The 72,089-nt window shown below is 38.0% G+C and overlaps 3 protein-coding genes and 1 long non-coding RNA gene across 5 annotated transcripts; 1 reads left to right on the top strand and 3 right to left on the bottom strand.

Annotated features, from left to right (window-relative positions):
• Positions 1-15,996: 15,996 nt before the first annotated feature.
• Positions 15,997-17,850, bottom strand: LOC149404847 (uncharacterized). Its single transcript, XR_016295518.1, has 5 exons — positions 17,797-17,850; positions 17,165-17,302; positions 16,879-16,955; positions 16,759-16,791; positions 15,997-16,497 (listed from the first exon to the last, which is right to left on the bottom strand). It is a non-coding gene; the product is annotated as an uncharacterized LOC149404847 (long non-coding RNA).
• A 16,814-nt stretch (positions 17,851-34,664) lies between these two features.
• LOC149404846 (uncharacterized) lies at positions 34,665-35,391 on the bottom strand. Its single transcript, XM_089605249.1, has one exon. It carries the CDS (start codon positions 35,172-35,174, stop codon positions 34,821-34,823), a length of 354 nt encoding a protein of 117 aa, XP_089461375.1. The 5' UTR covers positions 35,175-35,391; the 3' UTR covers positions 34,665-34,820.
• Positions 35,392-56,073: 20,682 nt separating this feature from the next.
• LOC149404845 (AT hook motif DNA-binding family protein) lies at positions 56,074-60,547 on the bottom strand. The gene is made up of 5 exons (XM_089606456.1): positions 59,729-60,547; positions 59,600-59,652; positions 58,160-58,291; positions 57,672-57,833; positions 56,074-56,792 (listed from the first exon to the last, which is right to left on the bottom strand). Exons 1-5 carry the CDS (start codon positions 60,282-60,284, stop codon positions 56,490-56,492), a joined length of 1,206 nt encoding a protein of 401 aa, XP_089462582.1. The 5' UTR covers positions 60,285-60,547; the 3' UTR covers positions 56,074-56,489.
• Positions 60,548-67,856: 7,309 nt separating this feature from the next.
• Positions 67,857-71,282, top strand: LOC149404844 (F-box/FBD/LRR-repeat protein At1g13570-like). Of its 2 annotated transcripts, none has more exons than XM_089607993.1 (4): positions 67,857-67,955; positions 68,283-69,095; positions 69,249-69,404; positions 70,783-71,282. In XM_089607993.1, exons 1-4 carry the CDS (start codon positions 67,938-67,940, stop codon positions 71,077-71,079), a joined length of 1,284 nt encoding a protein of 427 aa, XP_089464119.1. In that variant the 5' UTR covers positions 67,857-67,937; the 3' UTR covers positions 71,080-71,282. The 2 variants fall into 2 exon arrangements, with proteins under 2 accessions (XP_089464119.1, XP_089464120.1); XM_089607994.1 differs by having other exon boundaries at positions 67,860-67,955; positions 68,290-69,095.
• The last annotated feature ends 807 nt before the right edge of the window (positions 71,283-72,089 follow it).

Here is a 72,089-nt window from a genome sequence, read left to right as displayed (position 1 = left end):
ATGGGTGAGGCATCTTATGTCATTGGCATAAAGATCCATAGAGAAATATCATGAGGCATTTTGGGTTTGTCTCAAGAGACCTATATTAATGAAGTTCTACAGAGATTTCGAATGAAAGATTGTTCACCAAGTGTAGCTCCTATCGTGAAGGGCGACAAATTCAGCTTGGATCTATGTCCAAAGAATGACCTTGAACGGGAACGAATGAAGGATATTCCATATGCTTCCGCAGTACGAAGCCCTATGTATGCTCAAGTTTGTACCAGACCTGATATTGCATATGCTGTTGGAGTATTGGGTAGATATTAGAGTAATCTAGGTCTTGACCACTAGAAAGATGGACCGATGAATTGGAGATGGTTGGCTACTCTGACGTTGACTTCGCTGGTTGTATAGATTCAAGAAAATCCACTTCAGGATATGTTTTTATGCTAGCTGGCAGAGCTGTGTCTTAGAGAAGCATGAAGCATACATTGACTGCTACTTCCACTATGGACGCTGAGTTTGTATCATGTTTTGAAGCTACATCACACGGTGTTTGGCTGAAGAGTTTCATATCTGGGTTAGAGTTGTCGACTCTATTTCTAGGTCGCTAAAATTGTACTGTGCCAATTCAGCTGCTGTTTTTATGGCTAAGAATAACAAAAGTGGAAATCGAAGCAAGCACATCGACATCAAGTATCTAGCCATAAGAGAACGTGTTAAAGATGATAAAATAATCATCCAACACATTAGTACTGATTTGATGATTTCCGATTGTTTAACTAAAAGCATGCCACCGGAGACATTAAGGATCATGTAGAAAGTATGAGACTTGATTGCATAATGTAATCTTTCGTTGTATAGTACTTTTATCTTGAAAAACTCTATTTCAGTTTGATATTTTCTCATATGATTGTGCACATTCATTTTAGTTTATCGAGAATTATCGTTCAGGTGGACCTAGAATAAACATATGGTTTATTCAGTAAAGGATAAGAAGGATATTGAGTTGATAGACTAAATATATCATAATACATGGAAGATAATACTCGCTTATAGAGAACAGATCGTCATGATCATATATTTTGTTTCTTTGAAAGTTTTGAACTATATGGACCAAGTGGGAGAATGTAAGAATATTTTCTTTTAATATGGTATGAATAAAGAAATATTCTCTCCATTATAATGGTCCATATATAATAAATTCACCAACTAATTAATGGCCAAAATCGTGATCAAATAAATGGCCAAAATCAAGCAATTACCTACAATAGTAGGATTGTGATTTTCCTCATTGATGGCTATGAGGCTATAAATATAAACGTTTTGGGGTCCCTAACTACACTCACACATTCAGGAAACCAATACGAACTAGGGGTGAGAGCGAGATATTAGAAGAACCTTGAAATAGCTCGCCGGAGTCGCAGTCCGAAACTCACCGGAAAATACAACAATGACCGGAGGTGAACTGATCTTTTTTCACCTGCTTTAATGTGTTCATGTTGTTAGAACATCTTTAGTCACTAGTACAAAAAATATCATTGAATCGACTTTTTTCGCACCTAAAAGTCAAAATTCGCACCCAATGATACCTTTAGGTGCGACGTTTCCGCACCCACAAGTCCGCACCTAAAGGTCTTGGGTGCGAAAAGTCTCACCCGATGGTGATTACTTTTAGGTGCGACTTTTTTAGGTGCGACATTGCGCACCCAAAAAGCGCACCCATAGTGATGTTGAAAAAGTCTCAAATTATGGCGAGAAGGCCATTGGGTGCGACTTGTCGCACCCAAAGGTTTGGCGGGTAGGCCTTTGGGTGTGAAAAGTTGCACCTGATGGCCTTCCCGCCAAACCATTGGGTGTGACTTTTCGCACCCAATGGTCTTCCCGCCATAATTTGGCGGGGAATATCGACCTTTGGGTGAGAAAAATCGCACCCAATGGTCTTCCCGCCATATTTTGGCGGGGAATATTGACCTTTGGGTGCGACAAATCGCACCTAATGGTCTTCGCGCCTCATTTTAGGGTGCGGATAGTCGCACCCGATAGTATTTTTTTTTTGTGCTTATATATTCTATGATTGTAATAAAATAATATGTACTTTAGTTTATTAATTAGAAAATTCATTAATTAATATTCATAATTATAATAAAAATTATCCGTTTGTTCTTCAATTACAATAATAATTATAATGTACAACAAATAATTAAAAAAATATTCAATCTTTTTCTTTTTCTTTTCCATTTCCCTTTCCCTTTCCTCGGTTTGTAAACCACTCCTTGAACGTTTTACTTCCTCTTCCACCAAATCTTCCTCCGGAACTGCTGCTACCTCCTCATGCATTGCCGCTCGTACGCTCTCACTGAAACTCTGCTGAAGCTGGCGGCGTCGTCAGAGCATCCGCCATTGAAACTGATGGCGGCGTTGTCTGATGCATAGGGTGCATTTGAGGCGACGGGTGCATCTAAGGCGACGGCGTCGTCTGAGGCATCTGTGGCATCATGTCGGGCGACATCTGAGGCAAGGGCGAAAACTGCTGCGTGAACGCGAACATTTGTCGCTTCTCCTCCATCTGGTTTTGCGAGGCTCGCATCATCTCCTCCATAGCGACTTGTTGTGCCGCCTACTGAGCCTGGAGCTCGCTAACCACTGGATCCCTAACGCGCCGCGATGACGAACCTGACGACGAGCTTTCATCCTGAGCCTGAGCAACGGCCCAAGATGATCTCGGGACCGTTGGACCTATTCCAACATACCAATCTTGACGGTTCCCGAGAATGTCTAGCATCGCGTACTCCTCTGCGTCGTCCTGGTTAAATACTACGCCTTGCTCTTCTGCTTGTCGCCGAAGATCCACCACTAGAGTAACTATCCGCGCCTTTACACATAAAAAAATTTATCAAAAATTAATTATTACGTAAGTAACGTAATCGTAATTATCACATATGACTTACATGTGCTTGTCTCGCCCAATCTGTCGTCCATTCACCTTTTTCTATTATGGTGCTTTTGCTCCCACGTCTCTAACGCGGAGCCCAAAGTCCCATCGTCCTTACTCTGCAATTTTTATGAAAATATAAGTATTGAATTTATTCAAATTAAGTATTTCAAAATTAGAATAACTTACGTTCAAATGACGATGAGCCAAGAAAGAAAGAGATCCTTGAGTCGACCTCGTCTTCTTCTTCTTCTTCGAATTCTCCTTGTTGCGATTAGACCTTGGGCGCTCCATCCCGATAAATACGATCTAGCCAGAAAATCATTTATCGTCCAGAGTAACGCGGCACGCAACCGAAACACTTCATCTTTGGCTCCATCACGAACGCGGACTCCATTCTCCCACAGTTCTTTCAGCTCTTCAACAACAGGCTGCAAGAAAACGTCAATATCTTTTCCTGGTGAATGAGGCCCCGAGATCAGAAACGTGAGCATCAGGTACTCTTTCTTCATGCACAACCAAGGCGGCAAGTTGTACGCCGTAAGTACTACAGGCCACATGTTGTACGATAGATTCATATCCCCAAACGGGTTGAATCCATCCGCAACTAGCCCAAGCCGCATGTTCCGAGGCTCTGCAGCAAAGCTTGGGTATCTCTCGTCCAAATTCTTCCATGATGTACCATCCGCAGGATGTCGTAGAACGCCAGCTTCCCTGACGCAATCTCTTTAGTGCCACTGCATCTGAAGCGCCGTGTGTCGAGATGCATATAGTCGTTTCAATCGATCTTTCAAGGGAAAATATCGCAATATCTTTTGCGGTACCTTCTTACCACTTGGCTTCCATCTACTCTCGTTACATATCGGGCACACGTCGACGTTCGCGAGATGTTTTCGAAATAAGACACAGTCATTAGTGCACGCGTCGATCATCTCGTATCCCATGCCGAAACGCTTCAGCTTTGCTTTTGCCTCGTAGTGCTTCTCCGAAATTCGATTACCGGCTGGATGAGACTTCCTTAAGAGATGCAACAGTTCTGTGAACGACTTGTTCGTCAAATGGTTCGTGACTTTAAGGTGCATCAACTGAACCAAGAATGAGAAAGACAAAAACTCCTTGCATCCAGGGTACAATTCCGCTTCCAACTCGGCGAACAAGTCTTCTACTTGCTCCTCCGCACGCACCTCGCTCGGAGCCGGCTCCGTAACACCGTCGAAATCCCCGTGATCTCTTATATCCTCCACAGCAGCATGTATTCCTCCTACTCCTCTTTAGGTTGTTTCTTCGATGGGGACTTCTTCAAGATGATAGACGGAACGCACGACCTCGCCATGATGATACCATTCTGTGTAGCCCGAGGTAAACCCTTTGTTTAGCTGATGATGCCTTACAACCCCAATGTCGTGCCATCTGACGTTGTTGCAAGGCTTGAACGGACACCGATATTCGCCATTATCATTCGGAAATCTTCTTGCAGCACGAATAAACTCGTTAACTCCGATTTTATACTGTAAGGACAACCGATTGTTCTCGGTGATCCAATCTCTACTTGGATTGGACATTGATTGTGCTAAATGAAAGGAAAAATTAACAGTTACTAAGAGTTATTGCTAAGGGATGAAGACGACTGAAATCGATTACTTATGTTGGCGCTGATACCCGATAGTGCGGCTTAAGAGTTATTGCTAAGGGACGAAGAACTATGAAGGTGAAATTATGAATTTTATGTTATCTGAAGTCGAATTGAAAAAATTAGGGTTTTGAGAATAATTGGTTGGAAACTCTACCGAAATTTCGACAGAATTTCCCCTATAATTCTAACAAACCAAAAACCTGCAAACTCATTTAAAAAGCATATACAAATCATCCAAAACTATCCTCATAATCAACTAAACCCTAAACCGAACATCTGTGGCTCGATTACAACAAAAATTCAATAATATCAAAAATATGTAAACTAAAACTAAATTATACAATAACTTAACTAAATTCAATTTCATGATTAACAATTGAACAATTAACTTAAATTATATCATATTAACTTAAAAAATTACTAACTAAATTAATTTCAACTACATAAACAATTTTACCAATTTTACTAATTATATCAAATTAATTTCAATTACATTATTAACAATTTTAATAATTATATCAAATTAATTTCAATTACATAAACAATTTTACCAATTTTACTAATTATATCAAATTAATTTCAATTACATAATTAACAATTTTTATAATTATATCAAATTAATTTCAATTACATAATTAACAATTTTACCAATTTTACTAATTATATCATATTTACCAATTTTAATAATTATATCATATTTAAGATTTACAATTATCAAACTAACTACATTATTAATACACACACACACACACACACACACATATATATATATATAACTAAACTATTTAATTACCTAACTAATTAACTACTAGACTAATTATACTAATTACAATTAATCTAAAGTAATTAAAAATACATAATTAAAAGGGCTGCGAGAGGCTAACCTGCAGGGCGGGGCTTGAGCACGGCGAGGCTGCGAGAGGCAGGAGGAGCACGGCGGCGCTACGACGGAGCTGGAGCACGGAACGCAGCAGACTCCAGATGGCGTCGGGGATGGGGCCGCTCAGGTCTTTGAAGGAGAGGTCGATGATGCGCAGGCTCCTGCACGCCCCCCAGCTTGTCCAGCACCGCCCCGGACAGGTACTTGTTGGCGGCCAAGAACTTCTCGAGAGGCCGCTCGCCGCGGGAGCAGAGGCCGGGAGGGAGGTTGCCGGTGAAGGCGTTGGAGCTGAGGTCGAGGGTGCGAAGGGCGGTGCACGGTACGGCAGAGTTGTACCTGCAAAGAGGAAGAAAAAAAAAAGAGGAAGTCGGAGTTTGGCTGGCCGGAAATTAAAGAGGAAGAAAAAAAAAGAGAGGGAGAGGAAACTCACCTTTGGACGCTCGATGGTGGTGGTCGGAGAAAGAGGCTCGGTGGAGAGGACGCTCGGAGTGGACTAGTGGTGGTGGTAGGAGAGAACTCGGAGAGAGAGAGAGAGAGAGAGAGAGAGGGGGGCTCAGAATGTTAAGAATGAATAAAAATCGCAGTGAAAATTTGTTTTATATCCTGACCTAGAATTTGGGTGCGACTTTGTCGCACCCAATAAAACTTTTGAGTGCGACAAAGTCGCACCCAATGACCTGTGTCAGTACTTTTGGGTGCGAAAATTCGCACCCAATGATATTTGTAAAAAAAGGAGGAAAATTTGGCCGCGTAAAAATTTGAGGACATTTGGGTGCGACTAAGTCGCATCCAAAAGTTTTGACGGACTTTTGGGTGCGACAAGTCGCACATAAAGTTAAAAAAATTAGCGAAAATTTTTCAATGCTTGTTTGAGTTTTGGATGCGAAAAGTCGCATCGGAAAGCCTCATTTGGTGCGAATTTTGGGTGCGAAAAGTCGCACCCGAATGTCTTCCGCACCGGAAAACAGTATTTGTAGTAGTGAGTATGTGCAATAAGTTCTTACACGATCAACGTACGACAAGGCAGGTTATGGAGGGCATACACGCATGCGTATCCGAAGATAGTTCATGGCCCACGGCTGATCCCTTGCATCTCAGGAGGCCAGGGCCCAGACTAGCGCTGCAACGCCATCATTAGGGGGAAAACAGGTTTTAGAGGAGGACAAAAGTCGATTCTAAAAATAAGAAAATGGCTTCTAAATAAAAAGTGGGCAAACTTAACTTTTTTATAATAAACTTCAAATAAGAAGCAGTTAAAACACACTATTTAAATTTACCAAATTTAAAAGTGACTTTAAAAGCGATATATAGTTAAATAGACGAAAAATAAAGTGCTACAAGATCTACTACTCTTGTATAACATAAATCTAATAATAAAAAAAAAAATACTTTGGCGTATTTGCTCTCATGTGCTTTCTAAGACTCCATAATTACTTTTGGTTGCTTTACTTTTCTAAAAACTAATTTCTAGGCTTTGACATGTTTTAATTATATATAAACATATTAACGTCTTAATTAATTTAGTTTTATTCCTAGAATGCATAGGATTGCATGATTTATTTATATTTTACAGATGCTCAATAAAGTATATGGTGCCAATCATGTCGTCCGAACTAATTAAGTTGGTTTTATAGACATGTTTATGATATCCAAGCTGCGTTATGACAAATGTTGACTTAAAGAACATGAACAAATAGCTATGATGTCCCAACCAAACACATATCATTAAGGATATATTTAGAGATGTTTATTTCATATACAAATGAAGTTCTTGAATGTAACGAAAAAGCTAAAAGCGATTGGGGGCTTGATATTGTTGTTTAAACCTTTCATGTGGTCCATATTAATTATATACATACAAACACATAACATAATGATACCTAATTTAAACAATTATCCTGCTTTTTAAATACATAGGTATACATATATGTATGTACACATATATATATATATATATATATATATATGCATATATGTATGTACATATATATATATATATATATATATGCATATGTATATGCACATACATATGCATATGTACATATGTGTACATATGTATATATATATATATATGTTATATATATATATATATGCATATGTATGTAACGCATTTAAGGTTCTCAATATTCTTGTAAGTGATTAGTTGTTTTCAATAATTCTGAAACATAACCTGAAAGAGAATTTACAAACTGAAACTTTTAAGCGAGTCTTGTCCGTTTAATGCTCGAGTTTTACAAAAAGCCAAAGAATTAGATGCCTTAGCTATTTGTTTTGTTAATAGTAATTGGTAATTAGTATGATGGTATAATAGGTAGAATTTTGTGTATCTCTCATTTGACTTTTTTTTTACCGATCCTAGTTTGGTAAATTTTTGAAAAAAGTAGAAAAATGGAAATTGGCCTTAATTTAGTCCTACTTTTGGCAATTTTCCCCACATAAATTATGAAATTCTAGCTATAATGGGATGACCAACTTTTTTGCAGTCATAATCTTTTTATCGTAAAATTGTATAAATATTTAAGGGTCTATTAGACATATAACTTTATTTATAATTTTGATTTGCCATTTAACCAATTTTTAATAATAAAAAAATTATAAGTAGGTATGACCAATACACTACAACAAATACAACATTTACCGACGATTTTTTTCGTCGCTAAAAACCCCATAATCGTCGCTAAATCTCTTTAGCGACGATTTTAGCGACGATAATAATCGTCGCTAAATGTGCGTGCCTAAATATATTTAGCGACGATTTTTTCGTCGCTAAATAATTACCGACGATATTAGCGACGAGAAAGTCGTCCCTAAATGTCGTGACAAGAAGTTTTTTTCCATTTTGAAACAGGAAATTAGCGACGACTTTGTCGTCGCTAATTCACGCGCGAAAATTTCCCGCGTGAATTAGCGACGACAAAATCGTCGCTAATTTCGTCCCTAATTATTTCGTCCCTAATTTTTTTTTATTTTTGTCGTCGTTAATTTTTTTTTTTATGAAATTCTAAAATGAAAAATCAAATAAAAACTAAATTATATTATCCAAATCAAGAAATAAAAACTAAATTATATTATCCAAATCAAGAAATAAAAACTAAATTATATTATCCAAATCAAGAAATAAAAACTAAATTATATTATCCAAATCAAGAAATAAAAACTAAATTATATTATCCAAATCAAGAAATAAAAACTACTCGCGACGTTTGTTTTGTCGTCCCGCCGCTCGTTTTCCTCCTCCTCGACGTGAAACGCTCTTTTGTTGGCGCTGAAGTTCTGTAGGCTGCGGCGTCGGAGTAGACTGACTTGGTCCGCCGGGCGTCGTCTGCTGGCTGGCGTCGGGAGTCCTCTGATAGCCGCCCGTCGGAGTGTGGACGTCGCCCGTCGGAGTCTGCTGGTTGGCGTCGGGAGTCCTCTGCTGGTCGCCCGTCGGAGTGTGGACGCCGGCCGTCGGAGTCTGCTGGCTGTGGGATGACGGAGCCTGCTGCGAACTCTGCGAAAATTGGGACATGAACGAGCAAAGGTTGAGGCCGGGCACCTGACTCTGTATTGTCTCGGCGAACGCGGCGAGGGTCGATGTCAACACCTCCTGCGAGACATATCCTGGTTGCGACGTCCCAGCCTCCGAACCGTAGACTTCGGCGACTTCAGCCGCCATCCGTGCTCCCTGTGGCACCAAACGTCCGACGCCGGTCAAGTGATCAGCCCGCGAACCCATAATATCGCGGATCGCCTGCTGCTCTAGGACGGAAATATCGACGTCCGCTCCTTGTTGCTCAGCCTCCGCTCGCAACGTGTTGAACCTAGCGACCAGTCGATCCTGATATAATTAACTAGTTAGTATCTATTAATCGAAAAATAAGAAAAATAAATGTAAACTTACATAACGTGCGAAGGCTTCAGGAGTCAGCCACTCGGACTTGTCAGACTGATGTTGGCGCTTGTAGTTCGCAAACAAGCTCTCGAAAACGCCTGTCTCGGCGCTCTTCTGCATGTAAACAAAACTTCAAGTGTTAGATAATTTTAACGATTTGATGTATCATATAAACATAAAACTTACATTCTTCATGCGTTGGGTCGAGAACCCAATCGTCCCCTGTCGAGTCTTCGTCTTCTTCTTCGCGCGATTCGCCTTGTTCTTCGCTTGAATGGCCTGTAATATAAGTAACCGTACACGTAAAGAACAAATCGTTTAATAAAAGGGTAAACACATATTTAACGTAAATGATTTGATTACCTTAAATTCATCGCTCGTATATCGTTGTATCAGCGTCTCCCATTCGGTGTCGAGCTTAACGGTCCTCGGTTTCAGCGACCGTGCCACCTGTACGCTGCTCTTGCAGTCGATGTCGAACCATGACCGCAAGGTATGCCTCTAATTGCGAAGACGAGTCTTCGCGTCTCGAATGATTGCCGCATCGACAATCGCCTTCTTCTTCCCGGTTGCATCACCATCGACTCGAATGTCGTACTTGTCTCGAATCGCTGCTCGGATCTCGGCCTCCTTCGCCGGCCCCACGTTCGCATTCATCCACCTTGGGACCGTAGGCGAGATCTTGTCTCGGACGACCAACCCGAGCGTGTTCGTGAACGTCGCGAGATCCGGATCCATCTCGCGCTCTGGCTGCAAGAACGACTGAAACTCCTCGTTATAAACGACGACTTCCTTCACCCCGGGGCGCCGTGCACGCTCAGATCGAAGGCCGACCGTCGGCCCACGCACGGCCGGTTCGATATGCTCGTCTTCTTCTTCGACGCCATCACGTACGGGCGCTGACTGGCAATAATTCGGGAGACGGGCTAAGAAGTCATCCCCGCCTCCGCTGCCTCTAGCTCCTGTAGCCGCAGCCATCTGAAATTCAAAACAAAATACGATCCTACCGAAATATCGGCAGAACCTCCCCTATATACTTAACAACCCGGCATCAGCCTTTAACTTTAAAACCTGCATAGAAACATCCTAAAACTAACAATAAATCCAACCTCAGTGGTTCGATCATTTTTAAATCTATAAACAACTAATTAATTTCACATTTTTAGTCATTTCTAACAAAAATTAAATCCAATTTCAATTTCAATCCATAACCAATTAATTAATTTCACATAAACTACCTAATTTTCGTTAAACTAATTCATTAATTTAAGTTTGTTACCTTTAGAGAATCGGTTAGTAATTACCTTTAAACTAATTCGTTAAATTACCTTTAATTCATTAATTCATACATAAACTACACAAACTTAAACCATTTTAAATTTTCTAATCGTAATTAACAAAATTACATTTCCTAATTTATTAATCTCTAATCTACTATACTTATATACATAATTAATCTCTAATCCTAATTTACAATTTTAAATTATCAAACATCCTAAATTATATCGTAATTAAATCCTAAATTATGTAATAATATAAAATATAACTTATATATATATATATAAATATTTATAACACCAAAATAAGCATAATATCACAATTTTTATAACTAATTTAAATAATTTATATTACCTAATATAACTAATTTTTATAACTAATTTTTATACATAATTTAAATTACCTAAATTTCATACAATTCCATTTATTTATAACTAATCTAAATAATTTAAATTACCTAATATAAAAAACTATATACTAATTAATACAATTCCATTTATTTATATAAAGTTATATATATATATATATATAAATAACTAATATATTTAACTAATATATTAATTATATAAATAACTAATAAATATATATATAAAGTTATAAAAAAAAAAAAAAAAAAAAAAAACTTACCGGCGGGGATCGTGTGGACGACGAGGACGGTGGACGAGGACGAGGAAGAGCAACGCTAGCTGCCGGACCGGGGCGGACGAGGACGAGGACGGCGTCGGCGGCGGAGCGGCGGCGGAGCTGCAGACAGGAGAAACTGTGAGGAGAGAGAGAGATGTGAGGAGAGAGAAGTGAGGAGAGAGAGACTTACCGGGGCGTCGACTGCGTCGGGGCGGCACACGGCGGAGGAGGCGCACGGCGGAGGAGGCGCACGGCGGAGGAGAGAGAGAGAGAGAGAGATAAGTGAGGATTTTAGGGTTTGGGAGCGAATGAGGGGTCTCGGTCGCGATCTGGTATTTAAAGACATTTAGCGACGATTTAATCGTCGCTAAATGTCTTTAAATTTCGTAGCTAAATCAACTTAAATTTTCAGTTCATAAACCAGGAATTTAGCGACGATTTTCTCGTCGCTAATTGATTTTTACACATTTAGCGACGATAAAATCGTCGCTAAATCATTTCATTTAAATTATTTTGGGGGGATTTTTCCCTCTTTGAATTTCGTTAAAATTCGATATTAATTCGAAACTATTAGCGACGATAATACCGTCGCTAATTGTTTCCCCGCGAACTTAGCGACGAATATAAATAATTAGCGACGATTAATTCGTTGCTAATTATTTTTGCCGCCAAACTTTAGAAGTTTTGGCACCAAATAATTAGCAACGGCTTTATCGTCGTAAAAGGGTGATTAGCGACGACAAATTAGCGACGATAAAGTCGTCGCTAATACTTCCGTCGCTAAATGTCATATTTCTAGTAGTGATATTTTACACTTATAAATTGATTAAAATACTCTATCAAAACGTTCGTTATTTACCTAAATTTAATCTAAAACTTATAAAACGTTGGTTATTTACATAAAATTTACAAAACATTAGCTAATTAGAAATTCTTCTAGTTTGTTTACTACTTTGCTAATTATTTGAATAATATTGATAATATGATTTCTGTTCTTAATACAATCCAATTATAATATTAATTATCCTCCAGCAGGAGATCACCTAAATATAGTCTTATTTCTTATAAAATAGTATCAAAGTGAGGGGATCCTACAGTAAATAGTGTCCTTTGATAGCAGAGTTTATAGTGTGAACACACAAGATAGGCGGGATAACTAGGCCAATACACCTTAGCACAGTAGACATTTAACAAAGTAAAGGACTGCCACGTATGCTATTCTAATAGCTCCCCTGAAACTCAGGGGTGACGGTGAGTTTGCGACGCAGATCAGAGAACGTAAAACTGGAGATTGGCATAATAAGGACATCCGCAATTTGATTAGGGAACGTGTTTGGCAGCTTTGTCATGCACAAAGTAAAGGTTCATCGCCACGTGTTTGGTCCGAGCATGAAGAACTGGACCTTCCAAGAGCATGACAGCACTCGAGTTGTCACACCATACATCAGAGGGACAAGACTGAGCGATGTCAAAATGGGTGAGAAGTGCACGAACCCACTTGAGACAGAACTAGCCCTTCAGCGATCGAGGTAACTTTGATTCCAAGAAAGTAGTTCATGTGTCGAGATCCTAGAGAGAGAAGTTTGATCGAAGATGACCGATCAGGTGCTCAATGACAAATGAATCATTGTTGGTAATGAGTATATCATCAACATATAACGAGGACAAATAGCTGACCGCCATGTGTTGCGACTTGACGAACACCAATGAATCATCTTTTGAGACCACGAAAGACATATATATTGCACGAGCAGATTTTGGAGTTTTTCTTACCACGACCGAGGGGCTTGTTTGAGGCCCTACAAGACGCACATAAGCTCGGTATCAAGGATCTACAAACCCTTGAGGTTGCTTCACGTACACTTCCTCACGCAAATCCAGTGAGAAATGCATTATCAATAATATCTAATTGATGGATACACCATTTGTGCGACAAGAGGCTTGCGTGAGAAAAACACGAATGGTGGTGTTTGCATGTCCACGGGACTGAAAGTTTCGGTGTAGTCACAACTAGCCACTATAATATTTCCTTGAGCGACCGATCTTGCTTTAAGACAATTCAACGACCCATCTGCATTTTCTTTCGCTAAAACTTCCACTTAGAGCTATTAAGGCGATGATGGGAACGTGGAAAGACAAGAGACCAAATCCCAATATTATATAGTAAGGTCGGGATTTCAACTTTTATAGTTATCATTTAACGCATCTTGAGATGCGACAAATACCTTAGGTTTGTGTACGCTAGCTTTGGCACGAATGTACATGTCATGAAAATTAGATAGTGCAGAAGTGAATTCAGCCGAGACATCAGGCCTTGAGGCAACAACATTGGTGTCATCAATCTATCTGGGCTGGAGATACACACAATTGGAATCTGAACAAGAGTGGACTGACTAGCAGAGGACTGTGACACAACATGCTTAGACATTGTGAATTTGGCTAATTTATTTGGAAAGAAATACTCATTCAAGAGAATATTAATGGAGATATACAAACGGCCATACTTGGATAGACACTTTTATCCTTTATGATTGACACTATAATACACAAAGGAAAAAAAATCATTTTTCACTACTACAAAATGGACTTTTAAATGCGAAGTGAAATTAGATGCAACATGTCAAGGCGAATGATGATTACTTATTTTATATTATTTGTATGTTTTATTTTCGGAATTGAAAAAAAAAAATTAAAACCAAATTTTCAGCCGGAACAAAAAGGGTACTTCCGACCAAACGCCCATGATTAGATACAGGTAACGGAGTTTTTCATTAATCCGGCCCGTTATCTTTTTTTTTTTTAAAAAGTAAGAATGTATTCGCTAAAGTAAAACAAATAAGTTATTCAAAATAATGTATTAAAAATATGATATATTTATTAATATATTCAATTTGAAGTAAAATTTATTAGATATGGTATTCAATTCAAAACATATCTCTATAATTTATAACAAAAAAAACATATTATTTTCTTGATTATTAATGGGTAAACGGGTCTACCCAACTCGGTACGCTATTTTTATAGAGGGTAAACGGATAACAGTTATATTATTTTTTAAACAGCTTACCTAGCGGGTATACTCGTTACCCGGCTTGCTTCAAAAATCCGATAAAACAAATACAGATAACGAGTAAAACTTTGAAATAGGTAGAAGTAGTTGTACGGATAACGAAATGGGTGTACCCGATTGTTGTATTCAGCTACAACTGTAGCGAGCTGGGCGAGCTAAGGAGTTGAGCGAGCTGCGAGCTATGTTGAGCGAGCTGCGAGCTGGTTTGGTGCTTGCGTGACTTGCAAGTTTTGTTTCATCAGAATCATCGCCAAGTGTGAAGACGTGCTCAGTGACGTGGACAAGTGAATGGCGAGGATTAGAAGATCTTCAACGGCTGAGATTGACGCTGAGGATGAAAATGGTTACAAGTCTGTTATGAAGTCTTTAAGTTCTGGTTTTTCGTTGTAATGTGACTGTAACAATTGATTGAGAGTTTTAGATCTGAAAAACACTTGAGAGAGAAAGAGGCAAGCTCTAAGTGAGATTCTTAGAGAGAGAAAAAGCCGAGCTCGAATGTGTGTTTGTATTAGATCGAACTCAGAGGAAGTGTGGATTGTACGGTTGTATTTGTTCTTGGTGATTAGTGCAAATCGGACTACCTTTGTCTGAAGGAGTTCGCGGGGACGTAGGCTAGTTAACGCCGAACCTCGTCAACAATCCGGTGTTCTTCTTTCTTCATTGTTCATCTTGTTATTTGGTTCATCTGTGTTGCGTGTAGGTCAAGCTAGGATAAAATACTGCCTAATTGGTGTTGATCGTATTTCTTACACTGATCTTACTCATTATCATTCCAAGTAGAAAGGAAGATAATAGATACAAGCACGAACTCCACTTGTAAAAATTTGGATGAATTTCATTTTTCCTCTCAATTATTTTATGAAAAATGAATTCACACACGAGTTATATATTTTCCCTCTTACTTACTCTTATATTTTCCTTTCTTTTATATTTTTATCTCCATCCAAAACAATATAAAAGAGGGATTCCATTTTATTTTTTCCTCCTATTTTTTATGTTCCAAATAGAACCTAAAGGGCGTCGTTCGGCTCATCCAATTAGGGGCGTTAATTGTTGCTGACATTTGCAAAGTGTGTATGAAATTGATAACTACAAGTAGACCAAACAATTCACTGGCACACTCACTAGCTATTCAACATTCTTGCAAATGACTGATCTTCCTTGATCGGAATTTAGTTTTTCTTTTAAAAAAAATAAAATGAACAAAACAACAAAGGAATTATGGTTACTTTTCATACACTAAGCAAGTAAAAGTTGAATAAAATAGTTTGTAAATAAGTTTAATTCGAAATATATTCCAAAACGAAAGTTCTATCTAGTAACATGAAATAAGAAATAAGGATATGAACGCATTCCAAACTTTAAAAAAAAATACTAGATTTAAAAATTTATAGACACATAAACCTTTCAAACAACAAAATTAGGTACATAAATACATAAAATTTTCTAACAGTTGTATATTACTATAAACTATTTTTTTTTAGGGGACTTTGTTCTAGACTCAAACCCGCGATCTCATTGGGGAGGTGGAGATACTCATCACTTGATCCACCCCACTGAATCGCTTTCAACTAATTGCTAACTAGTAACATAAGAATTTGGAAGAATTCGATCATTCGTGTGTGTTTACAATATTATACAATTTTCCAATTGGATTAACAAAAACAGAAGTCGAGTAAAATAGTCATTTGGAAATATATTTATTGGGCCATATTCAGGCGGAATCGTAATCGTGATTCATATCAACAATTGAATAACAATGTTACGAACTAATTATTAATCGTCTTATCGTACTGTTATCGTGTCGATAAAAGTAATTATTCATATTTACTCGTACTGTTATTCGTTGTCTTATCCATTATATTAAGCATTAACTGTCTTATTGATTTTTAACCTATTTATTGAGGACTCTAAATCTTTTAAAAGTGGTGTTGTAACTATTTCGTGTTTTGTGTCTAGACCATATTATCATCCCCACTCGATACTAAAAGACATCACCAATCCAGAAATTTTATATTGAAGAAAAAGGTTGCCAATCTAGTGTCAATGCGGACCTGAAAAAAAATAAATTAAAATAAAATAAAAAATTTCCATTTAGCCTCATTTATAACCCACCTGTAGCACCAATCACGCTCCTAGACCTTTGAAGGACTTCGAGCTCTTCCAAGTTTCTCAATTACTTCATGTTTCTAACAGATACCGAATTTGCAATAAACTTCGGACCCTGCACAAACAAAATAGACACGAAAAATAAATACCCAAATATAACCAGTTTTGATCTTTGACCGTTTAACCGATTTTTAACCCAAAAAAAAAAAATTAATTTTAACATGAAAAAGAAGACATTCACCCATTAACTCAAGACTATCAACATGATTACTCCCTTTCAACCTACACGGTTGCAGAGATGACGCAAACAGATAATTGCAAAATCCTATAAAAATATAACGCATGTGACATTTAAAACAAAGTATATACCACTTACCTGCTTTTTCATTATGGAATCTAGTTTACCATTCTGTTGAAAGGCCAAAGAAAACATGATCACCACAAATTCATTAAAGAAAAAAAAAGTCATAACATCTTCAATAAAATCATAACTCACAATCTCAGAAAAACCTGTTCTTCCAACGAATCCACGCTCAAGGCAATTTCAGAAAACAATTGGCAGGACTCTACAACCTGTCAACAGAAAATTTTGACTAAAGTAAGAAGTGAAAATAGGAGAAACTCATGTCAAGTTTCAATGTCAATTTAGTGAACACAGCTTGTAAAAAGTTCGTCATTCAACATTATGATATACGCATTGTTTTTTTTATAGCGTAAAGCACTACATGTTTGTTGCCAATAAAGAAAATATGGGAATATCCTAAAAAGATGCAGAAACATACGTTATCTTTTGTCGTCCTAGACAGCACGATCTGCTCCGACATTTTATCTTCCAATTGCTGGATCCTCTCGGTCGAATTCTTCTTAAACATTATCATTTGCGAAACAAGCAATGAGATACGAGAAACCAGTCTTTGCACCTACAAAGTAAGTTAAAACAACAAACTTATAAAATGCTATATACATATCAAGTGGATAGAACCGGGAAAAGGAATCAGCATCAATATACAGGAAAAACCGAGTATGAGAAAGTCTTTGAATTCTTCACAAGAAAACTGAAAATATAAAATTTAGTAGCCTTACCGCTGCGGCAAAGAAATTTTCATCGCCATGGGCATGATCAGAGTCACCTTCCGATCAATATCCCGACTATTCCAACCCTCTGACCAGTGACTTCCAATACCCACACTAAACTAGCCTAGCTAGAATGTAAATCTATAACCAAAGCCCAAATTACAAATTCTAAACATGTGATCGAGTAGCCTAAACGAATCGAGCACACCACGTAAGTCATCGAATCTCGTCGAAGATCTTAATGAACTGTCTTGCTCGAAAATGTTTGAATGATTCCATCAAAAAAAGGATACTGAACGAACCTAATCACTTTTAAAACTACGGAGAAATAATCGAGTACCTGAGCGCCGAACCAATCCCGGACTGTATGCGACTCTGTGCTGCAGAAAAAGAGAGGGAGTTTCTTTTGGAATTTGGATCTTTCAAGTAACTGCCCTTATACAGGTACCCAATATTATTTTATTCTTGACTCTCATCTATTTAATTTTTTAATTTCTTCTCTAATTTTTTTTCGAGCAGTGTAGCAAAATAGTCAAAATGAAACTACGAAATTTGTTTTTAGTCTACGTTTGATAATTTTTAGGGATATAGCCAAATGACTTATGTGGCAATAATTAAGGTTTGATTTACCCTTATTTACTAGCAAATTCGTCACTTTCTCTCTCCTATTTTTTTCAAATAATTTTTTTTATATCAAAACTTCAAAAATTCGTATCTTTCTCATACGAACTCGAAATTGAGTGATTCTAAATCCCACGGATTCGTAACGCCGAGATCTTCAAAAATAGATCCATTGTGTTTGATGAAAAATCATTTTTTATACCATAAATATAGAAAAATCACGTTACTACCTTAAATATAAAAATAACTAAAAATTTATCAAAAAAATAAATAGAAACGTAAATATGATACATTAAACATAATTTTTCATCAAACACAATGGGTCTATTTTTGAAGATCTCGACACCACGAATTTGTAGGATCTGAAATCACTCAATTTCGAGTTCGTATGAGAAATATACGAATTTTTGAAGTTTTGATGCAAAAAACAATTATTTGAAAAAAAAATAGAATAGAGAAAGTGACGAATTTTTTAATAAATAAGGGCAAATCAGACATTAATTATTGCCACATAAGCCATTTGGCTATATCCCTAAAAATTGTCAAACATATGCTAGATCAAAAATCACATGTTTAAAGTGGTCTAGTTAGTTACAAATCTGTTTTTTTTCTTCTGCTAAACTACTAAAATGTCCCTAGAAACAGAAAGAATCGGAATTAATGTTTGAACTTCATCGAATAAAAAAAGTTCGTCAAATACGTACCGCGGAATATCATAGTACGAGACAAAATACTCTCAAAATTAAAAATACAATACGATCACGAGATGCGAGATTTTAATCATTGGTTTGTAATTGAAAATGAAAAAAAAAAAAAAGTTTTTTGATTACACTCTTTAATACAAATAACTTATCACTATTTACTATTTAAAGTTTAAATAAATAGGCCAATAACATAATAGATCACTCTCTTTTTAAAAGATAATCAAAATTTATTTTATTAAGAAAATAGTTCACTAGACCAAAGTAAATTAAATTAACTATCTTAGTTAATTTAATTTACTTCAGTCTTATCAATGTAAGTTAAATTAATTATTTTAGTTAATTTAATTTAGTTCGGTCCGGTGGACTATTATCTTAATAAAATGAAATTTTGGCTAGAATCTTAAAAAAAAAAAAAAAAAAGATTGACTAGTTGCAACAAATTCTTCATAAATTTAGTGTAACACTGTTTATTTCGTATAAAATTAAAAATATTTTTTAATATTTTATACTTAATTAATTCAGATTATATAATAAATATATATGCATTACTTAATCTAAATTTTATTAATACATTTTAAATTAAAAATTCGTTTTGAAATAATTTTAAAATTATTTTATTCAGCAAATTCTTAAATAATTTACTATGATTTACATTTCATTGTAATTTTTTTTAATTGTTGATTTTAAACATTTAGCACCTAAAATTGTAATATAATAATATAAATATAAATAATTTATAAAGAAAATTAAAGCAATATCAAACATAATTAATAAATATTTTACACTTGTGTATATAGAGATTAGTAATATAATTATTAGAGAGTAAATTAAATTAAAATAAAGGCCTATATTTATACTCTTTGAAATGCGGTGAATTATATTATATAAAAAATAAAATAAAAAAATAAAAATAAAAATAAAAAACCACACTAAAACTTGGTGTAATGCATAATATTTAATGTAAAAATCACGCGAAAATATTGTTAGTATTGGTGATTCTTTACCAAATATATATGATAAAAAAAAAAAAAAAAAAAAAAAAAAAAAAAAAAAAAAAACTTGGTGTAATGCATAATATTTAATGTAAAAATCACGTGAAAATAGTGTTAGTACTTAGTATTGGTGATCCTTTACCAAATATATATGAATTGCTTACAGTTGAATCCTCTAACGAACTGGATAAACACCCATGAAGAAGGTTTGTGACTATATATTAGTTTACCTATTCTCACTCAGATGTTGATACGATGCTTTATCAATGTCTATTGGACCTAAACTTATTTGCATACAAATTTTAATAAATAAATAAAGAATTTAGCTTCAAATCCATGATTCTGATGAATACTTTGTGTTTAAACTTGATAAAGTTCGAAAAAGAGAAAGATCATTCAAGGTATTTGCTTTTGGTATTCAAATTTTATCAAATTGGCTTTCTAAATTTCAATTGCGAGATGATAAAGTGACATCGGATTGAGGTTAAATTTCTAGAAAAATGCACTTGGTGAAGCAGGCGTGTGGGCTAAAGAGCAAGATTTCTAAACCAATTGCTCCAAAAGATTTCTAGGATGATTAATCAAGATGTTGAACGGAACGGGAATTACATTCTGAATCAAGCGCCGGCGACTTTCGCCGACTTTCGGCGGCGACGCCGTTTTTGGTAAAAAAAAAAACGGCCGGCGAGAGTGTGTATGTCGTTTTTCTTTTGTTTCGTTCGAAAATCGGCGACAGCAGCTTGTCGTTTCCATCAAATGCGACCGGCCGTCTCAATCCAGCGTTGAAGACGACCAGATTTCGGCGACTTTCGATCGTAATCGACGACATTCGGACGTTTGCATGTGAAAGTCCACAATTTTTCGGCGGCGCTTGGCGATTATCGACGACGGACACCATTGTTGCCGATGAAAGCTTCAAAGTCGGGAGGCTCTGTTTTCGATCATTGTATTTATTTTTCTTTGGTCGGTCACTATGTTTCAGAGAATAGAGTACGAAGAAGATGAAGGAAGTGGGAAAGTTGCCCTATAGCAAAGCCCAAACCTAAATATTAGGCCTATCATATAAGTAAACCCATTTTTTATTTCTATTAATTTTGTGAAGATACATTGTAGGCCCAACAGTTTTGTGATTCCAATTTTCAATGGATTCATGATTCTCGGAACAAACAATACCTCAATAATAAGTTGGGATAAGTATAATTTTTTTTTGGATAATTTACAAGAATCCCCCCTGAACTCTTACTCGAATAACGAAGTGCACCCTCAACTCGGATTTTCAACAAAAACTACCCTGAACTCTTGTTTTGTTAACGCGTTGCCCCTTCTGTTAATTTTTTTCCGTTAACATCCAATTTTTGAGCACGTGATCTCACATAATTACTAGTTTGAGGGCACACTAGTAATCTTATCAAATGAATATATTTAAAACAAATGAAAAAAAAAATTAAAAATAAGTGCAAAGGGTCCCACACTTTCAAGTTAGTACTTAAGTTAAGCGTACTTGACAAACTTTCCAAAATAATTTCTTTAATTAAATAAAATAAAAATATCAAACAAGACTTCCTCAGAATCCCCATCTTCTTCCTCTACGCTCTCAACACCTACATCCACCCGGACCACCTCAACAATGGCGTCAAAGCCGCGATTCGGAGGCCCGATAGCTCCGATTCGGCTCCCAAACCCGCCTCCGAGCTCAGGAAGAGACCCAAGCCCAGCAAGGACAGCAAGTCCGACTTCGACGAAAGCAACGCTCAGATCTTCCGGCTAAAGCTCGACGAAGCTCAAATCCAGTCGCGCCTCTTCTCCGACGACTTCTCAACGTTCGCTTCTGGAAAAAATAAGCAGAGATTGATGAAATAAAAATGAGAACGAGGATCGGTGTATTAACGGCGTGTGGGTGCAATAAAAAAGAGGGCTCATCGGCGCCGCCGTCACCTTCGACGCCTTCTTCGATATTCTCGAGGGCGTGGATCTGCTTCGAGGACTCTCTGTGCTTCGTCTTCTTCTTCTTATTCTTCTGCTTCTCTTTCTTGACCTTGGCGTTGTGGCTCTTTCTCGACCCGAAGCACAGACAGCACCATCTGGGCCAGCAATTGCAGGTCCGGCTCGGAGCCTTCTTCTTGGCCGGAGCGTCGAACCCGTAAAGAGCCAACCGTCTGAAACAACACCCGGTTCCGACGTATATTGGGCCTTGAATCCCGTCCAAGCCTTTCATGTTGATCTGAATCGCAACGCAGATTTAGTACACAAGAGACTCGATAACTAAAAAACCTTTCGTCGGTATCGCTTCTCTCACCCTTCAGATTTACTTAATTTCATTAATTGGGCTTAATAAGCCATTAAATATCAAGATTAGACCCTAATGTTTAAAAATATCTGAATATGGACTTTTGGCCCAAAATCGGACACAAATACCCTTGATTCAAAAAACCCATGTGTTTTCTCTCATTTTCATCACAAATCTTTTTCATTTTCGAATTGGTTGCGCTAGGATTAGGAATTTGGGTATGTGTTCAGTTTCGATTTTGAGGGTTTCACCTTGAATTTCATCGTACAGCATCGTACGACATCGTACAGCATCGTACGATGTCGTACAGCATTGTATGTGTTCGGATTCGATTTTGAGGGTTTCACATTGAATCTCATCGTATCGCATCGTACAACATCGTACGACATCGTACAGCATCGTACGACATCGTACATTATAATGTGTATGAATTTTATCGATTTTGAGGGTTTCACATTGTATCTCATCGTACGATGCCGTACGATGCTGTACGATGCGATACGATGAGATTCAATGTGAAACCCTCAAAATCGAATCTGAACACATACAATGTTGTACGATGTCGTATCTCATCGTACGACATCGTACAGCATCGTACGGCATCGTACAACATCGTACGATGAGATACAATGTGAAACCCTCAAAATCGATAAAATTCATACACATTATAATGTACGATGTCGTACGATGCTGTACGATGTCGTACGATGTTGTACGATGCGATACGATGAGATTCAATGTGAAACCCTCAAAATCGAATCTGAACACATACAATGCTGTACGACATCGTACGATGCTGTACGATGTCGTACGATGCTGTACGATGAAATTCAAGGTGAAACCCTCAAAATCGAAACTGAACACATACCCAAATTCCTAAAAAAAAAAAATCGGGGCGTTGCCCCGAACCCCACGAGCTCAGCGGTGAGCTCGACCACCGAAAATTCTAATCCTAGCGCAACCAATTCGAAAATGAAAAAGATTTGTGATGAAAATGAGAGAAAACACATGGGTTTTTTGAATCAAGGGTATTTGTGTCCGATTTTGGGTCAAAAGTTCATATTTAGATATTTTTAAACATTAGGGTCTAATCTTGATATTTAATGGTTTATTAAGCCCAGAAAATGAAATTTCTCTTTTAAATCCCTAATATTGATGCTCAAACTCTCGTTCGAGAAATCCCTAATGTTTATGGTGGTGATGGTGATGATTATTTATGGTAGCATTTTCCTTTTGTTGCAGGTGTGTATCGCGCGGGGGAAGAGAAGAAGAAGAAAAGAAGAAAGAGGAGAGAGAGAGAGAGAGATTTTATATAGAAAAAAATTAAAAATTAATTCAATATACTAAAAATACTATTCTACCCTCAATTGAGGTAACACGTGACTAAAACGTGCGTATGTTATGGACGGTAGCTGCTAAATTTTGACGGAAGGGGCAAAAGTCAACAAAAACCTGAGTTCAGGGTATTTTTTGTTGAAAATCCGAGTACAGGGTGCACTTTGTTAATCAAGCACGAGTTCAGGGGGTAATCTTGTAAATTATCCTTTTTTTTATGTAAATAATAAGCTGACATGACATGAGATAAAGACTAAATAAAGGGTTATAAAAATACAATATGTATTAAATTCTACCGACTATATGAATAGTTTTAGTTTACAACATATATTACATACATATATTATTATTATTATATCATGTAAACATAATTTATAAATTATTATATTATTTGTAAAATTAAACCATATATAACAAAATATTTTTAATATATTACAACATTGTTCTACACATAACAAAATACACTATATATAAATAAATTAAATTAAAATTATAAAATATGTATATGTATATGTGTATATACTTTTAATATATTCTACAACATTATTTCCGTTCAGTTTTCCGTTAGCACGTCGGTTTTCCATCGAAAACGGCATTTCACTTGTCTTTTTCCACAATTTTTTCGTTCGATTTTCCATCGGCGTGACGATTTTTCATAAATCAGGAGGCTTGAAACGACAACGAAAACGGCATTTCGAACCTTGGATTAAACTAAAATTTTGGCTCTTAATGAACTAGAATATTCTAGTTCGAATAGTGTCGGAATTCCGGCCAAATCGGAATGAGATATTTCTATCTAGTTATTTCTAGCACTACTCATGTAATAATAATAATAAATTAAAAAAAAATCCCCTAAAATATAGTCTAATATCTCAAGAAAAATAGAAGAAAATAATTTTTGAAAAAATTCAATGAATAGTACTAGAACTCTAATTCTTGGTCTGTGAAAAGTTTTTTTATGGTACCGTGAACATTATCCGAAATGAAATTACGGATAGGACTAGGTTTTTATATAACTTTTTTTTTCTTTTAAAATTGATTTTTTTTATCATGTTTATTATTAGGTTTTAAATTTCTACTTGATTTTGAGTTTTGACATTTACTCGACAATAGTGAAATATATATATATATATATATATATATATATATATATATATATATATATATATTGTTGACCTGTAAAATTAGTACAACAATATCTCACAAAAATACACAGACTCCGAGTACAGAGATGATTTAGGTAAGACTTTCTCTTTATACAGACGAATCTAATACAAGAGAGCAATGTTTTCTAGAGGTTCTAAGTGAAAGAAAGTAAGTAAAAAAACTCCCTCCTTAGTTCTGTGCCGCAGCCTCTATTTATGCTCGTCTGGTGTAGCCTCGTGGTCGTGTCTCTGACGGTTATTCTGGGGAACGTGGGGTGATCAATCCCACGTTCTGGACGGTTTTGGGTAACTGCATCTTCCCTCTAGCTGAGGTGGACGGTTATTACTCTTCGTATGGTTCCTGAACCGTCAAGGTGTGCGTTTTAGAGTTTGAAACATGTTTTCTTTTGTTTTTGACTAGTCTTTGACCCACGTTCTTCTCTTCTCTCCGAAGTTCTGATCGGTGGGTTTCGTTCTTGACTTATGAACGATTCGTTCATTTTCAATGGATGGCCCTTGGGTTTACTTAACCTGAGCTCGGTGCTGGATTCTTCTCGCTGCTCGGGAGTCCGACTATCCTGCTCGGTGTCTAACTAATTTATCCCGTAACAGCTGCCCTCCAGTTTCTTAGTATTATTAGCAAAAATGGTAAGGAACTATTTCGGTTTAATTGATGACCGTGTTCATCTTTGCTTATTTATCTCGGGACGATCCGAGTAGAATTCTATTTTTCTTTTTGCAGGACATCGTACGACGTCGTTTGTCTTTGGCATTGCCGAATCGTCGCGTTTTTTGCTTCGACGGTCAGATGTGTTTGGCTTCTTGGACAAGCTTAATCCTTGCTGTTCGTGTGGTCTTTATATAAGGCATTTTCTCAACATTTGACTTCATTCTGCTTTTTGTCTCGAATTTTCGCTCTCGGTGCGTTCTCGGCGTGGTCTGCCTACTCGGATTGCACTCCCAGTTTTCTCGTCTTTTGTTCGGATCTCCCGACTTTCAGACTCGTGGGTAAGGTTTCTTTATTGTTAGTCCGATTTATCTCTTTTTGTTTTGAGATCGTTACTCGGTGATCTGTATTTTACTTCTCGTATTCGGACCCTCCGGACTTTAGGGATCATAGTTCCTCATCTTCCTTAGGGCTATGGGAGGACTTGCGCGTCCTGATCTGAGTTTTGACCCTCGCGTCGTTCGACGATCGGAGCCTGATCCCGATAGCGTTATCTTGTCGAATGGGTCCACGTTTCCTTTCCTCAGGAGTCGCGTTTGGTATCATGTCCCAGAGATCGGATGGGACCGCCCCGTAATGGCTTTTGATGAATCATGCGTGTATCTCAGTCCTGAGTCCGAGGGGGTTGATAACGAGAAAAAGGTTTTTGATTCGTCTTCCCTGTCGTGTAGGGATACCATGGTTTTGGAGATATCGTCTTCGTCCGCTTCTTCGAGGGGGAGCGAGTCGGAATCTCGTGATACGACGAGCCTTTCTCTTTCGCAAGACCGAGGAGAGGGCTATTCTCAAGGCACTCCGAGTCCGAGTGGGAGGACATTTGGGGTCGATCTCCCAGAGGAAGAGGATGAGGCCTTGGTTTTTGAACGGAAAGAGGGCCAGTTTTCGGCCAAGGTTTGGACTTCTCGGGTTACCGAGAAATATATACAAGAGCTGAGGGAGGAATTTGAGATAGCAAGGGAATTATCATCTCGGCACCTTTGGAACATGAGAGGGCCGATCAGCCTCCTGCCGGGAAGATAGCGTTCAATAAGGCTATTTTGAACGTGATCGGAGGGTTACCGATGCATCCTCTCATTTCCCAGTTCGTTTCTGACCTGGGTTGTTCTCCTACCCAGCTCGTCCCCAACGTGTATAAGATTTTTGTTGGGATGGCCGTGCTATGGGCGAAAGTTTATGATCGCCCCGTCACTTTACAAGACTTTTCGCAATATTACTCGTTTAAGTCGGCTCCAGGGCAACATGGTTACTATTATGCTCGGGCCAATGATGACCAGTCTAAGGTGATCACTCGCCTTCCGACCAGCCAAAAAAATTGGAAGGACTATTTCTTTTGGGTTGAAGGGAACGCCTCTTATGAAAGGTGCCCCATAAGAGCTTCGTTCTCGGAACTGGGTGTGACTCTGGTTCAGAATTCTTATTTGATAAACTGGGCCAGGTTTTTGTTCTGGTTTCCTCATATGTTTTATGTTTGGTTCCAGGTTCCCTTCCACAGTATCCCGAGGACGAGCGACCACTCCACTCAGAGATCTTTGATATTTCGGAGGCTGATCGGTCGACGTTTGTGTTGTCGGGCCCAGACTTACTCGAGGAATACTATTATTATCCCTACTCGAGTGAGCATTTTATTCGTCTCTTATCAAGTCTCATATGTTCAAATTTTCCTCGTTCTTACTTTTTGTTTCTTAACAGAGATTGCACAGATGGCGAAGAAGAGACCCGCTCCCGAACAGGTTCCTCATAACCCGAAACGTACTAAGGCTTCCAAGGCTTCGACTGCTAGTAAGCGGGCGACCGCGTCTGCTTCAAAAGTTTCGGAACTTCCGAGTTCTTCTCCGGTGAAAAGCCTGACCGAACCTTCTTCTGCATCCGACCACCTGAATCCGATCGTTACCTTCCTTCGCGAGCATCATCGTGCCGAGAAGGTCCAAGCGGTTCTTGGGTCTGAGCCTTTAGAGAGGCTTAACCAGGTCACCGACTCCGCAGTTTCGGTACGTTTCTACTCACCTAGTCGGTATCTCTTTTCTTTCCTTGACAAATTTTGTAACAGACCTTTTGTTTACCACAGGTTTTCGTTGGTGTGGTCGGCCTTGGCCGATTACTAGGCTCCGAGCTCACATCTTTGAGACAACGGAACGATCGTTTTCTCAAGGAGAGGGATGCGGCCAGGGACGAAACGGTGAAGACCCGATCGGAGCTTACGGAGCTCACGCGAAAATTTCACGCAGATCTTGAGGCTGCTCGTTTAGCAGCGGTGGAAGAGTACAAGGCTTCCGAGGATTATCGCAACATGCGCGATGACCTTTATACCGCTGGGATAAACGAGGCCGTTCGGATCCTCGGCCCGAAGAATCCTACTCTGGATACTACGGATCTCGATGAGGATTCGGAATCAAGAGCTCGTGATGACGCTGATGGAGGCGACCAGGAGTAGATATTTTTTTGCATTCTAATTTCTGTTAACCCGCTTGGGTTTTGAACAATCGATCCGTGGTCGGATCTTTTATTATGTAATTTTTGTTAACCCGCTCGGGTTTTGAACAATTGATCCTTGGTCGGATCTATAATTCAAGTTAATTTATCTGTGTTTCTGACTTTGGCAAAAAAGAGTAAAAAGTATTTCTGAATTTTGGCAAAATAAAGTATAACTAAGTATATTTCCTTTAAGTTTTCTAAACAACTGTTTGCTAATTACCCTGCCGCCTAGTTTATTTTGTAAAGAATGATAAAAATTATGTGATCAGACACCGAGCATAGAAACAAAAGATAATTGACTTCTGAAAATCGAAAGTACGTGCGACCAAGCCGCTTTTTGAAATTGTAAAAACAACACTTGCGACCAAGCCGCTTTTTGAAATTGTAAGTACAACATATGCGACCAAGCCGCTTTTTGAATGTTTGAAAGAGGAAATACTTAAACGTAGAATCGGCGAAGGTGCTCAGCATTCCAGGGGTTTTTCTCCATATCACCGCTCAACTGTTGTAGTCGGTATGCCCCGTTTCCGAAGTCTTCTCGGATGATATAGGGTCCTTCCCAGTTTGCGTTGAATGCTCCCTCCTGGTGGATTTTGGTGTGGAGAAAAACTCTTCTGAGGACTTTGTCGCCGACTTTGAAAGATCTTGGTCGGACTTTCCTGTTGAAATACCGAGTAACCTTTTGTTGGTTAGCGAGATTTCTTAATCTGGCTTTTTCTCTTTTTTCTTCTAGCAGGTCTAGGCTTATTTTTAGAATGTCGTTGTTTACCTCTGTTGAGTAGTTTTCTCTCCTCACCGTTGGTATCATGACGTCGGTCGGGATGGCCGCGTCGGAACTGTATGCGAGGGAGAAAGGCGTTTCGCCAGTTGTGGAGTGCTCGGTGGTTCTGTACGACCAGAGAACTTCTTGGAGCATATCCACCCACTCTGACTTCTGTTCGCCTAACTTTGTTTTTAAGCCGTGTTTTATTGTTTTGTTGACTGCCTCCACCAATCCGTTGGACTGTGGCCTGACTGGAGTAGAAAAAACCTTGTTAATGCCATATTTTTCGCAAAAACTTTTGAAGGAATCGCAGTCGAACTGAGTTCCGTGGTCGGATACAATTTTGACTGGTATTTCAAACCGAGTAATAATATTTTTCCATACAAATTTCTCAATTGCATGGGCTGTTATTTTATTTAAGGGCTCGGCTTCAACCCATTTTGAAAAGTAGTCGATGGCTACAATTGCGTACCTGCATCCGCCTCGGCCTGTTGGCAAAGCTCCGATTAGGTCTATTCCCCATTCTGTGAATGGGATTGGGCATGAGAGGGAGATGAGTGGATTAGGTGGAAGCCTCGAGATGTTAGAAAACTTTTGACATTTGACGCATTTTTGTGTCATGCGCCGAGCATCGGCTTTTACTGTTGGCCAGTAGAGTCCTTGCCGGATGATCTTTTGTGCCAATGCTTCGCATCCGATGTGACTTCCGCATATCCCTTCATGGATCTCTTTGAGAGTGTACTCGACTTCGTCTTCGTCTACACATTTGAGTAGAGCCTGAGAAAATCCTCTTTTGTAGAGATTCTGACCTTCTAGGAACTATCAAGCAGCTCCGAACTTCAAGCTTCTAGCCTCATTTTTCTCTTTGAGCAGAGCTCCGTGCTGTAAGTATTTCCTGATCGGAGTTTACCATGACTTTCGTTGATCGACCTGAAGCACATGGGGAGCTTGCTCAATGCTAGGTTGCCCAATCTTGATAACTGGGATTGATTCCGAGTCGGATCCTTAAGTGGTAAGCTTCGCTAATGCATCAGCTTCTTCGTTCATGGCTCTGCGGACTTGGGTGATTTCGCAAAGTTCGAATTTGCTTGCCAGGTTTCTATCTTTCTCGGCATATAGCGACATCTTTTCGACTTTTGCCTGAAATTCACATTTCATTTGATTAACAATTAACTGAGAATCCGAATATACTTTGAGCTTTTTGATTTCTAAATCTTTTGCTATTTGTAGCCCATGTATCATAGCTTCGTACTCAGCTTCATTGTTTGAAGCATTGAAATCGAATTTTAAAGCGAATTTTACCTTGTCTCCTTCTGGGCTGGATAGCGCGATCCCGACCCCGGACCCCTTTTCGTTGACCGCTCCGTCTACGTACATGTCCCAAATTGAGAAATCAACTGGTCTGTACGTGAATTTTGCAATGAAGTCAGCAACTGCATGTCCTTTGATTGCTGGTCGGGGGTTGAAGCGTATATCATATTGTGTCAGCTCAATCGACCATTTCATTAGCCTTCCGGACACGTCAGGTTTTTGTAGCACCTGGCGCAGCGGGAAATTGGTGAGGACTGTAATCGGGTGCGCGAGGAAGTAGTGTTTTAGCTTCCGAGAAGCGGTGATGAGGGCGAAAGCTAGCTTTTCGAGTTCCGGGTATCTTCCTTCCGCCTCGTTAAGGCGCCGCGAAGTATAATAAACTGGGACCTGGTGTTTTCCCTCATTCTTGATCAACGCTGAACTCACTGCATGCTCCGATACGGCTAGGTAAATTTCCAGGGGCTCTCCTTCCTGTACTTTTCTTAAAGTCGGAGGCCATGCCAAGTGCTCTTTTAGGGACTCGAAACTCTCATCGCATTGCTTGGTCCATTCAAATTCCTTGGAGCCTCTGAGTACATTGAAGAAGTGAATGCTTCGATCGGTAGACCTTGAGATAAAACGACTTAATGCATCTATGCATCTTGTCAATTTTTGCACTTCTTTGATGTTTCGTGGTGGTCTCATGTTCCATAGGGCTGTGATCTTCTCTGGATTCACTTCGATGCCTCGTTCATGAACGATGAAACCTAAGAATTTACCTGCAGAGACACCAAACGTACATTTTAGAGGATTTAGTTTCATGCGATATTGCCTTAGAAGTTCGAATGATCTTCTAAGATCATTCGTATGTTCATCTATTTTTCGGCTTTTAACCAGCAAATCATCGATGTATGCTTCCATCGTAATCCCGAGTAATTCAGCGAACATTCGATTTACTAATATTTGATATGTTGCTCCAGCATTTTTTAACCCAAAGGGCATTACTGTGTAGCAGTATAGCCCTCGATCAGTTATGAATGCCGTGTGATCCTGGTCGGGACCATACATAGGGATTTGATTGTAGCCAGAGTAGGCATCCATAAAGCTTAGAATTGCATGGCCTGCTGTGGCGTCTACTAACTGATCTATTATCGGCATAGGGAAACTATCTTTAGGGCAAGCCTTGTTCAGATCTGTAAAATCCACACAAGTTCTCCATTTCCCGTTAGGTTTCTTGACCAGGACAGGATTGGCTACCCATTTAGGATATTTAGTTTCTTTTATTGATCTGTTAGAAATTAGTTTATCTACTTCTTCTTTTAAGGTTGTATACCTTTCGGAGTTTAAAGCCCTTCTCTTTTGTCTGATAGGTTTTTCTTTAGGATCTATATTTAACCTATGACATGCTATTTGATGATCTATCCCCGTCATGTCGGACTGTGACCAGGCAAATATATCTAAGCTATTAGATAGGAGAGTAATTAAGTTACTTTTGGTACCTGATTCAAGATATTTTCCAATCTTGAGCTTCTTCTCAGGTTGTTTTGGATCCGGAGCGACTTCCTCGACTTCATCTCCTGGGCCAATTTCTTCTCGGCTCGGAAGGCGTGGGTCAAAGTCCGAGTCGATCATCATAACTTTTTGGACATCTTTGTCCTGACTCTCTTTGAGATAATTTGCATATCAGCTCCTTGCGATAGCCTGTGTACCGACTACTTCACCTACCCCGTGCTCGGTAGGAAACTTCATTTTCAAATATTCCACAGAAGCGATAGCTCCAAGGGACTGCAAGGTTGGCCTGCCAATGATCGCGTTGAACGAAGATTTTCCGGGGACCACCACCCATGTTGTGCTAGTGGTTTTACTTCTCGGGCTCTCTCCTACCGTTATAGGGAGCGAGACTATTCCCTTAGGCTGGATTGAGTCTCCTGTCAAACCATAGATATTTTCAGGGGAAGGAGCTAATGCATCTTGCTTAAGACCCATCTTGTTGAACGTGTCTTCATAGAGCACGTCGACAGCACTCCCAGTGTCCACCAATATTCGGTGTACATTCCTGTTACCGATGAGAGCTGATATGACCAATGGATCGTTGTGAGGAAACATCACCCACCGAGCATCTTCTGCTGTAAAGGTGATAGGCTCCGAGCTAGGTTTGGCTATCTTGTTAGGCCTTTGCTCGGCTGTAAACAAGATTTGTCGGGGTCCCGCGTAGGCCTCTCTTACATAGCTCTTTTGAGCGCTCCTTGAACTTCCTCCCACATGTGGTCCTCCGACTATGAGTGAGATTTCAGCATACGCCTCACCTTTCTGTTCCTCTTGATCCCCTTGTTCGGCCTATAATTTCTTCAACGCTCCTCTTCGGATTAGAGCTTCTATAGCTTCTTTGAGGTTGAAGCAGTCAGAAGTGCGATGACCGATGTCCGCGTGGAAAGCACAATATTTTGTTTTATCTCTCCTTGAGATATCTTTCTTGATCGGTCTTGGCTTAGGGAAATCTTCTTTGTCCTGTGTAAGACTAAATATCTCCTCTATCGGGGCATTGAGCTTATGATATTTATCGAACTTACTGGAAAAAGGCTTCAGAGGTCCTGCTCCTGACCGGCTCTTCTTCGGTGGGCGGTTGTCCTCGGAATGTCGTTCCCTAATCCCTTGGACTAGTCTTCTGAAGTGACCACCAGAATTCTGATTCTGTTCGGACGCCGGAGGAGATCCCGAAGAGCTTAAAGTCTTCGTTCAGATCGTCAACTTGAAGAGCTTGCTCCGAGTAGCGATTAATAAAATCTTTTAGAGATTCGTCATGGGCTTGTCTCACAGCTAGCAGCCTTTCTTTGGGAGTTTTCCCCGAGCTGGAGCCGACAAACTGTTCCATGAATTTTCTGGATAACTGCTTCCAGGACCCTATGGAGTTTGGCTTTAGCTTTCTATACCACCTTTTGGCTGAGCCAGTTAAAGTGATAGAGAATGCTCTGCACATAACTTCTGGTCCGGCCCCTTGCAACAACATCCAAGAAGAAAAAGGTGTCTAGATGGTCTCCTGGGTCGGTCTTTCCATCGTATACTGGGATGCTCGGCATCCTGAAACGATCAGGCAGCGGGTGTTCTAACACGCGTGCTGTGAAAGGGGAGACAGCTTCTCCAACCTTCGGGATAGACTCCTTCTGACCTAGGGCCACTTCTTCGATTCGACGCTCCAATCTTCTAAAATTTGTTTTGTTGGTGCTCGCGCTGTCTTCAGTTTCCGAGCTTACCATGCTATTTCTGAAAGTGTTTGAATGACCTCTGTCCATAGTGGGCTGGTACCGATCAGGAATCTTTTCCTGACTTGACTGCTCTTTCTCGGATTCAGAGTCATCTTCCATCCTCTCGTACCGATCTTTAGCATGTTTCCGAGATTTCTTAACCTGCGGATCCTGCCCGACGGGTTCTTTCCCTGATCGGTGTGAGGGTTCTTCATCTGGGATCACTATCGCGCTTCGCAGTGTGACTTTCTTTGCCTGCAGCCTTCTCTTCAGCTCCCTGTTATTCGCCTCTAAGACCGAAAGACGCTCTTGCATCTGTCTGAATTGTTCTTCGAGACTAGGTTCTAGGAGAAGTTCAGCTATTTCCTCCAGGGTGAGAGGCAAGGTGCGATTGTGATGTTCTATCTCCGTCTCCTGGTTGGGGACAGTGATCGGGGTGGATGAGCTAGCCATATTCTTCAGCTGTATCCCCTCCTTCTAGCGCCAACTGTTGACCTGTAAAATTAGTACAACAATATCTCACGAAAATACACAGACTCCAGGTACAGTGACTCCGAGTACAGAGATGATTTAGGTAAGACTTTCTCTTTATACAGACGAATTTAATACAAGAGAGCAATGTTTTCTAGAGGTTCTAAGTGAAAGAAAGTAAGTAAAAAACTCTCTCCTTAGTTCTGTGCCGCAGCCTCTATTTATGCTCGTCTGGTGTAGCCTCGTGGTCGTGTCTCTGACGGTTATTCTGGGGAACGTGAGGTGATCAATCCCACGTTCTGGACGGTTTTGGGTAACTGCCTCTTCCCTCTCGCTGAGGTGGACGGTTATTACTCTTCGTATGGTTCCTGAACCGTCAAGGTGTGCGTTTTAGAGTTTGAAACATGTTTTCTTTTGTTTTTGACTAGTCTTTGACCCACGTTTTTCTCTTCTCTCCGAAGTTCTGGTCGGTGGGTTTCGTTCTTGACTTATGAACGATTCGTTCGTTTTCAATGGATGGCCCTTGGGTTTACTTAACCTGAGCTCGGTGCTGGATTCTTCTCGCTGCTCGGGAGTCCGACTATCCCGCTCGGTGTCTAACTAATTTATCCCGTAACATATATATATATATATATATATTTCCAGTGGAGATGGCCTACATTCCGTCAAAATATTTGCCACTATCATGAAATAACAAACTAATATATCTATAAAAAAAATTAAAAAAAAAAAAAAAAACAATAGTTCAATATATTTTTTGTACAAAAGTATATTAGGAACTAAAACACAACTAGTAGAATATCTAAGCCACTATACATACAAATTAGAGTAATTTATTATCATTATTATTAATATATAGCATAAGCATTTTCACAATTCATATCCAATTCTTAGAATCTACAAAACTTTCCTTCTTTCCAATCCCAAAGAAAAGAAAAAAGACTTGTCAAATTCTTAGAAAGTCTTTCTTCCAAGCTACGATGAGCTTATATGAAAAGGCAAAACCACAATTACGAAATACGGCAACTAAATAAACAAATCACAATTCCTTTTCCCCTTGAAGATAAATACTTATAAATAAATAACACATATTTTCAAAGAAAAAGTGCATGTAGCAAATTTCACAAAAAAAAATTGCTGGAAAGAGAGAACCATAAAATTTAATTATAATTCTGCAACCATAAGTATTATTGATATAATTGTATAATTGTATACTTTTGATTTCAGCTATCGGTATGAATAAAGTCACATCAGAAAAAAAAAAAAAAAAAAAAAAACCCAGAAACAGATTACCTCTGTTTTTTTACATCTCTAATTAATAATCTTGAGCATAGAAGTCAATAACCTCCTTTATATTGAGCTTAAACAGAGAAGAACAGTCATTGTACATCAACCACAACATGTGCTCGAACAAAATCTCGTCCACGTCTACAAAAACCACCTCGTCGCTCCTCTTTTTCCGACTCACCGCTCTCCCATCGCCGGTCTTCTTCTTCGAGGCCTCGAAGATCAAGACCCGAAAAGGGTTCTCTTTCAAGACAAAAGGGTCCACCAAGAACTCTCTCTTTTCCCTTCCCACCACGACGGTCACCGGATTTTCGTCGCCGTCCAAGCTCCGGTAGCCGTGCCGAGACCCCATGCACATGCTTCTGATGGGCAAGCAATCCATGTTGCTTGTGTGAAGTTTTGTTTTTGAAGAGAGGAAGAATGAGAAGAAAGGTTCTCTAGTTTATGTTGGTGTGAAGAGTTTCTTATATATGTGTGTTGTATGGTTTACTCGGTTTTGATTGAGGTGAGAGCGAGGAAATGAATGAGGAAAGAGCTTTTTTTTGGCTAAAAAAATAAGGAAAGAGCTTGATGTTGCCTTGTTGAATTAGCCAGCTATCGCCAGTTATTATTATATTTATGGAAATATAAATGTATTTATATTTTATTATGCATAAAGAGTCAAATGTGTGGTTTTGTGGCAAAAATAGCCGTTGGGATGGCTAATAAATAGAGTCTTATCTACAAAGGCGCGTGAGAGAAGTGTTGGCTTTATTTTTTGCATCTTATATAAAGTAAAGATAATAATATAATTATATTATATGAGTGCTTCTTTCCAATTTGTAGGCTTCTCAATCAACACACAATTTGAGTCACTAGGCCTACTCGCTTTACTCGGCAACAATCATAACTTGGTCACATTAAAAGAAAATATCATAACTTGGTCACATTTGCAATGTGACACACGTAGGTTTGGCGATTAGAAAGTTACCTAATCTAGCAATTAAAAAAGAAGTTGACTAGTAAGAGCAAGGCGCTATTCAAAGTTACCGAAGTGCATGGTAATTATGAATCTAACTATTGATGTTTGCAAGTTTATTAAAAGTTCCAATTCCAATATTTAACAGTACGAGTGTGAGAAATCACACTAATTACGCACTCTAAAATTATGCTATTACAATTTAGCCAAAATTTCACAGTTTCAATGGAAACCCTTAAATTTTTGGGTAAAATTATACAAATTAGATTATTAAAAGGATACACGAGGGTTATTTGATAATTTCTCTTGTTAAAGAGTTACATGATGAACATATGTTTGCTTAATCGATAGAATGTCTCAAAAAAAGTAACACTTGAGATGCAAATATGTAACTAAACAACAACAAAAAAAAGTGTTACGAAACACTTGAGATGGATTATAGACTAATGTTGAATGGACTAGTATTAATATTTGGGCACTGTAGCGAAATAGCCAAAATGAAACTACGAAATTTGTTTTTAGCCTATGTTTCACAATTTTTAGGGAAATAGCCAACAGACTTATGTGGCAATAATTAAGATCTGTTTTACCCTTATTTATTAATAAATTCGTCACTTTCTCTCTCATACTTTTTTCCTACACTTTTTTTTACATAAAAACTTCAAAAAACCATATTTATCTCATATGAACTCGAAATTGAGTGATTCCAAATCCTACGGATTCGTGACGCCGAGATCTTCAGAAATAGATCCATTGTGTTTGATGAAAAATCATGTTTAATACCATAGATGTAGAAAAATCACGTTACTACCTTAAATATGGAAATAATTGGAAATTTTTTAAATTATAAAAAAAAATGGAAACGTAACTATGATGCATTAAACATAATTTTTCATCAAACACAATGGATCTATTTTTGAAGATCTCGACGCTACGAATTTGTAGGATCTGAAATCACTCAATTTTGAGTTCGTATGAGAAAGATACGAATTTTTGAAGTTTTGATGTAAAAAAAATTATTTGAAAAAAAATAGGAGAGAGAAAGTGACGAATTTGTTAATAAATAAGGGCAAATCAGACCTTAATTATTGACACATAAGCCATTTGGCTATATCCCTAAAAATTGTCAAACATAGGCTAGATTCAAAATCACATGTTTAAAGTGGCCTAATTACTTACAAATCTCTTAATATTTTTGGGATGTTAAGAAAACAATGTGAGTCTAGAAATAGGCTTTTTCTGATGGTCTGGATATTTACCTTGCGCGGCATTGCAGGAGTATTCAAACACGATTTATTTTTAAAATTATGTGTTAATTTTTAGGTAGTTACGGAATTTCTCTATTATAATATAAGTTTCACTTTTTATATATATTTTTTACCAATCCATTGTTTTTTTTTCTCTGATTATGAATTTATATTCGTTATGGATATTAATATGATTGTGGTTTATCTATCTCCATCCGATTGTTTATCATTCCATCAATGTCCATATTTGCATCTTCTTCTGATAATTATTAAGGTAATTTCAAATATATATTCCTCATGGAACCATATGCATCACTTTTTTTCGTACTGTATCTGTGAACAATAATATTTTTAAGCAAATCTATTTAGCTAGTGACTTTAAAATATAAAAATTAATAATCCACTTCTATCCATCACGTCACTTTATTTTATATTAGTTGATTTCTACGAATTAGACGGTTGTATTGTACACCATTGTTCAACAACACACATTGACATATTGTACACAATGCCTATTAGAAAGAAAGAAGTGAGGGAAATTGCGAATAGGTCAATATCTTATTTAACAAAGGCCTCTTTAATTCTTCGATTTTGTCAAACCGTTAGGAATATACATTCATGTGCCGCCAAATAAAACTTTGCAAATGAAGAATTGCCACCGAAGCGTCCAAAATATCAAATGTTTTCCCATTGATAAGCATAAAGCTTTTCTCTTTCTTTTGAATAAAAATACAAAAAGCTACTTTACGCTAAAGACATATGTGCTCGTGTAAAGTAATGGTCCAAGTGGAATTGATTTCAAGCTGACTCACATGTACGTGAATAATTTGTTGGGTTGGTAACATCCTAATCCTTTATAAAATTGTTCGATTCGGTTCTAATCAAGATCAAATATAGAATGAACTCGATGATGGACAAAACCGGAGTTCATTTAATTACTTTTAGTATCTTAAATTGAGAAGTTTGGTAATCTTTCAAACTCAAGAGAAATGGTACAATAAAAAATATGATTGTTGCCACTCTTGCAAGGTTCGGGTGTTGGTATAGAGATTTTCATCTCCAATTTATAGAAGTAGGCCGTTTATGCTACTCGAAATTAAAAATAACAAGAAATTGTTTATTGACAGATAAATTGACGAATATTTCGAAAGACGAATAATTATAAACAAACAAGACTTTTCAATTAAATAAAATTAAAATATATAATTAATGATGTTCAATATGTTGCAAAATATGCTACTAATACAAATAAATTGGAATCCAAGACCACACTTAACATCACTATACCCTACCGACTAGACCAACAAAAAATATTGTCGCCAACTGTCGAGACCTAACTGCGGGATTTAACTTACTCTCAATTTTTCAAGGCATCTTCCTATCTCAAAAATGGAGATTAACTCCTCCATGACCGAAGATGACAACATGAATAGTCGTCCAAATAGCAACCCGAGAATGGCTTCCAAACTCTTTATAGAGAATCACATCATTAAGCCCAACATTTATATAAACACGAAGATTAAAATTATTAATGGGTCTACCGCATAGTGACGACGAGTATACCAAGAAACTATGGCAACCAATTTCTCAAGGGGCTAAACTATAGTATATTTAATAGGTTTTAGAGCTTTGTTTTATTAAAAACAAATTAAGAGATAGCCTCGTACCTTTGAAGATATAAAGATTGGTCATTATGAAGTACGTGTAAATAAACAACTATAAATCATCAAATTTTTAACATCTCCCAAATCAACTTATCCAAATTCAATTTTAATACTAAAAGAATCAACAACTAAATCATCAAATTAATAACATATTCCCTAAATTCAAACCCCAAAACGGTAGTTTCTATCTCTAGGGTATGAAATATAGAAAATGACTCGAGACAAAAAGAAAAGCTGGGAATAGATAGACATAAATGAGAGCGCCGGTGGGATACACGGCAGCAGAGTACTCTCGTTGGTGGTGGCGCCTCGTAGAGGCTCGTGCCATCACAACTAGAGTGTGTCTTGATCCTTCTACAAGAGCGCTGCGTTTACGTCCATGCCCAACGCAATCTCCGCGAGAGATGGTTGGTAAATGACTACTACGAATTGAATAATCCAAGTAACAACATAAATGAAGAAGTGATTTAAAAATTGATAATTTATCGTAAGATGTCACACATAATGTTGTAACAACCAAAGATAGAAATACTGTTACCAATGTCGTACCGGGACTCAGATTTTGCTTTTATCTCGCGAGATACCAATAGTTTACTGGGATATAGACAAATACCAGATTTACCGATGGGTATCTAGTGACAAATTATCTAAAAAACATTTCTATATATAGTTATATAAATTTTAATAATAATATTAAGATAAACTAAATATATATAGTTATTATTTCTAAAATGAAATTATCACTTATAAATAATAATATAGTTTTATGTTTGATGAGTAATTATCATATTGTTTAATAATTAGGCGACAAAGTTAAGAATTTACAATAATTTAATTTTCATATATTGATTTTTATTAGTGTAGAAGACTTGAAGGTTGATAATACTAAGCAAAATAAATAAAGAATAAAATAACTAAAGCAATTAAGGATAAGAAGCAAAGGAAAAAAAATGAAACAGATGCGTATTTCGATATTATTATAATATGTTATTACTAATTAAAATTATATAATATATTTCAATAATTAAATAAACTTACATTTATAATATAATTATATATATGGCAATGTAGACGACTCCTAATACTAATCAGAAATCAAATTAAGTTGGTCTAAGAAAAATGTGAACAATGGATATTATATGGTACTCGCTAGTTTGTTCACTTGTTGCTTATGTCTTCGTGTACAATCAACTAGACGTGTAGATAGACTCTATTTAAATAAATAAATAAATTGCTAGTAGTTTGCAACATGTAGTGCTTGAAAAAACCAAATGTAAAAAAAAATGAGAGATTTATTAGTATCTAGCCACTATTAAGATGGGAGATTAAAATAATAGTCAAATTATCAATTTATTTTAAAAGATAATCAATATTGACTAACGTCCCAAAAATATCATTCTATCACCACACACACACCCAAACACCCAAACACTCAAACACTACACCCAAACTCAAACACCACACCACACAACAATCGTCCTCTACGATCCATCGGTCTTCGCCGGAGAATCGCCATCACCAGCGCCGAAGAATGAGTTTCGGACTCGATCGCCACCGCCTCGTGTCCCTTCCGGAGAAGCTCGCACCGATTTTCCTCACCGGTGGTTCCGAGGTTGATTCAGACGTGGTTATCTCTCGGGTAGTCGAATTCCGGGTTGAATCGCGTGTCAAACTTGAAGGCGGCGGAGGCGGGGTCGGCACACGCGGCGGTGGAGGTGCGATTTCAGATTTTAGGGTTTTTCGTTCGACAGTTAATCGGATTAACTGTCACAGCTAATCTCGATTATTAACTGTGAGGGACCTCTTCCGAAAACGATTTTGAACATCGGCGAGTCTCGCCGTTGCGCCGATCCAGCCGTTCGAAAGTCGCAAGTCAAATTCTGCATATTAACTGTGATAGTTAATCGGATTAACTACGAAGGTTAATTCGATTAACCGTGAAGACCCTCCCCCGGAAACGATCTCGGACATCAGCGAGTCCCGCGGCTGCACCGATCCGACCGTTTGAAGATCATGAGTCCAGTCTTGAAATCGCCGGAAGAAGCTAAGATTTGAGAGCTTCGTCGCCGAGTGTCAAGATCTTGTTTTCGACGTAGACGAACGAGACTTCTCGGAGAATGAAGCAACGTTGGAGGCGATCTAGTTAACGACGGCATTCGGATCTAAAGCTAGAGTTGAGATTTCTCTATTTGAAACTTTGATGAAAACTCCGATTCCAGCACCGGAGATAGGGAGATGACAGTTAATATTATTTACTCTGACCGTTAATAATAACAACCCTTAAGGGTATTATTTGAATTTTAGAATGTTCTTATAACAAATTGGTTATTCTCTTAAATATGTTAATAGTTGAGCTATAATTTTAAAATAGCGGATCTGTTTGGGTTAGATACCTAGCCCCCAAAAAATTTACATATTAGGCACATCTAGTTTACAACGTCCAAAACATTATATAAATCCCTTCTGCAACTCCACACAAATGAGCTTAATCATTTTGAATGGGCCATGAAAATTTAAAATTAAAAAAAAAATTCCATGTAAATAGACTTTAATTTTTTTTTTTTCAATATATTGTTCCAAAAGAACCATACCAAAACCGTCTGTTTTTTAAAAAAAAAAACTTGTTGAACCAAGCCCCTTTTTGTTGAAGCGAGAACCAAACCAATTTTCGTCCGATTTACCCCGATTCCTAGAAAATTTGATGGTTTTGTTCGAATCGGTGCCGGAATCTGTCCAAAACCCGGTTCCTGACCGGTTTTTGACTGGTCCCTCGAAATTTCAAACCTTGGTAATAATATGTGTGACAAGTTGCTCTGAAAAAGAAAGAGATGAACTAATACAACAATGCTTAAAAATAAATAACACAAAAATTGTTAACCAAGTTTAGAGCAAAGTCACCTGAGAACTGTAACGCAAGTGAAAATAAAATTCACTAATAAATAAATAATCAACAATACACGTTGATTATTCCTACTTCAAAGCCCAATTTTTCAACTACTACTACCAATGAATTTAAAATCAAACTCCTCTAGAATTTTAGATCCCATCACTTCTATTCAAACTCTCTACAAGTATTTGTCACTTGTAATAATGATTCGTGAATACACAGTCACTATTACAAACTCAACCTTTTTCATTCACAAATAGGTAGAGAGATCACATCACTACCTCTCAAACACACTCCCAAATGTGTTAGTTGTAATAACTATCGGTGAATATACAATCGTGATTTATAAACTAAACATCTACCACTCACAAATAAGTGGAATAGAACAAGACATAAGACATAGATGAATGCACAAAATCTCGATTTTTTTACTCTCCCAAATCTCTCAAGCTCAAAAACAAACAAATTGTAAAAATAACTGTTGACGTTAGAATGTCTCTTTTATAGTGCTTGGCTAGTTGGGTTTTTTTTAGAGTTTCCCGGTGCAAAGCTTATAAAGATATTCAATGCAATCTTTCATAGAAATAAATCTTCAAACAAATCGATTAAATTGTAGAACACGATGTGTGATATCTTGCACAATTTTATCTTTCTACAAAATCAACCATATTTGTTGATGCCAAAATCGGCCTCAACAATCATGAACAATTGATGACTTCTTTGATGTTTTTAATTAGTTTTTATGAATTTCAAGAATTTGTCATATAAGAATATAAGATAAGCTCGGGAGTTAAATAAATAAGTAATCGAAATGAAATATAAATAAGGAAACCATAGCAATATTATTGAACGGTCGATCGCAATTACGATACTCGATTTCAACGATTCTATGAATAAGAAAGGTCAAACTAAAAAATTAAAATCAAGTGTATACATGAAAATGTGCTTACATGTTTTTTTTTCTGAAAAGAAATAAATTTATAGGCCAACAAAGTGGTCAAACATCGAACAGAGACTTGGGTAAAAAAAAAAAGTTCTGGTCTTGTGGTGAGCGATTGCTTTCAAAGAGACAAAGTTCGTCCAAATACATGGGCCATGCCCAAATAGGATTCTTTAGTCGGCTCATTTGATCTTTAACTCCATGTATTAATGGAGACGTGATCCAAATTTACACAAAAAGGTGAATCGAAATAGCCTAGTCCTTATATCCAACGCAAGTCTAGTACGGGAACCCAAAGAGCAAGACAAAACAAAACACCACTAAAAAATATGACAAACCTTTACAAAGGGGAAACAAGTCGCCCCTCAAAACTGTAAAGAAGTAAAACAGAAATATAACCCAAAAATAGGCCTTGTGATGACTTCTAAAACTCTAAAGAGTGTTCTCGCAATTATAATCACGAATAAAAAAATAATACAGATCCAAAACCGAGGTGCCTTAATGAGATGCACATTCTCAATCCCATTGGAGTACTTTAAAGAGTGAAGCTTAAATTCCTTGCTTAAAATGTGAAGCCATAGGGCTAAATTGAGATTGAGAGCCTTCCTCAATCCATCTGAATCTCACTCCTCGTATTAGAAGATGCACTTGTTCCTTCTTAGCCAAAAAAGTCCATAGACCCTGCGAGAACACTTGCCTTAACTACCTTCGACAATGCGCTTTAGCAAATGAAAGCCAAAAAAACTGCAAGAAGTACAACCGAGGAAGATGGTATACCTGTTTTCTTGAGGAACCAACTCCAAAGGCCTGCGGCAGCGGGGCATTCGACGAAAAAAAATGATGAGTATCCTCGTTTGCGTTTCGACAAAGAGCTGAGCAACTCAAAGATAAGGCGATTTAAGGGTTTTATTTTTTAATTAATTGTGTGGTGTTGATTTTTAAGAGCGAGTCCAATAAAAATTTGGACTTTTTGGGGGGAAGCGGACTTCTATATTGCTCTGAAGAACAACACGATGGGAGCCGATCTCGCTGGGTTGAGTTCGGCGGTCATTGATTTGACCAAAAAGTCTTTCAAATCATCGAGCGCTTTGCGATTTGCCATCCTTTCGCATAGAGAAATTGGTTCTAGTGCTTCCATAAGTGTAGCATATTCCAAAGCTTCTATGTTCGGTAGATTCCTCGGGAAGCGGAAATCCCATCTCATTTCCGAATCTCCATGGCCAAATTCTGCGAGACTTGAGATAGGCAGCTTCTTCAGAGGGAACAACTGGAAAATACCGGAGAATCACATCTCGAGACACTCCAACCAAAAATCTGAACATTTTTTTTGGAGGTAGTGGACTTTCATATTGCTTTGAAGAACGGCACGGGGGTAGCTGATTTCGCTTGCTCGAGTGAGGCGGTCATTTATTTGACCAAAAAGTCTTTCAAGTCGTCGAGCCATGCTCTACGATCCTGCATCCCTTCGCAGAGAGAAATTGGTTCTAGCGCTTCCAAAAGTGTAGCATATTCCAAAGCATCTATGTCTGATAAGTTCCTCGGGAAGCGAAAATCCCATCCTGTTTTCGAATCTCCATGGCCAAAATCTGCGAGACTTAAGATGGGCAGCTTCTTTAGAGGACACAACTCGCTCCCGTTCCTACACCACCGGTCTTCCTAAAAATGCATTGTGGAGCCATCCCGAACCACCCAACTACACGGCTTAAGAAAATCATCATGAACTAAGGATACCGATTTTCAAGGGCTCCTCATAGTGCAGGTTGAAGCAAGCCCCGAGTTTCAACCATTGGCATTAAGACCATAAATGGAGATGATCATCTTATGCTACAAAGCCTCAAGTTCTAAGGAAAACCGCCACAGCCACTATGTGAGGAGAGCTTGATTATTCTAAATTAAACCGCATATTCCAAGGCCTCCATTATCTTTTGGTTTATAACAAACTTCCCATGCAACTACGGAACGTCCTTTATTTCTACCAAATCCTTCCCACAAAAAACCTTCTTATAATTTTCTCTATATCGTTGGCCACTCCATTCGGCATCCTGAAATCAGAGTGATTGAATTGATTGAATTGGTGTCCTGAAAACATCTCATAATAAGTTGGGATGATAGACAAAAGTGATTGAATTGGTATTCTTCCCTTCTTTCAAAAGAAAGACACACTTCCAATCTGCCAACCTCTTTGTGGACTTGTAGAGAATGAGGTCCAAAATTAATTGCCTCTCGAGTTTTGACCTAAAGGCATTCCGAGATAGGAAATCGGCCAGTCCACCTTTGGCAACCGAGTTAGACAGCGAGATTCGTAAATGCATGCTCCTCACAATTGATGCCTACCACACTAGTCAGCCCTGAATCATCACAAAAACTCCTCAAGATTTGGAGAAGGTTCGTCCAATTTTGAACCTCGAATTCCACAAAAATAAGCATGTCGTTTGCGAATTGTAGGTGTAATATGGATAGACTTGGTGCTCCTACCGAAAAGGCTCAAAATGACTCGTTTTCTATGTCACGCTGAATACGACGTGACATTATGTCCTTCATGATTATAAAGAGAAAAGGCGATAGTGGATCTAATTTCCAAACTCTTCTCAAGCTTAAGAAGTGTTTCCTTATCTTTTATATTGATAATGGTGAAGAAGGAGACAGATCAAAGTTATGGTTTTATCCATTTCCTTCATCGCCTAATCTTGATCTTGGTTTTTAGCGTGTGAAATTTGCCCATAATTTGATGACTAGGCCAACCTGCCAGGGCCGGCTCCGCCCACGAGGAAGATACTAAGGTCATGAATTCGGGGTTGATCTATCCAATCGTTATCCATTCTAAAAAGGCTCATCCCCCATTTTTCTGACTCGTTGTTGTAATTCAACGAAAATTATACGATACTTCCCTTAATTGCGCTTCTTGAAGTCCACAAGAAAATATCCCTCTCCACTCGGATGTGAAAAGAAATCTGTCGAGCCAATAACACCTCGGGTTCTCGCAGAAGTTTGACCAAGTGAACTCACCATTGGCTAACGTTAGGGAGAGCTCAGAATAATTTCGTTGAACATTCGCATACTCCTTCTAGCCCGAATAGACTTTTTTTCTCTTACAATCTGACCACGTTGAAATCTCCGCTCACACACCATCTAGGACAACAAATAGCTCCTAAACACGTCATCTCGTCCCAAAATTCTTCTCGACCCTTTGAACGACTTGGCCCATTGACCTGGTGAACCACAGGGCGGAGGTACGTTGGGTGTGGGACTGGCCCTGGCCACCCCCAACTTTTTCAAAAATTCTATAAATAGCTCATTTTAATATAGTAATTCCTCAAATATTTATAGTTATATTAAATTTCGTAACTACCGATTGTTTTTATAAAATTTCATAACTACTTTATTTATTTCTATCTTAATTTAATTTGGCTTATATTTCAATGAAAGTATAAACTCCTAATAACAATTGAAATGAAAGTTAAAAAAAAATTATAAAATTTGCTGTAATATCAAGATAAAACTATAAAATAATGATAAAAAAAACTATAACATGGATATAGTACATTGCATGTATAATTTAGAATATAACTTAATTTATTAAAAAAAAATAATAATAATAATCCTTTTGATTGCTTTTCTTTTGTTAAAGAATTTTATTAAAAATTAACTTATTATTTAGAGATAATGCAGATATGTGTTTAGGGATCTGCTTAATAGTTTTTTTAATATGAAATCAAGCCGTTTAATATTAAATTTAAATAAAGGATATATTTTGAGATATTTCTAATTTTTCTAGATACATTTAATTTAAATATTTTATACAGTTTAATTTTCGGCCACCCTCGACTTCAAATCCTAATTCAGCCCTTGCCCACATAGAAGTCATGTTTTTTTTTATATCAATAGAAACTGAAAATTCTCCAATAATGTTGTCCAATACCACAACTCTTCCTGAATCCCAAATCATTAGGATTCCCTCCGCAATACCCAGTGAAGGCAACAAGTCTCACTCCTTGAATCTCGTACTCCATATGCTTCCAATAAATCTTTAATCCGCTTTATTTCTCCCGAGTTTGACTTTATCGTCGTCGTTCCGGCCGACGTCGTGAGGAGTGAAGGCGGAATCGACTTCCTACTCCCCGAGCCACCACCTTCATGACTATGTTGGGAAAAAAAAAGGTTAGTAGCTATCAGACGCGAACGACAATCGCTCCGATACCACTTGTCGGTGATGCACATAGGGTATCGAACACGAACAATCGTTTCGATACCTCTTGTTGGATAATCACGGTTGGTATCGGACACGAACACTCGCTCCGACACCATTTTTTGGGTGAATTAAGCGGGTATGAGACACGAACAATCGTTCTCAAAACACGTGTATAGTGATGTGCTCACCTTGATAACCATATAAGTTGCGGAGTTAATTAATTACACTAACAAGAGCTAATTTATATTATGGTTATCTAACAAGATCTAGATTTACTTATTAATTAAATAATAATAAAAGCATTCTAAACAAAGAATAAAGTTCAAAGAACACTTACGGATTGGGCTCACGAACCAAAACTTCAAGCTTTCACAATCCGTCTTCCAACGCCTTAAGCTTCTTCTTCAAGTTTTCATATCCTCGTACTCCTCTTGATTACATCGTAGTCTTCCGATATGTAATCTCTGGATGAATAAAGAAAGACGGCATGTGACCAAACTCTTTAATCTCACTTGATCAAGAAACAATGTTGTTTCAAGATCTCACTCTTATTTTCTAAGAATTGAATTGAGTAATTCCAAGAGAGAGAGAGAGAGAGGGACAGCAACAGCTAGAGAGGTGGACGAAAATTTGCTCTTCCAAAGACTTATATTTCTCTTCTCATGAACCCCTATTTATAGTAATGCAAATGATATATTCTTGGTAGTTTCCAAAATATATTATTTTTTTTTATTGTGTTCACACTAGTGAATCAAAGCTTAACCCTTGGATCTTATCTCATGAATCCTATTTTCTCTCTTAGTCATTAGATCAATATCTACGAGATTTTATTTTATGTTTATATAGAGAATATTTAATTATGAGAGAATAAAGGAAATATCTTATTTATTTTTAAATATTATTCTCTCATATTATTCGTGAGAGAGAATAAATGACAATATCTTATTTTCTTTTAAGTATTATTCTCTCCTAATATTCATATGAGAGAATAAAGGATAATATCTTATTTTCTTTTAAATATTATTATTCTCTCTAAATTTTCATGAGAGAGAATAAATGACAATATCTTATTTCGTTTTAAATATTTTTCTCTCTCCTTTATTTAAATAACTAAAGAGAAAATATTGGTAAGTACCAATATGGTGAGGAACGAATTAAACCACATGGCCAAGAGGGTATTGACGCAATCCCTTCTGCTCATGTCACCGAATTTCAACTTCCTCATTTTGTGCAAGGCCCAATTGCTAAAAACCCAATTAATTATTTATATACTTGGTCCAACAATAAACAAATAAGTAATTGATTAATTATTTACTTGATCAAACAATAAATAAATAATGGATCAATTGATTATTTACTTGATCAAACAATAAATAAACAATTCTACTATAAATACTTTATTAATTCAGTAAATACCCATTTTCTGAATTTAATGTTGTCAATCACCATTACAGCCACATTATTATTAGAGGTTCTTTATTCGTCTTATCGAAGCCAAATCGGGGACTATGGACCTAGAAATAGAAGCTTAACAAATCCGATGAAAAGACGAAAAAAATCATTTTTCTTTATTACATCGATTTGTCTAATCTTGGTCAGACTCCACCTTGGTACGCCAAGACTGAACTCTCCTTTATGCTAGAATTATATTTACTCATCGTGACGAGTGTCCACTGATCTAGTCAGTTCGTGATCGAGATCCTCCCGTTTCAACCCGTATCGAGAAAGGTCAACTAATCCGTTATACCTTCCTTGATACTTATATACCCTAAGCATTGTTGCTTCCCCAGCGAAAGATTCTTCCGAACGTACAGACTTCAGAAGTGCCGGCAATCTATCGGTTCTAGAATCAACCCTTAGGTGAGTGAACATTGACCTTCTTTCAGGAAGGCTGGATTTCATATCTGTCAACCACTTCCCACTCGAATCATGCTCCGAAACTCCCAAGACATAAGCTGTGATTAGCATGATAGTAGCCTTTTAGCGAATGAGTCAAATAGCGCGGTAACATGATCCAATGTCCATGATCACTTCAGGATTTAGATCAAGTCTCACTGTGACCATCATAGCGACCCCGATTAGTGTGTCGTAACGGTATTAAATGACACATCTACAACCAAAGTTTGTCCGGGTCGTGCACTTACCATAAGTGCAGAATGCTCGCAAGTCGTGATCAACGTTCACTATTGTTCGACATATATGACTTTAGATACAGCTATCCAGGCATGTATCAGTCATCGACCATGTTTCAGCTCACCCCCCGAACTCAGGTGCCCAGCACGTTACTCAGTTTAATACGGAGGCTATGGATGATAGTTGCTATTGATTCTGATATTTAGAGCTCAACCCACTAATCATATGATACTAATAAAGTAATCCATTATTCTATTTAGTAATCATTTATGATTTATTCGTTATCTCTCGTGGGCAAGAATTCCTAACAGACTAACCTTTCTCAAAATTCATTTTATTCCTGCCGTTTGAACCAAGAGCAAATGCCGAATCACATGATGGCACTCTTGAAAAAACTGGGCCCGAAATCTGATTGGGCTTCAATAGGTGCAACTAGTGATAGAGTTTTTGCGTCACTCACAGCAGCGTTCGTATCAAATTCGTTGTCAGTTTAGTGTATCTGTGTGATGTGTTTCGTGAGTCCAGGAAAGAAGGAGCATATCTAAGGCCCGCAAAAGCCTTAGGTATTAAGTCCACGTGAGAAATCATGTGCTTTTTCCCATTCAACGCTAGAACGCAAGAGTCGATCTTTTCCTTTCCTTCGAGAGATCCAGAGATCATCTCTCTCCCAACAGCTTTTTCCGATCTGTAGCCATCTTTGGAAGTCACTCTTGTACCGGGGGTCAGAGGGTTGAAGTCGTTCCTCAAAAACCGCGTATGCTTCATCTGTGTATGGCCACCTTGCTTTTTTTGAAACTCTACTGTTACACATTTCTTCTTCTTGAACCATTTTTCTTTTTTTGTACTTTCTTTTCTGTTATTTCAATCAAAGGAGAAAGAAGTTCGTTTTGGGTCCCCTGACTTTGATCGTAGCGAATCTAGTATCTGTTAGTTCCAAGGTTTCCTTTCCCAATTGGATAACCCCTCCGCACAAATTGCATATAGTTCTCAGAACATGGACATTCCACAAGCCATACATAAGATCTTTGATTCCTATCCAGCCGTTTTTAACCTTTCAAAAATTTTGGCTCCATTGTTCTTCAACACTCCATTTGTATAATTTGACTACATTCTTTCTATTATGGAAGACTGCTATTACTCGTATAAATTACTTAATTTCGAGTATGAGGTCGGAAGCACCAAGAACAAGAGGAATCCAGCACCGAGCCTGAGTCAAATAGGCCCGATGGATCATGAGGGTTAAGGAACGACCCGTTCATAAAGCAAGAACGAACCCTACCAAGCAGAGCCTCGAAGAGAAGAGAAGCTAGTAGGTCAAAGACTAGTCAATACAAAGCAAACACGTGTAAATAAATTAAAACTAAAGCAAAACGCACACCTCAACAATTATATGTTGAGTAAAAGAAAAGCAACCACCCATAACGCACGTCTTAGGAGCGGTTACTCGATAAACCGTCAAGAACGGGACTGATCGCTTACGTACTTGACCCAAAGATCCCTATAAATAGAGGATGAGTTCATTGAGGAGAAGAGATACATTTTTTACGCTCACACAAGAACTCGCCACAAACTTCACCAATCGTTCAGCACCCTCGTTTACCTTCTCTCTTTTACTAGACTTGTTTATATTTATAGATAATATTGCCTAGACATTCAGAGTTCTCGGGACTGCGTTCTTGGAACCAAGTGCTCTTCATAAGATATTTGTTGTACTAACTTTGTTCGTCAACAAAGATAGTGTTTTCTTTCAAACCCGCCTCCTTCATGTGAGAATCCTTGCACCAAAGAAGGCCTTTTGTATCCTGAGAATGGAGAAATGAATACCTTATTTTGAACTAGCCCTCTCATAGCATCAAGAATAGCTTCCCATGAGTCAAAACCGCTGAATCTGTTGACAACCACGGCCAGTTCTAGTTTTTTTTTTTTTTTTTTTTACAAACTCGGAACTTTGGGAGGTTGGTCGAAGCACTAGCCGGATTCCATTGATTTTCGGTACATTTTCTGACATTTCGTGACCTGTGTGTAACTGATATGATTACGATTTGCTGACCACCAGTTGAGAATAGCGCTCAAGATTCTTTCAAAGCTTTTCCATCTGTTTTTCCTTGGCCCTCCGGGATAAGAATCATACGTCTTTTGCCTTGAGGCACCTTTAGAATCCTCAAAAAGTAGCCTCTTCTGTTGAGCATTACATCAACTATGACCGAGAATCTGTTCCCGACAAACCTCCTGCGAAATCTGACCTCCGAGACATGCTTTTGACTTTCTTCCACTGTACTAGCCAACTTGCAGCATCGTTGTTTAGAAAAATGCTGAAAGAAAATTTACCTTTGACTTCCAGAAGACGAACGATTCCACCATATCTACCGAGAGGCATCGAGAATCGCTTGTCTTCTATTACGCAGCTATCCAAAATAACGTGTTGTCCCTTAGAGCTAACATGATCAGATCCCAAGGTTGAAGGACAAAGGGACCCTAGGAAAAAGAAAGAGAAAAAGGAAAATAGGAGAGATGAGACAAACGGAGCCCTTCACGTACCTTCTCTGAAAATTTTATATACTTTTGATGTTTCTTAATCGGTCTATATTTTATTATTATTAAAAGGCAATGACTTCGTCGTCTTGGAATAATCCGACCGAGTTAAACTCGATCGACTTGGTCTTGTTGCTAGGCTTACGACCCACTAATAATTATTTAGGGTAGGTCGAAGGGAAATGGCCGGATGTAGTAGTGTTTTCAATGATTTGGACCAAAATATAGAGTTTCTTGTTTTGGACACTTTTAGTAGTTATTGAAGTGAGCAAGTACATATTTTCCCTTGAGTTAATTTTTTGTTTTGAAAATACCCATTTCCCAAATACCGAGTATATCAAAATCAAAACGAAATTGAAACCCATTTTCATCTCCTTCTTCGCGCGTAGCTAAAACCCTCACCCAGTTCGCCTAAATCGCCGGGTGCCCTCCCCCACGTCGCCGAAATCGCCGGAAACCCTCCCCCACGTCGCCGAAATCCCGGGATCTGTCACCCACATCGCCGAAATCGCCGGGGCCGTTTCTAATCTCTCCTAAAAATCTCAGGTTTGTTGCTAATCTTCATTATTCTTTCAAATCTCTACAAATCCCATTTTTTGAAACCCAAAATCGCAGAAAATGATGGCCAAAAAACGCGCGCCGGTTCGGAAGAGTCCGAGGACGATGAAGAAAGCTCCGGCGCCGCTGAAGAAAAATCTTTCTCCGTCCAAGAAGCCAACAACGTCTCGAGTGAAGAAATCAAAACCGGTCATTGACTCACCGGCGTCAAATTCAGATGAAACATCGCAATTTCAACTCAGAAAACGAAAACCAACTGTAAATGAGGTAAATTTCTTCACTTTGAGTGTTTTGGGTAACTTTTTTATGGCATGCAAAACTGAATTTGGGTTATTATTGATGTGATTGTAGATTTCTTTGATCTACATTTTCTGTGTTTTGAAAACTTCATAGGTTATAATTTCTGTAATTGTAGACATTTAAAGCTATAGTTCATAGAATTGTATATGTTTATGTCTACAATTTCACACCATTTTGTTGTTGTAGACTATTTTTTTCGACATCTACAATAGCTGTAATTGTAGACTTTTATTTCTAGAATTTTTGTGAATGTAGCCATTTATATGAATTGTAGATGTAAATGGCTACAGTCACGAGAATTGTAGACATAAAGGTATACAATTTCAGAAATCGTAGACTCTTTTTTGTATAAGTACTGTTTGTGTAGATATAATATGTGTAGATTTTCATGTTTTTTTCTTCACTTATGAGGTAAATTTCTTCACTTTGAGCGTTTTGGGTAACTTTTTTATGGCATGCAAAGCTGAGTTTGGGTTATTATTGATGTGATTGTAGAATGTTTGATCTACATTTATAGTGTTTTTAAAACTTAATAGGTTATAATTTCGATAGTTGTAAACATTTATAGCTATAGTCACTAGAATTGTAGATGTTTATGTCTATAGTTTCACACCATTTTGTTGTTGTAGACTATTTTTTTCGACGTCTAAAATTTATGGAATTGTATAGTTTTATGTCTAGAATTTTTGTGAATGTAGCCATTTATATAGCTATTTATATGAACTGTAGATATAAATGGCTACAGTCACGCGAATTGTAGACATAAAAGTCTACAATTTCAGACATTATAGACATAATAGTCTACAATTTCAGAAATTGTAGACATAATAGTCTACGATTTCGGAAATTATAGTCATAATAGTCTACAATACCAGAAATTGTAGACATAACAGTCTACAATTCCAGAAATTGTAGACTGGTTTTTGTATGAGGACTTTTTGTGTAGATATAATTCTGGTGATATGAGGAGTGTTTGTGTAGATTTTCATGTTTTTTTCTTGGTATATGCAGGGATTTGTGAGGTTTGTTGCCGAAGAACAAATTGTCGACCATAATTTCAGCTTCTTCGGCGCATTGGACAAGTTTGAGGAGACGATGGCCATGTCTCCTGAGGAGAAGGAGTTGTTTAGTGCGTCGTGTTTCGGCCAGTTCCTTGATCATCCAAAAATCACCAAATCATCTAAGATTATTAATCACCTGTTGATGAGGGTTGGTGATTTTGAGGGGGTCGAGTCAGATGACGCGATCTACATAGAGATTGGCGGGGAACCGAGACCTTTTACAGCAAAGCAGTTCACGGAGATAACTGGTCTTCGCTACGTCGATGACTACAGCCCCTGTGATGTGGAGATTACCGATGTGGAAGGTAGCTTGTTCAAAGAAATCTTCCTTGGAGGCGTCGTGAAGAATCGGGGAGTGTTGACGTCAATGCTAAGTAAAAGCAAGTCTTGGGAGAACACTCAAAAGCGAGTGAAGTTGTTACTACTTCACTTCCTGACGAACATTCTCCTCGCCGCTCCGGCTCACACCCCGATACAAAACATGTCTTGGGCAATGCTTGTCGAGGACTTGGATGAATTCAACAAACATCCATGGGGGAACGTGGCGTGGAATTTCCTCCACGGACAGGTGCGGAAGTATGTTATGAAGATGGCCTCCAAGGCCGAGTCGAAGCAAAAAATCAACTTCCCGGGTTTCGTCTACCCGCTTCAAGTCTGGGCGTACGAGTGCATGCCTGTGCTGACTGCTCTAAAGCTTTGCCAACAAGTGTTTGTTAATGGCATACAAACTCAATTGTTTTTGCAACACCAATTTGCTAGCATACATTCCATGAAGCTTGAGTGTCACAGGGGAATTGATATCCAGCACTTGCTCATCGCTACTTGGATGAGGAAGAGGAGGATGAGCGGACTGCCTACGTGGAGGAGGCGGAGGAGGGGACTCTCTATGCGGAGGAGGCGGAGGAGGGGACTCTCTACGTGGAGGAGGCGGATGAGGGGACTCTCTACGTGGAGGAGGCGGAGGAGGGGATTCTCTATGTGGAGGAGGCGGAGTAGGAGGAGTCTGTCTAGGTGGTGGAGGAGGGGATTCTCTACATTCTTCCGTTGCATCGTAGAAAGTATTCATGTCCTCAAGTCCCTGCGTTGGCTCAACCGTGTTAGGAGTTGATCTAAATCCTGGAGAAACTACGCTCTCCCATGCTGCCTCATGCCCTTCCCGTGGCTCTTCAGATATTTCCAAAATCATATGAAATCTTCCGACGTCAGGTATCGTTTTCCTCAAATACAAATAAGCTTTCAATTGACCGTTGTCTTTAATCTCAACAGTTTTACATGCACCGTTAATCAAGTACTTCAAACCGATTCTGTGAGTTGATGGGGAAAGGCCAAGCTCCGCGAACAAAATCTGCATCAAACTAGGGTAGTTCACCGAAGACGACACCATAATACCCAAATTTCCTCCCTCGACGTATACTGTGGGTTCGACTCATGTACCACTGTGTTTCAAAAATATATATATTTCGGACATTCCTGCATAGGAGAAACGCATATCTGATTTTGTTATTATCATGTATGAAAAAAATTAAATGTCTACAATGAGAATATTTGTAGAAATGTATATCTACAATTACACCAATGAAGTGTAATTGTAGATATACTGTCTACAACTATCTACAATTATTGTAATTGTAGACATACAGGTCTACACCTTCAGCTGTTGTAGACTAATACGTCTACAACAACGGAAGTTGTAGACCTATATGTCTACAATTACAACATGTCTACAGTCTACAATTTCAGAGACTGTAGACATATATGTCTACAATTCAAGAATGCGAAAAACTCAAAACGTTCAAAACAATGAAGAACAACACACAAACAAACCCAGCAACAAACAACACATAGACGGCGGGTAATGGCACCAACAAACCCTAAACGACACAGACCTAAAACCCAGACAAACGCACGAAAACAAAGATGAACGACGAAAAAGAAGCTTTCTTTTAAGATGCACGATAATGACGTTGAACAAACATGAATTCGAAACCCATAAACTCAAAAACCCGACGAAGATGAACGAAAGCCCAGAAACAAAAAGAGAGGAGAGAAGACGACGACGACGATGAACGAAAGAAGCTTACTTTTAGACGAGGACGAGGTGGCCGAAGAGCTGAGCTTCACTTCATAGACACGCAGCTCATGGAGGATCATGACAGGGAGATGAAACGTCCTTCACACGCAGAGAAAAAAAAAAGAGAGGAGAGAGAGAGAGAGAGAGAGAGAGAGAGAGAGAGAGAGAGAGAGAGAGAGAGAGAGAGAGAGAGAGCTATACATGGCACAATAAACAAGACCGTATGAGAAGCCTTATAGAGCAAGTTTTGGTTTGGGGGCTTGAATGAACAAAATTACATATTCAAGGGCAAACCCGGTATCAAACTATTATCTCTCCTCAAAACACTACTAAAAGTATCCAAAAACAAGCTACCCTATATTTTGGTCCAAATCATTGAAAACACTACTACATTCGGCCATTTCCCTAGGTCGAACCCGCGTTCACAATATCCGTGTAATAACCTAATCCTCTTTTATTCATAATAATCCAACTATCATTCTATTATTGTCTACTCAGTCGAATTTTTAACTAAAATAAATAAAGCACCATATACCAAATTCTACTTAAAAATGTATACTTTGAAAGTTGAAACCACAAAGATGATTTGAATCGATTAACTTTAAGATACCTCCTAAAAAAAAAAAAAACAGTTCCAAGATACGTTGTAATTCTAGCACGATAGTAGGATAATTGCAGTTGTAAAATCATTCCGTCGGTACACATATGATTCTACCCATAAAGAGTGGTAAAATTAGAAGGAAAAAAAAAACGCTGTCGTTGAATGCCGTAGATTTCATGGAATAATTCGTAGACAGGGAGGTTTACATGTGAAGCTGGGAAAAGACCAAATGTAACAGCGACTAAATAGAGCCAAAAAAAGATTAAAAACAAGTAAAAAAAAAAAAAAAAATTAACAGTAACGTAAACTGAGAGAGAACCTATGTAGAAGAGAAAGAGAGAGAGTGGTGATGTATATCCACAATACCCAAAGATGTCTAAACCATATGCAGAGTGAGAGAGAGAGAGAGAGAGAGAGAGAGAGAGAGATGATACTAAAAACTCTGATGTAGAAAAGAACAAATGGTGGTTAGCGTCTGGAATTTGGCCAGAAAATGTAGAGATTGTTATATAGGAGAGTTGTTGTTCCTTTTCTATCTTGCTTTGTTTCTTGTTGATCACTGTTGAGTCTGACCGTTCCACAAGTTATAGGCGTGCATGGAGTGAAGCTGTTGCTGTTGCTGTTGCTGTTGCTGCTGAGGGGTGTAGAAGGCGGGCCCGCGGTTGAGAGGAGTGGTGTTTCCATTCTCCTCCGACGACTCGCTCGAGTCTCCGTGGGACGGAGGGCTTCCCGCCGCCATGTGGGCCCCGAAGTTCAGCATCTGCGGCTGCGGTGCCGTCCCCAAAGCCGCTCCCGATTTCTGCGACGCGTTGTTCGCCCCCGACTTCTTCCCGTCAGCCAGGAAGCTTCCCACGATCACCTGTCGTTTTTTGCCAAATCCCATCATTAGATTCTTTCGTCTCTCGACACTCGCGGTGACCGCTGTTCTAAAAGCAAAAGGAAACTCTAGCAATCAAGTCACCTTTTTTGCGAAATAGAGGAGGTTTCGCAATTGTGACTTGAAGCTTACATAATGCATACTTTTTATTATTATTATTATTAAAAACATGGTGTCTGGGTTAAACCCGACTAAGTCCACAAGGCCCTGGCATTTATCGACCCGCAAACTACCCCAGTGGTCCAAACTAGGGGAATCGAACAGGGGATTAATAGGGTCCCAAGAATCGCCCACTATAGAATGTCAAACCTTCACTATTTTGCCATAAAAAAAAAACTGTCCAACACATTTATTTTATTATGAGAGAGAGAGAGAGAAATAATTCAATTCGACGACTTTTAGTGCTTAGTATTTGTAAAAATAAGAGAAACGGCATAAAACCCTAAGAGTACCAATTTCTTAAAATATTTAATCAACTTTTTTTGCTTTCGCCGTGACTCAAACCCAACTCCAGATTTGGGGGGCTGGGGTGCTTACTCACTTAGCTAGCCTCTCTTGTCATCAAATGCATCAATAAAATTCTGTAAAAATTAATCAGATTTTTACTTTTTACGAAACGAGTCAATATTTGGGTCAAAGATTTTGAAAAAATTCAGCTATGGGGGTCTTATGGGTCAGTTGCATCTGAGTCTGGCAGGAACCCCTCCCATTTTCTAACAGCCCAATTTCGACACTTGAATCTAAATATTTACAAACCACCAAACCCACAAGTTCTCGAGTCGAGTTTATGTAGGATCGCAGGGTTGTGTCAGAAATAGAATTATATAATACAAAAAAAAAAAAAAACACGAGCAGAGGTACCTGAACGGGGGAGGCAGCCATGAGACTACCGGCGACTCCGCCACCAACAACTCTGCCGTCGGGCCCCGCGAGCGATACGCATAAGCTTCCTGTTCTTGTGCGGTGCCCGTTGCTTTCAGTCAGCAAGAAGGAGCCCGATAGAGATATTATTTCATAGCGGCCCTGCTTACGTATAACACCACAAATAACATTGAAATTAAGATCAAACCAACTACTATATTAAGACCCTTATCTAGCATTAAAATGGACATATAGTTATAAAGCTAAGTTCGTGTGGATTCTGCTTTATCGCTTGGTAATTCGTGTGTGTTTTCTCAATTGGAATAATGAGATGTAAAGCAACAATATTCATAATATCACTTTCAATGTTTAAAGGAACACATGTAGTTGATGATCCCTGAAGCTTTATTTCATTCTATTGAGATGAGAGTGGACGTGAATTTTTAACAACAGTGCCAAGATTCTTCGGAGTGACGACAATACAGTACCTCGTAAGACACAATTCCACCGCTCATTGTTGGCTGGCGAATAGAGACGTTGCAGATAGCACCATTTGCAGAGAGAATGCAGACCGTTCGCGGTCCTTGCTGAGAAAATTCCATCACTTTTGATGCAATGTCCTGCAACATGTAACCCACATCTCAATGTAAAGACCTCATTTTGTTTTTTATTGTAGACATGAAAACATATCATGATGCTATAGGGGTGACAATTCAGACAATTAGCAGTTAGAAGGACTGAAAAAATCATAATTTTCAAATGCATTAAGAGGCCAAAGGACTACATAACTTGCACTCCTTAAAACTATTTTGACCAAATTCAGCAACACCTTAATCACATAAAGAATGTTCGGCTAAAATTGCACTCTTTTTTTTTAGTTCTAAACAGCACAAAGGAGAAACGTCAATGTTTATATGAACACACGACAAGCTATCAAAATAACCTGAAATCCACAAGATGATACAGTTACTGACTTCATAGTACAGATGATGAACTCTTTTGAAATTACATTAATTCATTACAAGCCATTCTTAAAACATTTTATGATATGTGTCATACTACATAGTGGGTTTTGTGTAATTCTAGATAGCCCTCATCTAGGAAGAGAAGAATGTAATGCTTCAAACAGGAACCACCAGAATTTAGCATAAGGCGTGGGAAAAAAAATCTTAAATTTTTTTTTTCTTTCTTTCATGGACAAAAAAAAAAAAAAAAACATGATGCACTTAAATTAGCGCACAGGTTTTAGGAGTCTCATACTTATTATTAGTAGCATAAAAAAATGTTCCTGCCTAGAAAAAACTACACAGCTTAATATAGTCTGTTTGTATGGCAATGATTTACTAAATAATACCTTAAAGAGAATATATATATAAGTAATCACATGACAACAACAATTGTCCCAAAACCATTCGAATCAGAAAAAACAATGCTCCAACACGTATCATGTCAGGTTCAGATATGGAAGATATTACTAAAAAACATAACCACAATCCAAGAATAACAGCATTATTTCATTCTAATCCGTAAAGCATCAGCAACGGACACGCAATTTTTCCCGAAGAAGCTAAGCTAACCATTATCCCTTTCAAAGGAGTACAGCATAAGAACTTAGAAGAAAAGAAAAAAAAAAACACAACACAACACAAATAAACACTAAAGTTAGTAAAACTACCTACTCTGAGGAGACATCCTAATTTTATACAAACTAAAACTTGCCCTGAATCAAACACAGTCGAATTTGCTCGAGTAATTTCACAATAAGAAAGCTAAGAAGAAATTGGCAACCCAAACACACAAAAAATAAATCTTTCATTTCCCTTTCTAAATTCGACCGAAATGCCATCACACAGCAATAAGCCCTAGGCAATTTAAAACATCAAAACCAAAAAAATAAATAAATAAATGAATAAATAAATCTCGCTCACCTCGCCGGCTTGCACCAGAATCACATGCGGAGTAAACCCGATCCCGCCAGCACCTACCAAAAATAAAATAAAATATCAATCTAATTCAACAAAAACAAAATTCACAAAAAAATAAGAGTGAGATTTTACCCAAGGCGTCCAATTGCCTCTTCCCGGAGCCCGGCGGCCTCCCACGGTGCTTCTTCGCCCCGGAAGGTTCTGAGGACGGCGCGGTCCCGCCGGAGTCGCCGTGGCCGCCACCGGAAGACGACATCGGAGTCGGCGCGAGGCCCAAAGCAATGTTGCCGTCCGGCGAGTACTTCCTCGGCCTCCCTCTCTTCTTCTTCGCCGCGGAGTCCATGCTGAAACCCCCTCCTCCTCCGCCTGAGCCGACGCCGGGCCTCATCCCCGGCGGCGGCGAAGATCCGTCGTACGGATTCCCTCCTCCTCCGAGAGACTCCGCCGGCTTCGGTTGCTGCGGCGGCGGTGGCGGCGTGGAGACGGAGTTGAAGGGGAATCTGGCTCCGGCGGCTCCGGCGCCGCCCATCATGTGAGCCGAGCCGATCAGGTGCTGGTGGTGCTGGTGATGCTGGTGGTGGCTGTTTCCGGACATGCCGTACGATCCCGGACTCAGCATCATGTTCGGCGGCGCTGGTTGCTGCTGCTGCTGCGGCGGCGGCGGCGCCGGAGCGTCGCGCGAGTCCATTTCTCCGCTCTCTCTCTCTCTCGCCTGAATCGAAACTCGGGAGGAAATGGGTATGGATGTGTGTTTGTGTTTTTTGGGTTCCGAGAAACTGGAAAAGGGAAAGAGAAAAGGGTTTTCTTTTGTTTGTTGAACTTCTTTCGGTTCAGTGAATCATCATCATCGTCTACTTGAAATTGAAACCTACTTTTTATAGAGAGAGAGAGAGTGACGGAGCGAGAGCGAGACAGAGAGAGGGTATAAATGCAAGTATTGAGTACGAGTAAGCGAACGAATATCGGAACCCAATAAACTAATTCTATTTTGTTTTTTTTGTTTAGGGTTTTATATTGTTTTCACGGGGTTTTAGTGATTTATTCTAATTAATTATCTAGTAGATGATAGATCTTGGGTTTTCCCTTAAAAAAAAATTAATTATTATTGAATTTGATTTCCCATGGAATTGTTAGAGATTCTCTGTTTCGAGATTTTGTTGTTCTTTAATAATGGAAAATTGTTAGAGATGTGAGAATGTTTGACCCCAAATATTATTGTTGACCGGTATTATTATTAATTTGGAAATAAAATCTAATAAATAATATGAAAGCCAGGACCGATTGACGATTCTTATTGTTGAATATTAGTTTTATACTCGCAAACGGAATCTCTGTATTAGTTGATACTTGATAGTATCTCTCAAAGTATACCAATAAAAGTCAGCTAAACACGCACTAAAGCCTAACAAAGAGGGACAAATGCAAACAACCTTTTGTCTACGAGCTTTTTATTTCTAAAACGACTTGCGAACTTTTCACCGTCTCATATGACATCGCATTAAATCATGGCGGGTATTTGGGTGCTATGCCATTTGCCAAAGCCAAATTTGGATCATCTTGATCTGATTCATTTAGGAGAAGTAGAGATTTGAAACTTTTTGAATCTAGGTTAGGGACTCTTAGAGATTGAAAGTGAAGAGGGTTTGATAGTATTGATGTCTTAACTTCTCATTATTTTTATCATTTATCGTTGGGTGTCATTGAATTCTTTTATCAGCACGACACATCAGTGTTCTTCTTTTGAACTTTTCTTGAATTAGTATACTATGCTTTAGTAACATTATATGACAGTTTGGGTTTCGTTAAAGTGGCTTAGTGGAGACTTCCAACAAAATATCGATCATCTCATAGACTTATCTTAATTTTATAGATCTAACGCTATAGAGGAAAACTTTTTTCACACATATCGATCAAGTTTTTTAATTTCATAATGTGCAAGTTGTCTACAATTTTTCAAGACATTTTTTTTAATGTTTTGTTTTCTCTACTATTCACAATTTTTCTTTTTCTTAAGAAAAAGTTTATAGTTTTAATTTATAAACTAGAATTTGTGGAAATATTTGGAAGCTGACCGACTTAACAAAATGTGAGGCCGAAAGCGAATTTTCAAAAATGGGCTTTTTAAAAGGATTTTTTTTTCGATTGCTATAATATATAGTAGTCGTGGGAAATTAAAATTTATATATATGAACTTAATGGGGAAGATGAAGTATTGTTCAATGGACTTTCACAATATACAACACCAATTTAAGAGGGTGAATGGGAATCATGCTTTTTTTAATTATTTTTGTTATGCAAGGTGAAGTATCGACCAATCAACTTTTATTGATATATATATATATATATATATATATATATATATATATATGTGTGTGTGTGTGTGTGTGTATGTGTGTGTCAACAAATGACACAAATTGTTGACATGTCAAGAAATGGCATAAGTAGTTATTATATATGTCAACAAATGACACAATTTGTTGGCATAATTTTTATGTTTTAACATATTCAATTGTATGTTTCAAGATGTCCGAGCAGCGAGCTCCACTGGACTTGTATATTGTATATGATATTTTTAACGCATGTAGTTAAAAAAAATTGATTTTGAGAGATATAATTTGTGAGTGATTAAAAAAATTACACACTTTATTTACATATATGTCAACAAACGACACGATTTGTTGACATGTATGTCAACAAATGACATGAAATTAGTTACAAAGTCTTGAAATAGTATCTTCAAATCAACTTATTTGTAACAAAAAAAAAATACATATGGAAAGGGAGAAAAAAATACCAGTTTCCCTCAGTTAGAAAAAGTATCAGTAAGTTTCCAAAAAAAAATTTAATAAACAGATTACTCTAATGGTTGAATCATAAATATTTACTACAATATAATGACTTTATAAATATTGACACATAGTAATTAATATATATATATATATACATATATATATATATATATATATACTTATTTGACGTTTAAATCTCCATTAAGAATAATAATTATAATGCGTCATTAAGAAAATGACACCCATGACACCCAGAGAGCAAAAAACGACATGACAAACTCATGCACATAGTTCAAGCCCACAAATAAAACGCTCGGGGTATCAGGTCAAGCCCTCGAAAAAAAAAGTCCACAAGACAAACCGAACCCGGGTCGAGAAATCGTGTCTCGAGGCCATGAGTTGGCTCTAAGATCCTCGTAGCAACTCGGGACCACGGGTCAACTCTAGAGTCTTGACCATGACTCGAGACCACGTCAACTAGTCCTATTTAAAAACCACGAGTCAAAGACACAAGTCCTTATAACGATACAAAATCAGGTTCTCAAGCTAAACTCCTTGACGAAATTTTCATCACAAAGTCACAAACAAGACCAACCAATCGATCAAAAAATAACACCATGCGACCAGCCAAAAAAGAAGACTATATGGCCGACCAAAAAAGAAGACCATCAGGTCAATAAAAAAGAAGACCACCTGGTTAGCCAAAGAAAACGACCACTCGGCCAGCCAATAAAAGAAGACCATCTAATCAGACAAAAAAAAGACCACCCAGTCGGCCAAAATTAAAGACCACCCAGCCGGCCAAAAATGAAGACCACTCGTTTGCCACTTGGAAAAGACAACTAAAGTGTCTTTACTCGGCCAAGACCACCTGACCGGTTTCACTTGGCCAAGTCCACCCGACCATCTACACCACCCGACCATGTACCTCCCACCAAACCCATTGGCTCCTATAAATACCACATCCACTCACAACACAAGGTAATATCACTGAACTTGAAAAACTTGTCTCCCTTTCACTAGAAAACTCTTATTAAATAAATATTTCATCTTTCTACTATCTAGAGACCATTCACCTCGATTAATATTGAGCGTCAGAGCGCGCTTCAAGGGAAAATCTTATGTGCCCCTTGGTTCATCTTTCTTGATTCTCAAGTGAAGAACACGACAAATATAAAGGACACAAAGAACGCGAAGAACACCACGAACATGGAGAACATGAATATGTGAATATCACGAAGAACACGAAGGCCGACTATTGACAAAGTGATGAGGAACCGGAAACCTCTTTCTGGCAAGGCAAAGACGTCGAGAATAGAAGACTTCACCACAACCCAACCTACGTGTGGTCATAGGGTCCGACCCTATGTCGAACCACACATATTTGACCGAGACGATCCGATCGAAAAAAGACAAAAAGACTCCAAGTTGGAGATGACCGAGACGTCCCGACGTGGTATGAAATCATGACCCGAATGGATACGACTGAGACGATCCGGTCGAGAACAAAGAAAAAAGCCCCAAGTTGGAGCCAACCGTGAGGCCACGACTAGATACAAAATCAGCACTCTGGAGGGGATATGACCGAGACGATCCGACAAGGCACAAAGACAAAAACTCTCTAAAACAGAGAGACACTTCAACCAAAGATGGAATCAAAACGCTTTGACAGAATCCTTGACCGAACTCCTTAATCAACCACTCAAGACAAAGTCCACGATAGCCTTTTTCGCTCAACGCCTCCTTGGCCTTGCGACCCTTGTTGCTTAACACCACATGGCTCATGATCTTTGTCATTCAAATGCCTCATTGGATCGCGACCTTAGTCGCTCAACGCCTCTTCGGCCTCGCAACTCTAGTCGCTCAAATGCCTCATTGGCTAGCGACCCTAGTCGCTTAACGCCTCATCAGCCTCGCAACCCTTTTTGCTCAAATCATCTCGTGACCATTATTGCTCAACGCCTCCTTGGCTTTGCGACCATTGTCGCTCGACTTGCGACTCTCTTCGCTCAACGCCGCTCTCGCCACACAACCCGTATCACTAAAATCATCTCACAACCGTTGTCGCTCAATGCCACCTCGGCCTAGCGACCTTTGTTGCTCAACACCTCCTCAACATTGCGACCATCCGACCCCCAGGTAGCTAAGGTGGAATCAGCTCCGACTGGCATAATGACTCTGACCCGATAGGGCTTGAGCTGGTCCCAAAAAGGGTAAAGCCTAACCTTAAGGGGTACGAGCGAGTCTAGCTCAAAGAAGCATTAGTCATAGTCATAAGTGGTTTGAGTTGTCACGTTAATCAAAGTTCATTTCGCTTAAACTCCTGGCTGTTCGGGAAAGAGTCGATCCTAAAAGAGATCCTCACAAAATCTACATTGAAGAATGAAATGCCTCATGTCACTAGTGGCTCGAGTCGTACCCGAGCAAAGCCCACCTTACGAGGCACGATCTCCCAAGATCTTGATCTTTCGAGATCGAGCATAGCCACGAAAAGGACTTATTTAGCCACAAGAAGTTCAGGTCGTTTCACCACTCAAAATAGATTTTGTTTAGGTCCCTCGCTCTTTCGAGATCCCGATGTTTCGAGATCCTAGTCTTACAAGGCCACGTGCCACATGACCCACTTCTATAGGATCAGCCTTACGAGACCACGTTTTACGAGACACAACCACACGAGGTCAGCCTTACGAGGTCACATCTTATGAGACATAATTTCATGGGGGCAGCCTTATGAGGTTATGTCCCACGGGACTTTAACCTATAGGGTTAAGCTTACAAGGGGCACGTCTCACGAGATACCACCCAATGAGGTTAGCCTTACAAGGCCACATCCCAAGGGACTCTACCCTATAGAGTTAACCTTAGAGGTCATGTCTTGAGAGGCACAAGCCCACAGGGTCACACATTACAAAGTCACACTCCACGTGGCGCGATGGTATAAGATATCTCCAAATCACAAAGACACACAGTCCAAAGACATCAATCACAAAGCTCCCAAGAAACACAAAGCAAATTTCCCGCTCGACAAGTAACAGAAGATGAAAACGACACCCAGAGAGCAAAAAATGATACGACAAGCCCATGCACATGGCTCAAGCACACAAACAAAATGCTCGGGTTAAATATCGAGTCAAGCCCTCGTAACAAAGTTCACAAGACAACCCGAACTCGGGTCGAGGAATCGTGTCTCTTTCCCATGAGTCGGCTCTAAGATCCTCGTAGCAACTTCGGACCACGGGTCGAGTCTCGAGTCTTGACAATGACTCGAGACCACATCAACAAGTTCTATTTCAAGATCACGAGTCAAAGACACAAGTCCGTACAATGACTCAAAATCAAGTTCTCAAGCTAAACTCTTTGACAAAATGTTAAAGACAAAGTCACAAACAAGACCAACCGGTTGACCAAAAAAGAAGACCACTCGACTAGCTAAAAAACAAGATTACCCGGCCGGCAAAAAAAAAAAGACCACGCACTCGACCAAAAAAGAAGACCATCTTGCTGGCCAAATAAAATGATCACTCGACCAATCAAAAAATAAGATTACCTGGCCACCAAAAATGAAGACAAACCCGGCCAGCCAAAAAAGAGACCACTCATCCGCCACTCGGCCAAGACCACTAGAGTGTCTTCACTTGGCAAAGACCACTCAACCATGTACCTCCCACCAAACCCCTTGACTCCTATAAATACCTCATCCACTCACAGCACAAGGTAAGTATCTTTGGACTTGAAAAACCTCTACCTCCCTTTCACTAGAAAACTCTTACTAAATAAATATTTCATCTTTCTACCATCTAGAGACGATATGAAACCCCCCGCCTCGACTAATGTTGAGCGTCGGAGCGCGTGTCAAGGGAAAACCCTCCGCCGTCCTTAATTCATGTTTCATGATTCTCAGGTGAAGAACACAATGAACACGAAGGACGCAAAGAACAAGATGAATGTGAAGAACATGATCATGTGAACTGTACGAAGAACACAATGATCGACTATTGACTAAGAACCAAAAATCTCTTTTTGGTGAGGTAAAGAAGACGAGAATAAAAGACTTCACCATACCCCGTGCGATTATAGTGCCCGACCCTAGATCGAACTACGGACGGTTCTAAGTGTTAACCAAAAAATAGCGTTAACAATAATAATAGTGTTTAAAAGAAGAATTCTATAATGAATAATGTAGTTTAAGTGGTTTAATGTAAGTTTTAGAGTTCTTTAATATTATCTGTGTACATAAAAATGTAACCAGATTTAAATCTCAACTACCGCGATTCTTAATATCCAATCTAGACCAACGACGATGTTTGGATAAGAGGAATGATGTTTTTGCTAAGGTATTCTTCTTTTAAATGTTCTCGTCGATTTTCATGGAGTCTGAGGTCAAAGAGAGAGTCATTGCAATCTCTATCATTTCAACTGCGAGCCTATCTCCCTCATGTGAACCAACGTCGGTCGACCTAATTTCAAATATATGAATTTTTTTTTTCATGTTTTAGAAATCCCGACCTTGATCTAGTATTTGTACTACCAAATCTTTGAATTATTTTTATATGGTATACCAATTTTTTTTGGGACGTTAATCTCAATAAAAAGGTCCTCCAATAACATGATATGCATTAGGTGGTGATACATGTTAGCTAAAAAGACTAGCATTCTACTATTTTTCCAATAATATTGTGATTGTGTTTAATATCCACTTTTATTTTCTTCTTTGTAAGGGACATTAAATTTTTTTGTTTATCTTAATTTCTTATCATCTAAGCTTTTATCAATATAATCCGCGAGAGTCCCTTTTCTAAATAAAAAAAAAGTTATTAGAACAATGAAAACCTTAACTGCATAACAATTTTTCGAATGTAAACAATCAAATAATCTCAATTTTTTTTTATTATCTACAATTTTCTTACCGTATATAATTTTATTTGACATATTTTTCCTGTAAGTTTATATTTTTTGTACTATTTATAATTTCAATTAATTTTACAAAAAAATAGGAAAATAGTTAATCTAAATGTTTGACATTGTTAAGTAACCAACATTTAGTAAATCTTAGGTAAATAATCACTTTCAGACGTAAATCTTAGATTTACTTAAGATATATAAAAATGACTATTTATCTAAAATTTACGTCTGAAATTGGCTATTTACTTAAGATCTATTAAATGTTGACTATTTAACAATGTCAAAAATTTAAGTTGGCTATTTTTCTTATGGACCCTTAATTTTACTTACTATGGTTTTTATTTAAAACCAAATTTTTGGAGAATTTTTCACACTGGCGTGAGTGAGCCGTAGTGAAATTCCCCAAAAATAATCACGTTTTAAAGGGTATAATTGGTCCGCTAATTTTAATTATTTCTATTTGGGCCTATTGGCCGATTGTGTAGGCAGCCTAACACATGGGCTTTGAGCCTTGGACACCCAATTCCTTCTTCTTCTTCTTCTTTTATTTTACTTTTTTTTTTTATTGTTAATTTATTAATTTTTAACCTGTGGATATCTATATAAAGCGGGTTTTCGCCGATCAAATCCTACGCACAGACTAGGCTTCAATGTCATCACAAAACAAGGTATTTTGGTTTTGATTAACTATAAATGTGCGCTCATCGTTATTTCCCTTTATTCATGGATACATTTCTTGGATGAAATTAATAACCGCTGAATCAGAGACCATTGGAAACGTTATTCAGGTGGGTTCAGTAAAAAAAAAAAAAAAAACCCATTTCGAGTTCAGATTGGCCATGCGTATTCTTCATATTTCAGCTCACCGTTTTGTGTGGGTTGGTGACATGATTAGGTTTCCCATTTGATAGATACGAATATCATTAACGAACTCTCCTGTAAAAAAAAAACAATTTTCCTCTGCCTTTCTCGTTTTGATCTGATTGAAGATTCAGAAATCAGGATCAAAATCCGATTGCGTGATGACGGAGGAAGATAAAATCAGCGACTTGCCGGGATGTGTTTTGGAGCAAATCTTGTCGCGTTTGTCGGTCAAGGATATGGTGAGGACAAGCGTGCTGTCTAAAAAATGGAGGTTCAAATGGGCAACGGTTCCGAGCCTGACGTTCCACTCTTTTCCACGAAGCAGCCCTAATTGCGCTCGAGTAATCGATCACATTCTCTTGCTCCATTTGGGCCCCGTACACAGGTTCGGGCTGAGTTGCCACGAAAACATACCTTATACGGAGATCGACAAATGGGTTCTTTATGTGTCGAGGCACTCTATCAAGGAGCTCGTGCTTCAACTCTTTAGCCGGCCCGACTATTACAGTATCCCATCTTGTTTGTTTTCTTGCCAAGGCTTGACACGTCTGAATCTGTACAATTGTTCTTTGTCACTACCATCAATGTTCGGGGGTTTCGTGAATTTGAAGAGTCTCACCCTCTTCTGTGTACAAATGGTCCAACATGACCTTGAGAATATCATTTCCAGCTCTCGTGTTCTCGAGAGGTTGACTATCACTTATGTCTGCAATGTTGATCAGCTGACCATCCACGCACCGAATCTGCTATTCTTTAACATCGAAGGAAATTTTGCCGATGTTTGTTTTAAAAGTGTCCCCCATTTAACTGAAGCTCGTATGAACTTATTATCCTGCAATGAGAGGCTTCATTTAGAAAACCCCGAGGAGTATGGCGATTTGATAAAGCTAATGGCTGGTGTACCCCAAATTAGTCGTCTGACATTCGGCTACTATCTTACCGTGGTAATTGCTCTGTTTACACTCGCTCTTTCGGATAGTTTAATGGCTCTTCCTTTTCCTACTTACATAAATATTAAAATTGATATTGGATCTAAACATATATAGTTTAGGCGACTGAGATTAATTTTGTTTTTTTTGTTTTTTTTTTTGGTTTAGTACATGTCTGCAGGCAAGATCCCGAGAAAGCTTCCTGTCCCGTGTGTCAATCTAACTTCCTTCAGTATAGGTGTCTTCTTAGATAATTTCAAGGAGGTTTCGGTATTGCTTTGCTTCCTAAGAAGTGCCCCTAATCTCAAGGAACTGCAAATCACTGTGAGTTTCTTCGTTCCACACGGTCATGAACACCTTTTATAATCCTAAGGAGAAATTTTGAACCAGAATTTCATTCTGCATTTTAATTTCTAGACAAATCTATATATATATATATATATATATATATATGATAAAAAAAATATGATGTATATATTTTTTTATTTTCATTCAAAATCCAGTAAACTAATTTTAAAATAAAACATTAGCTTATGAGAGGAACGGGAGATAAGGAGAAATTCAAAAATGTATATGTATATATGTAATTTTTTTCCTCTAAATAAGTGTGACAGAGATATCTTCAATATATTATAGACTATAGATATCTTCAAGGGACTTATGTAACAATTTATTTAGTTAGCGTGATTGAATTAACAGTAACAAATGAGTAGTGTTGTCTTGGTTAAAAGAAATGTAGGGAAACAACATATCTTTAATAAATTGTTAAAACTCCCAATATTTATTAACTCAATTTATTTGTATAACCCTTAATTTATTTTTCTATAAATTGGAAAATAAATCCACAGTTTCTTGAAATTTTAAATTATAAACTTTTATTTATATATTTTTAAAATTTTTTTTTATTTTTTTTTATTTTTATGTAAATGTCTTCTGAAATTATTTTGTTTGTTTGTAGTAGTAAACTTAATTGTTTTGTTCGTCTAATAAAATTAGAAAATAGCTTCTCATAGTTTACTTAAAAGTTAAATTGTAACGAAAAAAACCCATTTTACCTTTAAAAAAATTGAGCATAGCAATACTTTGTACTTTATTTTCTTCAGAATTTTTCTCAAGTATAATGCAATGAATATATATAAATATACTGTATGTATAAAGAAATATAAATTTGGGTAAAAATAGTGCAGTGAGATGAATATTTAAATTATATGCTAATTTCTTTTTAGAAATAAAATGTATACTAATATAGCTGATATTCATAATTGAAATTTAAAATAGTGTCTATGAAATCTGAGTTGCTTGTATTTACCGATCCAAGCATATATCAATGATGGTATCGACTTTGGTAAAGGAAAAGTTTAACATAGGGGATTTAAATGGGCTATACGCCTTAACTTCCTTCATTTAAATTTTAACATGTTGCTTCTGTTTACTACTCGTTACATTGTATGAGACCCACAAGTAATTAGAAGAAAAAAGAGAATAGGACTTGGAAGAATATGATATTAAAAAAAAAAATACCCTATAAAGTAAGAAATAGAATGTTATAATAGAGTGAAAAATAAATCAAAATAAAACAGCAGGCATTTACCAAAAGTTAGAATAAGCTTAACTAGTTATAATCTGAGCCAAATCTTAACTAGCTATTAACTACAGTTTTTTGTTTGTTTGTTTTGTTGATCTTCGTAATTGACACATGCAGTCTTTCCCGAAGGAACTCGCGCAAGCGAATAGCAGCGTGTGGGAGTGGGACCCTAGTGGCTGGGATTGGCCGTTCACACACCTTCGATTTGTCAAAATAGATTGGTTCATGGGAGGGCAAGAGGACATGAATTTCGTCAAATTCATGCTTCTGAACTCACCTGCTCTACAGAGCATGACCATCAAGGTTGATGAAAGTTTCAGTGGCGGTACCTACAGCACGACAGAGAATGAGATGTTGAAGAAGATGTTACGCTTCAAGCGTGCATCACGTGAAGCCGAGATCAATGTTCGCTAAGACAAGTAATTGCCTTGATCAAATTTTAAAGTGATTTAATTAGGAATTATCTTTATTTATTTGCTTATATTTTGAATGGTATTTATGTTATGGTCCTTTTACGGAAACACTTTTTTATTGATGATTGATGAACAATATATTAGTAATATATCATGTCCAGGCTCATTAACTCCATGGTAAGGTAAAATGTATCTCCTTCTTTCGTCCGCTCGAACTGTCTGGGATTATGTAGCTTAGTCTTTGATATGAAGAATCGTATCCGTGAAACCAAACCCGACTCTGTATCAGTGAAACCAAGCACTTTTATCTGGCTCTGAGAACATTTTTTTCCCTTTAAGAATGTCCATAAAATAAGGCACGGCGACTAATTTAGCGTTTGATTTCTAGCGATGACAATAACCTTTAGTGAAAGTACACGATCAATAAAACTGAAGAACACATAAAACTAAAAAAGAAAAATAAAACACAAGCAGAAATTCAATATAGGAATTTGTATACACACAAGTTAAACTATTAAACATAATTCAGTTAAACACGTACACATTCAAAAGGCTAAGCAACCATAAAATAAACACACTTGCACTAGATCACAGAACATTTCTAGCAGTATGCCCTTATGCGCACACACAATTTAAAAGAGGTAGTAAGTAGTAAGTAGAAAACCAATCACACTTTGATTTTACAATTAATCGAGTAAATAAGGCACCAAAATTTGAAATTTAACTAAATATTCAACCTTTTGTAAATTTAAGTAAATAACCATTATGGTGATGTGTCATTGTTTGATAAATTTACAATTATTAACGAATATTTACAACTACTAATATCTTTTTTGCTTTGCTGATAAATTCTCATGGTTATTTACTTAAAATTTACCAAAAATTGTCTATATAGCAAAATTTGAGTTTTTGTATGACTATATCTAGAGAGTCTTTGATTTTATTCATTTTACTTTTTACCTACATTTTCCGCCGGGTCCACCAAAGCCGAAACTATCCCAAATTACTGTT

Source organism: Urtica dioica, chromosome 2, assembly GCF_054948205.1.
Source record: "Urtica dioica subsp. dioica isolate 48M chromosome 2, U.dioica_male_clone48M_v1_H2, whole genome shotgun sequence".
Lineage (NCBI taxonomy): Eukaryota > Viridiplantae > Streptophyta > Magnoliopsida > Rosales > Urticaceae > Urtica > Urtica dioica.
This window is presented reverse-complemented; position numbering and strand designations above follow the sequence as displayed.

Coding starts and splice junctions, on each gene's coding strand:
- LOC149404846 (XM_089605249.1), bottom strand. CDS start 35,174: ATGGATTGCTTGCCCATCAGAAGCATGTGCATGGGGTCTCGGCACGGC.
- LOC149404845 (XM_089606456.1), bottom strand. CDS start 60,284: ATGGACTCGCGCGACGCTCCGGCGCCGCCGCCGCCGCAGCAGCAGCAG. Junction 59,653..59,728: donor GAGGCAATTGGACGCCTTGG/GTAAAATCTCAC, acceptor TATTTTTGGTAG/GTGCTGGCGGGATCGGGTTT. Junction 56,793..57,671: donor TGGCTGCCTCCCCCGTTCAG/GTACCTCTGCTC, acceptor AAAAAACGACAG/GTGATCGTGGGAAGCTTCCT.
- LOC149404844 (XM_089607993.1), top strand. Junction 69,096..69,248: donor TCGGCTACTATCTTACCGTG/GTAATTGCTCTG, acceptor TTTTTGGTTTAG/TACATGTCTGCAGGCAAGAT. Junction 69,405..70,782: donor TCAAGGAACTGCAAATCACT/GTGAGTTTCTTC, acceptor TGACACATGCAG/TCTTTCCCGAAGGAACTCGC.